The sequence below is a fragment of the Enoplosus armatus genome, chromosome 18 (genome assembly GCF_043641665.1).
Source record: "Enoplosus armatus isolate fEnoArm2 chromosome 18, fEnoArm2.hap1, whole genome shotgun sequence".
Classification (NCBI taxonomy): Eukaryota; Metazoa; Chordata; class Actinopteri; order Centrarchiformes; family Enoplosidae; genus Enoplosus; species Enoplosus armatus.
The window spans coordinates 4,355,852-4,427,940 of NC_092197.1; the positions used below are offsets into that span (position 1 = coordinate 4,355,852).

Below are 72,089 nucleotides of genomic sequence, written 5' to 3' on the forward strand. Positions count from 1 at the left end.
GAATAGGAACAGATATATTAACAAAATTAAGTTTCAATCAGAAATAATTTAGAAGTTTCAACAAATATTGCGTAACTGACTCCATTACAGGGTCTGATCCAGTGTTTTTCCTCACCTTGTGCCTGAGATCATGGGTGGGCTGATGTTCCAAATAATAATCAAATAATGACACCTTATCCAGGGGAAGAGGCTTACATAAGAAAAGTTCAAAAAAAGCAGAAAGAATTTGAGCTTGTTTGATATTCTTTTAGATCACTTTACCACATTAATGACCAGGAATTACAAATTTGTTCTGCAGTGGTAACCATCTTCACTCAAAGTTCCAACATATTAACCTGATTTAGAAGTTACGGCAAATACTTCAAATCCCTCCATCAAAAGACATAATAAACATGGTGTTAGTCTTCTGTTTTTATTGTTGTGAGTTCAGAGGTGAGTGTTTCACCATGCTTCACAGTGCTGTATGTATATAATTCATGTACTTTTCACTGAACAATACATCTCAATTCTCTTTTTTTTTGACTTTCTGTGTTTGAAAGTCTTGGGACTGATTTTCTAATGATGTGATTAGGCTTTGGAGGGAAATCAGTGTGGATTATTTACACCATTCATTAGTCTTCTTTCTGTAGGCTCTCTGTATGCATACCCGGTATCTATATCCTCTTTCCCATGTGATGTTTTATTTTAGTAATTTCACAGTGTGTTGATACTGATTTTGTTACTGGGTGTATAAATAAAGCGATCCTTAGACTCACTAATCTGTCAACATGTGTGAGGTTAGAAAGTTGCTTCGCAGATCACTCTCACACTCACACTTTATGGGAAGAAAACCATCCTTCAATAAAGAGAAAAGGAAGAAATTAAAACTTTGACGGGGGGATATGTGTTGCAAAATAATTCAAATCCATCAATCTCAATTTAAAGACTGCCTTTGAGAGGTCAAGAGGAGCTTTGGAGGCTCAGTTTTTTCAAGTAAAATTTACCACACAGTGATTCATAAGCTGTTATTCTTGGACTGTGTAAGGAATGTCCTTACAGGAAAAGAAAAAAGGGGGCCAAGGATGTTTGTCTCGAGGCCTCTTTGTGCAAAGTTATTATTGCCGTTTACTTGTTCCTTTGTTGTTGTTTTTTGAGTGTCTGATCAGGTCAGGAGGTCAAGGGTCATCATGGTCCTTCCATGTGATGACACCATGAGGTCTTGGGAAGAAAAAGCTTCAGCTGCATTGAGATCAAGATCACATGCAACTCTGGTGTTGTTTTGACAGCATGTGAGTCTCAGTGTGCTGCTCTCGCCATCTACAGGACACCTGGATCACCTGGAAAATATACCCGATTATACCTTATTACACTTTACCTCCTGTGGACATCACTTTGTGGAGTATTTTGCAGTTTATTTAGAAAAACAAGTGTGAGATTAAAGATGACACACGAGGAATGTTATCTGGAAAACCTCCACAAGATGGCAGTATTGTAACTTCATTCACTTTTTACTTTCTGATGCACTTTTGCCAACAGATGGCAGCACAGTTTAACAGGTTCTGAATTACAGCGCTGCAAGTATGGTGGGTTTTGTTCATCCCCCAAATGGCCTATAATCTCCCCAATTAAACATGACAACACTGTGCGGTGGAAACTGCAAATTAAGTCAGACTGCTGACTGTGTTAAAAGTAAGGCAGTGTTGTTGTAGCTTGTCAGCTGAGACGTCATTTCAGACATTTAATCTGTTGTTCATTATCAGTCAGTGTGATAAATCTGGGAGCAGGAAGGGTGGGAAAGTCTTCCCCTCACTTCCTGTTACTGTCATACGTCTGTGTGAACGTCTGTGTCTTCTGTGTGTGATTATGGTTACAATCCAACTGAGACCTGAAAGATTTCCATCCAAAAGAAGAGCATTAGGAAGTTAAGTATTTCATGCAAATTCAACATTGATATGAAACAGCGCTGTCCCTTTTTCCCCTCTATGCGCAAGTTGACCTCTCACTTCTTTGTTTGAATTAAAGACTTTCACTCACTACTAATAATTCAGTTACGATAACAAAACATCTGTAATCCTAAAATAAATTGTATATGTGAGTTATGAAAATACTTAATACTATAACTGCTGCTGAATGTCATTGCTGAGTACCTCATTCATATGTACAGTATATTATAGAGATACAATCAGTATAGTTGGATAGTTTAACAGTTAAAGTGAGCTACTGGTCATACCCCGAGTGTATTGAATTGATCAAGGGTGTGTTTTATTGCTTATGGATTTCATTTCTCATTTTTAAGGAGAAGAATGTGATTTCTTCATTCAAAATAGTTTAGAGTTTAGAGTCTTGGGTATTTTGTGTTCCTTATTATACTTTTTAGTTTTCTATATATATATTTGTGAAATCAATATTGCTTAAAATCAAAATTGGGCAATATTATCATTTAACACTGCCACTGAGTGCTAGCCCCAAACCTTAAAGGGTCACTCTACTGATTTTACACATGAAGTTCAGTTAGTTAGTGATGAGGAGTTCTGCTCAGCCTGTGAAAACAGATGTTTAAATGTCTTCTGTGGCTCTGGAGGAGTTTTCCAACCCTTTAACCGACTTGAGACCTAAAACTTTTAACAAAAAGCCTGTGTTATAAACTGAGGGGGTGGGGCTTTAATGAAGTGGATATTTAGAAGAGAGGGGGTGTAATAAAAGACACTATTGAGTTGCTTTGTGGGAAATGTAGGATCTAGCATTTTTGGAACTTGACCCATTCTACAGACTAAACGTCAGGATCACGGCCTCATTGTGACCTTTTAAAAAGAAATCTGTCTCTTGAGAGTTCCCCAACTTTATGTTTAACGATATTAGAGAACCTAACACATACATCAGAACAGTTTCACACTATTATTATTATTATTATCTCTGAGTCAGACATTTCCTGAGTCAGAAACACCAAAAAAATGCAGTGGTGGTGGGGGGGGGGGGGGGGGTGCTCAGATATGTTACTCAAGTAAAAGTTATCATATCACAGTGTAAAAGTGCAGAAATTAACTTAAGCTAGCAAAAAGAACACCTTTCAGAGTGTTATTATTATTATTACTATTACTATTATTATTATTATTATTATTATACTGTATTATTGGATTGTTATTGATGAACTAATGTGTAAGCAGCATTTTAATGCTGCAGGTGGAGCTAACTTCAACTTCCAGGGGGAACTGAAGGTAAAGATCAGGGAGGCCAAGGAGAAGTACAGGAGGAAGCTGGAGTGGAAACTCCAGCAGAACAACACCAGAGAGGTCTGGAGTGGAATGAGGACCATCACGGGTTACAGGCCGAGCAACAACAGAGGAGCTGAAGGCAGTGTGGACCGGGCCAACGAACTTAATCTGTTTTTCAACAGATTTGACTCTGTGGGCCCTGCTCAACCCCCCCATGACTCTTCTGCTGTCTGCCTCCAACCTTCACCTATTCCACTCCCCCCTCCCCCTCCTGCTCCTCACAGCCCCCCACCCCCCTGTGAGAGCTTTCCTCACACCTCGTCCCCCAGTCCCCAGGCTGACGGCACTCTTCAACCTGACGACTCCACCCCTCCCCCACCGGTCACCTCTACAGTGTGCTTCACTGCCGACCATGTTAGAAGACAGCTGAGGAGACTCCACTCCAGCAAGGCTGCAGGCCCCGATGGTGTCAGCCCCAGGGTGCTTAAAGCCTGTGCCCCCCAGCTATGTGGAGTACTTCACCACGTCTTCAACATGAGCCTGAGTCTTCAGAGGGTCCCCGTGCTGTGGAAGACATCCTGCCTCGTTCCTGTTCCAAAGACGCCGCGACCCAGTGGCTCCAAGGACTACAGACCCGTGGCACTGACCTCCCACATCATGAAGACCCTGGAGAGACTCGTCCTAGAGCAGCTCCGGCCCTTGGTCAAGACACACTTGGACCCCCTTCAGTTCGCCTATCAGCCCCGACTTGGAGTGGAGGATGCCATCATCTACCTGCTCAACCGCGTCTACGCCCACCTGGACAAGCCGGCGAGCACTGTGAGAGTCATGTTCTTTGACTTCTCCAGTGCGTTCAACACCATCCGTCCGGCTCTACTGGGTGAGAAGCTGACGGAGATGCAGGTGGATGCCCCCCTTGTGTCCTGGATTGTCAACTACCTGACTGGCAGACCACAGTATGTGCGCTTACAACACTGTGTGTCAGACAGAGTGGTCAGCAACACCGGGGCCCCGCAGGGAACTGTCCTCTCTCCCTTCCTCTTCACCGTCTACACCACGGACTTCAGCTACTGCACTGAGACCTGCCATCTTCAGAAGTTTTCTGACGACTCAGCAATAGTTGGATGTATCAGTAAGGGTGATGAAGAGGAGTACAGGGCTGCTGTGGACAACTTTGTCACATGGTGCGAGCAGAACCATCTACAGCTCAACGTGACAAAGACAAAGGAACTGACTGTGGATCTGAGGAGGACCAAGGCGCCGATGACCCCTGTTTCCATCCAGGGGGCCAGTGTGGACATTGTAGAGGATTACAAGTATCTGGGAGTTCACATAGACAATAAACTGGACTGGGTAAAGAACACTAATGCCCTCTACAGGAAGGGCCAGAGCCGTCTCTACTTTCTGAGGCGGCTGAGGTCCTTCAACATCTGCCGGACTATGCTGAGGATGTTTTATGAGTCTGTGGTGGCCAGTGCTATCCTCTATGCTGTTGCATGCTGGGGCAGCAGGCTGAGGGTGGCGGACTCCAACAGACTAAACAAACTGATCCGCAAGGCCAGTGACGTTGTGGGGGTGCAGCTGGACTCTCTGACGGTGGTGTCAGAGAGGAGGATGCTGTCTAAGCTGCGGGGCATCTTGAACAATGTTTCACATCCTCTCCATGACGTACTGGTCGGACACAAGAGCACCTTCAGTGGGAGACTCATTGCTCCCAAATGCACAACTGAGCGACACAGGAAATCATTCCTGCCTGTGGCCATCAGACTGTTTAACTCCTCTCTCTGAATGTCAGACACTCAGGAAGAGACTGGAATCCGTATCTGTATCTACCTCACCTGTTCATACACCACCTCACTATTTATGCAAAATGTTTAAGTGCAATACATATATAGTCACACACTTTAGTGCAACACATACATACATATACATTGTTATTGTATATATTTTTACCTCATTTCACTTAAATACTGTAAATGTGTATATTTTGTATTTTCATTTCATTTTTCATTTCACCTCATTTCACTTAAATACTGTAAATGTGTATATTTTGTATTTTCATTTCATTTTTCATTTCACCTCATTTCACTTAAATACTGTAAATGTGTATATTTTGTATTTTGTATTTCTTATTTTTATATTTTGTACAAACTTTTAGTTCTAAATTATGCTACTTTCTACTCTTGAATGGGAGCACCGGTACTGTACAATTTCCCCCCGGGGATCAATAAAGTATTTCTGATTATTTTACATACTATTTATATATATATACACATTTATATATCTATAAAATTGCTGAGGGTGTTACGTAAAAATTATAATTTCTTTGTTCATCAGATGCTTTGTGTTTAAATTACTAACTAAAGCTGTAAAATAAATGTAATGGAGTACAATATTTCCTGCTAAAACGTATTATGTAGTATAAAATGGAAATATATATATATATATATTTATATTAGTATATATAATACAAGTAAAGTACCACAAATTTGTACTTAAGTAGCCTACAATAAAGTAAATGTACTTAGTTACTTTCCAGCACTGCAAAAAATGTGTTTCTTATTGGTGTACAAGCAGAGCCAAGATACTGAGTGACATCACTCCAACTTGCCTCTGATTGGAGGAAATTGAAATTACAACTAACTCCGAAACAACACAATAAAGGTACAGCGAGGTTAGACAGTAAACATGCCATATAAAGTCACTTTAAACTCACTACATAAAGGCGGCAGTAAGCGTAAAAGGATAATATAAACATCGTATCATGGGCATGTTGCTGCCTCCCTGAGAGGCTTCAGTCCTGCAGCCCGGTGTGTGAGGGAGGGGGGGGGGGGCTGGACCAGACCGGAGGAGCAGGCTGCAGAGAGAAACAACTCCGGCGACACCTGCAAACAAACCCCTCAGAGCGACGACACGGATGAAGCTGAGACAAACAGTAACGCGGAATAATAATAATAATAATAATAATAATAATAATAGTAAGGGCGTGGAAAGTGCTGTGGCAAGCAACTTTAATTAAAACAAAGATAACAAGTCTCGTGCGGTTTGAGCTCCCAACAGATCGGATCGCGAGCTGAGAGAGACGACAGCAGGTAATGCAAGCTGAATCATCCTCATATGAAAAGACTGAAAACATCTTTTAATTCAGGCTGTAAGAATGATGTCGTGGTTTTCACTTTATACTTTTCGGGGTTTTGTGGTGCGTTCACAGGTAATCAGCGTGGCGCCTTCAATGCCGTCACTCAAAACGTTACTGCTCCAAACTCTTTCACTGTGTCACTGTTGTGTTTTTTCTTTTGTTTTTTTTATCGCTCTGATGCATTTACTGACTGTATTTGACTGTAGTATGCAGGAGTTTCACTTCCCGGTGAAAGCAGTAGAGGTCATTTATTGTTCCTGAAGGATATGTTTGAGTGCTGACAGTGTGTTTACTATTTTTTTAAATGGCCCGTTTCACTTCTTTGTGTGAGGGTTTATCGACCAGTCCATCCAGTGGCTGAGCAGCGACTTTATTTCCCATTAGATTGTATTAAAAGAGAATAGAAAAGGTGGCTGTAGTTTATTGTTTACACTCTTGAGTACGTGACAAACTTTACTTCCACTATAACCATTCAGAGCGGTGTTACTGTCACTATGAGAAAGTTTTCACACCTTTAAGTCTCAATGGCACTGCTGAATGTGATGCTTACTGTGTTTGCTTCATCATTCCTCTCGACATCTTCTTCTAAGAAGTGATGAGAGACACAATTCCCAAATGTATCTCCATGTGCCAAATTATAATGTGTCGCAAATTAAAGTGTAGCTACCGAAGCAGCGTTTCCTGCAGCCTATAACTGATTGCAGCTTGTCATGTGAGAGGAATTTGATTATTCAATCATGCATCACCTGAAAAAATGTTCAGGACACAACAGGATCAACTTGCTCACGTCTGAAAGTATTTGCATCACATATATAGATGTCAAAAGGGGTTTCCCAAATGCTCTGTGACAGCGTGCGTTCCCTTGTTATGTGTAATCTCTTTTCTCACGCTCTGTTCTGGAGTGCGTGGCCTTCAGCCAGGTCAGGTTTCTTATTCACATCGAACATGTCAGAGGCTGAAGTCAAAGCCGAGGACAATGACTTACACCAGTCCTGTGCAGACTGGAAGAAACGGGACATCTGGATTTAGGATTCATCCTCACAAAGTACTGTGTCTACCTGATTCACAATGTGGTTATTTCTGCTCACAGGTGATTCAACCGTTGCTTTTAAACTCAAGAAACTCAAATAAAGATGGATATTGATCCTTTCTGTGTGACTTCAGATTATATCTTTAAACCTTTCGTAAACACAAGCATACCAGAATATACACATTTGTTGACGTAATGGGGCGCAACCTGCCAACGTGGGACAATGTTTATTCTGCAATATGACACGAAAACCTTCTCTGGTTCCACTTTACAATAGTGTCGCCCCACTGATACGAGCAGGATTAAAAACGCCCAGGCCTGTGGCGCTGCACTCTGCTATTGATAAGATGGCCTTCGGACACAATATTACAGCACGCAAATGTGATAGTGATATTATTGTTACATAAACCCAAAGGACAACAGTGTGTTTCTGTACAGTATAATGTGACTGGACCTGCTGGTCTTGATCTTGGTCTGCTGTGTCACTTTTCATAACGTAACATAAAGTAATCCTTCAGACAATTTAGAATTCATTGACTCTATATACATATAATGTATGTAAATATGTGAAAAATCATTGGGGACTATTTTGATAATTGATTCATCTTTTAAGTAATTTGTCAAGCAGATTCTCTGATTCCAGCTTCCTCCATGTGAGGGTTTTCTGCTTCTCTCTGTTTGATATGATTGTAAATGTAATATATTTTGGGTTTTGGACTGTTGGTCAGTCAAAACAACACATGTCAAGACCCTGGGCTATGAGAATGTGCGATGGACACCAAATGATTAATCAATTAATAGAGAAAACTATAGTCAGATTAATCAACAATGGATATAATTATTATTTGCTCTCCTAATTGGGACCTGAAGGAGGAAAGAAAATGATTTGGCAGTATGAGTCTTCCTCTGAGCCACAGAGTTAAAACTCCACCTCACCACCTCATGCAAATGAGCGTCTAGACCAAGTGCAGCAGAGCTAACGCCACTGTGCAGCCTTTAAGTCATGCACTATTCACAGCTGAGAGTGAAGTCACAGCGGATCAGGTGTGTCCTGATGATACAGTTACCTTGTCCTCCTCTGCAGCATCCTGTCGGACACTGTGCTGCAGTTATTGTGGCTTCATCCGTACAGGTTTATCTCAGGGCTGTAAGCCGAGCAGCATGTACAGAGTGTATCTTACATATTTCACCAGAAAATGGCTTCAGGTGTTTTTACTTTTTATGTTTCTGTTTTTCCTCTGATTTCTTGCTGTGGGAGACAACAAATGTTCACCATTTCAGACCAAACAAGAGACAACTTTGGACAAAAAATAAATAAAAGTTGAAAAGTTTCGGTTATTCTGTTATCGTGTTATTCTGACATTATAGTAACATGACTGTTTCCTCCTCAGGCATCTGGTGGATGGAGAGAAAATGGAGGTGAACAGAAGAGAGGCGCCTCTATATGTAAGTGCCTTCATGTTTTGCTCCAGTCTGTTTGTGTCTGATGTGTTGGTGGTCTAGTAGAGGGGTCTGTTTGGATATCTTTTTTGGGTATGGTTGTGCAAATACATGAACTTTTGAGGAGCAGTCTCCAGTATTGAGACCCATTTTTTCTCACCAGAATTAGAGCGCTCCAGCCTTTCCCTCCAGCCATCCCTTTGCCCTCTCTCTTTCTCTCAGTCCTGACTCTTCCTCTGTGCAGTGGTTGACTGGCGAGCCTTGTGTCGCAGGTGAAACCCAAGCCAGGAGGGTTTCAGTCCCTGGGGAAGCCGGGCCTTGCACAGCCTGCTCACCAAATGACAAGACCCTCTGAAAGCTCAGTAAACATGGGAGCCAGAATGAGAGAATATACCCATTTGTTTCTTGGCTTTTTACTGTAAGGAGTGCACCAGCGTATGCATTGAATAAATACACATTTTTCTTTTGGGATCGTGTTAGAGTACAGGCTGTGCAGGTGTGTTTGAATTACTGTTTTTTTTGCCATACTCTGTTTCTCTTTGCTATGTTCATTTCTTCCATCTGTCTTCCTTTTCACCTTCAATCCTCCATATCCACCATCTCTCTCTCTCTCTCTCTCTCTCTCTTTCTGTCTCTCTCGCCCTTATTCTCCTGTGAGTGTGGAAGCCTGGGTGGGCCAGTCACTGAAGCGTTGCCAGATTTCTGGTAAGCAGAGTGTCTGCTTGTTTTGCTGTGTCACCAGTTTCAGAGAGGGGGGGGCGGGGGGGTTCGCTCCAAAAATCTTGGCCTCCACTCGCTCATAGAGGCTGATTGAGGGCCGGTCTGAAGCCCAGGCATGTGAATCATTACGGGCTCCACCACTTACACATACACCTCTCCATTAAGAGGAAGTGGCGTCTCCACCCTCTAAGGTCACAGCTCAACAGGAGCAACTCTCACTGCTGAATGAGATCCAGATTTCAATGCTGGGCTTTGTTTAGACACGCCACGGCACACTGCTGTGATATAAAGACTGTTATTGTAACACCCTCACTAAAGTGTTATGGTGCACCTCCACACATGCAACATAGTGGCAGGCCCCATAGCAGATACTGTTGGGCCAGATCAATGGATAAATGGTTGTATTGAATTGCAGGCAGAAAGTGTGGGAGTTCCCGTGTTTGAGGAGGTTTTATTGAGCTCCAGTGCAGGACTTCACATCAAAGTGATTTTTGTTCGGTCCAGGTGCATATGTGTGAGTAAAATTCATCCCCCTGCAAGAAGACTGTGTGCTCATGTTGGTGAGCTGAAATATGAGAAGTCCAAATCTGCTGTGAGAGAGAAATATACAAAAAAACGAATATTTTTCTCATATTGAACAGGCATTCATGATCCCCAGAGGATGAATCCTACTGATTATCGGGATCTCCTGACTTTTCCTCTACCAAGGTCAAGGTTTTCACTCATTGACGGATAGACATGAAACGTATATACAGACATTCGTGTTCCCCAGAGGATGAATAGTAGTAACTAGCACCACCATCAGGTCAAAACTTAAGTTACCTGCAAAACTAATGACGTTCCCTCGGCTGCACTGTGCTGTAGAGCTGCTAATGTTAGTAAGCTAACACACTAAACAAAGATGGTGATCATGGTAAACATTTCACCTGCTAAACATCCACATGTTGCCACTGCTATTATGAGCATTTTAGCATGATGTTGGTGCTTCACTTAAAGCTCTGCTCTGCCTGAATACAGCGTGCTTGTAGGCAGTCTTGTTCTTTTTCTCAACACGGCGCACATTCATGATCACAAATGGACATAGATTAGCTATATCCTTGTGCCATGTTTGTTCAGCGTGGCAGCGTGGTTTGATGGTGTCGGTTATCACAGTGGTCTTTGAGCGGGTGGATATCTCAGTGTTGTGGTTTATGACCCCCCCCCCCCCCCCCCTCCCTTTTAAGTGCTGTAGTGATGTGTTTGCCATGCCTTTCACATGTCAAACCAACAGACACCCTCCCTGTCGTTTATTGACGTCCGATAAGCCAGTCAATCATAAAAGTAGAAAGAAAAAATGTATTTCACTTGAACAAATAAACATGTGTTCTTATTACAGCGGCTTTGCAGACCTGAAATATCAACATGTGTCTTAATAATGATTCATTTCACATTTTGCACAAAATCCAGGTTTTTCTTGGTATTATTATGTAACAATGAGTCTATACTTGGCTGCCCTGTAGTTGAAATGTTTGTAGCCCCTCTCCAGTTTTACTGACAGCATTTTCTGACATGTAGGCAAGTTATTAGTATCTCATTTGCACAGCAGATTAAATCAGAGGTATGTGTCTCAGCTGAGTATGAGAAAAGGCCTACAGCACAGATCTGTCACCCTCCAACTGAGTTTCTTTTAGCTCAGATGTACGTACCCTACATGTCACTATGTTACTGTTAAACATTTAAAGTATTTTCACCTTGAAACATTCTTATGAGTTGGAATGTTTATGAAAGTTTATGTCTGACCATGTGGAAGTCGGTAGAATTGTCCAAGCATATGCCTTTTCTCAGCCCTCTGGTTTCTGATCAAAGCCAGACCTTCAAGTTATAATGATTTATTGTGACTGTAACAGAGGATTTCAGCACACTTCATTGTTACATAGATCTTTTCTCAATGAGACAAGATGTAATTTGTGTTGGTTTCATGACTGAAATACTACACTTTGAAAAATTGTTAATATTTAAAACAAATAATACTGCGTCCCCGCTGACGTCAGGCTGTCTGTTATTGGAGCTGTTTTTGTTGTTGCAGTGGCTGTGATCTTGCTCCCCTGACGTCACCTTCGTGTTGCACTCCGGAGATCATGGCAAAGAGCTCTAAAGCTGATGACTGCTGGTTTCCTGGAGACCACAGGCAGCAGATCTGATGTTGTTTTTCCCCACTGAAAGGACAACAACATAGGGAAATTATAAAATCATGTCACTTGTGTATCATTTGATTTGGTGTTCTAATGAAAACAAATATAAATAACCACTTATTAAGTCATATTAAGGTAATCTACGCGGCACAGTTGCCTTTTAGATTTGTATCAAGCTCCTATTACATATGTGATAAACCTCCTCATGTTTATGTTCCATAATTAACACACTGTGCCTGACCTGAGAACTGCCCGTATGGGAGGCATGAGGTAAAACCACAAGGTGTTGAATATTTCATTGTTACTGGATCAGGTTGTGTCATGATAAAGCCCTGGGGAAAAGGCCATAGATCACATCAGTCTGACGTCTTATCACCAGCCAGCCATCCTCCTTCCTCTTCCCCAAGGCTCAGGAGATACAGTTAGGATCAAGCAAATACTGTCTGATCACATTGTACCTGTGTAAACCAATATTATCTGAGGCTGCTGCTGATGGTTGGGACAATCAAGTTGGAACTACAGCCTCCTTGGAGGAGTTAAAACTAAATCAAAAGATATTAAAAATAAGAGTTCACATATGTTTCCGTGTCTTTCGTAGACCATTCAATCTAATATATGATCTTTGTCCAATACTTAGCAGAGGAAAGTCCCTCTAGTGCAAGAGTTCAATAACATTTCATGGTTACTTTGAAAACATAAAGATATTCTGTCACATTTGAATGAAAGTACAAAATGTAAAATAACTATCGATGCCCTGTGTCTAGCTAGCCTTGTAGGACATTAGGAAGGCTGCACAAACCACAGGCCGACATCTTATCTTTTTCTTAGGTGGAAAAACAATCAGCGATAACATTAACAGGGTTAAGTGTACACTAAGTGGCACTGCAGCTAACCACTTAGCGTACACAACAAGCTGAGAAACTGCAGCCTGAGTCAGACCCATATCATAGACTGATATCAGTTTGAAGGCTCAGTCAGAATTGTATACTTTGTGCTAGTCCTATTATTGATTGGTCAGCCAAGGACAAGCTGGTCTTTCCTCGTGAAGTTGCGTACAGAAATCTTTCATCTGTGAAATGCATTTTGAAAATAAGATCATGTATTCCTTATCTGTGTCCTTTGGCAGCTTGCTGTCTCGACATACCCCTAAATGTACTTCAATGGCCAAATCTAGAAGTAGTATGGAATAAGAATCTGTTCATATTTGCACTCAGCAAATCTTAGTCTTATATTTTATTTTCTTTGACCACGCTACAGGTGGCAATATCTGGATGTACTAATTTCGGTGATCCCCTGATTTTTAATGCACCAGCAGCAGGTCAAAGTTCAGAGAAATATCTCACCATCTACCAGATGGATTCACACAAAATGTCGTACAGACATTCATGGTTCCCAGAGGATCTAACCTCATGACTTGGCGATCTCCTGACCAGTGTTTCGACTATTAGATGGATTGTCATGAAATCTGGCACATCCACCACCCACTAACATTAGCAAATGTTAACACGTTGTCATGCTAAACCGTATAGTGAACGTGGTAAACATTGTACCTGTTAAACATCTGCACGTTAGCATTCTCTTTGTCAGTATGGTAGCATGCTGACGTTAGCATTTAGCTAACGGCACTGCTGTGCCTAAGTGCAGCCTCACAGCCGCTAGCGTGGATGTAGACTATTAAATCTTTTTGAAATATAATAAAGTAGATTATATTTAATCCATGCACTATCTAAACTGTAATTATCAACTGTTTATGCTTCAGTCCCTTGTATTTAGCTGCTCTCCCTCTAAAATGACATTGAGAAGAAACAAAGCGCAGGTGGCTTTAGATGAACGTTGTTCAGTTGTAAAGTTAAGCTGATGTAGGCCCTGAAATTACACTTTAATATGATGGATGCCTTAGGATAAAGTGCTAATAATAAGGCTAAATTAAGGATGGCCTCATAAATCACAAGATAAAACCGTAAGCTGAGCGCGAGAAAACAGAAGATAAGGATATTGCACAAGCATGGAACTCCAAGTATGCGATCCCTCTTGAACTTGAAAGATAATCTGAGCTAACCCCCTCGTAAAGGTCAAAAATCATTTTCCATGTTTGGTAATCTATATTGATATTGAGGACAAAAACATGCACTACATTCACTCTTCCAGATGTTGTAGTGGTGACCGAATGCTTTGACATCCCTTCATCGCTGTACGCTGCAGGAACATTTCCGATGCAGCGAATAATGTGAGTGATGGAGAGAGCACTTGAGAATCTTGTTGGTCTTTGTCTGTGCCTGTGTCTGTTGTTTGTGAGCTTCTACTCAATAAAACCTTTCTGCTTCTCTTGCCCTCCATGTCTTCAGTAGATGTGGGTGTCGTTGGGGTGATGCAAGAGAAAGCAGAGTTTAGATGAGGTCAATGAAAAAACAAGGTCAATGATGTAACAGAAATAATGAATCCCATTATGAAGGTGGATCATGAAGTGGACGCTCGGTAGGGTGCAGCTCACTCCCATTGTGAGAAAGGGACGAGTGTCTTTCTTTCTTTTTACCCTGCTTCCCCATTTTTGCTCTTTCAATCCAGTGCTATGAGTAAAGTGAACGTTGTGAAACTGACGAAAGGTAATCAGAACGTGTCAGCAGGGTGATAAGAAAATACATTTTCCTTCTATAGCAAGCTGTTTATTCAAGGCCTCTATACTAATTTCCACTGTAAATTGGAGCTTGGAGTGATGATTATGACTGAATTATATAGTTTGGTTGTGTTATAAAGGCAGTTAACTGGATGGATTTTCTTTTTCTCACCTCAGGGACAGGTGGAGGCCCGTGTAAGGTTACAAGCCAACGCTCCTGAAGATGCAGAGTTTTATGTTGTTGTGCAAGGCTCTGGATTTACACATGTGACTGCAGCGAAAAGAGGAGATGACGGGCTGACCCTTTCCTTCACAGTTCCCGGTATGTCCTGTCCTTCAGTCGACCTCTCGCAACACTCTCGCCTGTCATTGATCCACCACCTCCCTCACGTGGTTTTCTCTGTCTCCCATAGGCCATGCCCTTGTGGAAGTTGTCTCTGTCACATCCTACTTTTATGCAGCGGACCAAGTCGAGCCATGCGAGGGTGAAGCATCTCTTGAATACCTCAGGGACGTTGCCCAGGAAGCAGCAGAGTACCTGAGTGCAAACAGGGACCAGCTCGGCCCCCAGAGCTACCTAGAAGTCCTGAAGTGGTTTTCCACGTGGGCGCAGGCAGCTGACGAGGACCTCTCTGCTGTCGGGTTAGACCGCAATGAGGAGGATGTGCGGCACAGCCAAAGTTCAGGTGATGAAGGTGGTCTCAGACAGCTGGATGAGAAGATCACAAAGGCTATGGCCAACATGGATTACCCTCAGCAGTGGAAAAACACTGACAGCCAGCCTAGAGAAGGTAACTAAATAGGTCCTTGCCTGTTTCTGTCACAGATGGGTCTGCATATGTGCTGTATGAATAATTTCAAACTTAAAAAAACAAAAACAAAGCACATTTAGGAGGTCTGTGTACATCTGTGGGAATTTATTTCATTCTCCTAGAAGGATTTAAGCCACAAATCCTAGAGGCCTCATACTAATGTCCTAGTTTGTGCTCCGCCACTTCCTGTGTCATCCACAGAGGTCAAATGTCAGGGATTCCCCTCTGCTCAGCAGATATGAGGGAAACTGATAAGTTAGTGAGTGGGAAAAAGTTCTTCAACTTCCTTTTTTGTTTGTTTTGTTTTTTCTTTTTACATTTTTTTTGCTGTAATGTACATCCTGAAGATGTTCCTAAGGGCTGGCTCACCCAAATTCAAAAACACATATTTTGTGACTTAACTCTAGTGGTAATCTAGCCACAGTTTTGGTCTTATTTTCCCATATTTTGAGATATCCATCCTGTTTTCATAGGGACTATTTCCTCAGTAGAAAGGAGATAACTTATCATACTGAGGCCTGTTGATTATCCAAAAGGGGGCACGATTGTTGGAAAGACTTTTGTAACCCTGAGATACATAGGTAATTCGGACCTACACTCTTCCACAAGTGGGTCAAAAGTGACCCTTGATAATAAAAATATAACTTCATATTTTTGTTCAAACTAATTACCTGATTTCCACATAAACATTATTATTTAAAGTTTGTATGTTTATGTTTGTATTTAAAGTATGTTTATTTGTCATTTTCATCATCAAATGATCAAACCTGGCAACACCAGTAATGCTAGCTGGCAAAGTAATATAAATAAATTATAATTGTAGATATGCTTTTTCAACAGCTGTCAGTTGGTGTTATCAATTATTCTGAGGTAAAAAAAAAAAGAAATATCATAGCCTGATACCTGGTTGGATGTTTTTGTGATTTATGCGAACTGACCCTTTAACGAACAAACAGTATTAGTTCTTCAGGTTAATATCACTGCAGTGGTGTTCTGGTGTTCAGTAGGTTTCAAACCCAACATGAGATCTGACTGTGCAGCCCAACTCTTTCATCACATGATGTGCAGGACCGGCCAGCCAGCCGGACAGAGGCCGGTGTGCTCCAAAGACAGAGCAATTACTGCCATTATTCCTCTTCAGTCAGATTAGAGTTGTCTTGCAGACCTCGGCGTCTATTAAATCAACTCCCACAGTCCTCCTCTCCACTGCACTCCCACTCCTCAGAGTTGTTTCTGGCGTCTGGCCTCAGATTTTGTTATTTATGATGTTTCATTATTTCAAAGCCGTGAAGTCTCTCCTCATTGTTAAGAAATGGGGGTGAAACACTCACAGCATGCCAAGAAATTACTATATATTGAACATAGATGCATTTTTACAGAAATGTAAGAGATCACATGCCCTAGTATGATAAAGTATGCTGAGTGGACAGAGTTGGTGCAGAGAGTTTATTGCCTCCTTACAGTTTTTTATTTAGCATGGGAAGAAAAAGGAAATGAGACCAGAGACTGGATCCCTGTTCAGCCCTCTGCTGAAGGCCACATACAGTCTTAGTGGGTGTGCTCTCATTAGACAGCAGTACAGTATGAACATGGCTTGCTTAGAAAAAGCAAATGTTCATGCAAAAGACGGGCGAGGTGCAAATGCAAAGCAGCTGTCGTGCCCTAGTCCCTCAGTGCGTCTATTTGACAATGACATTCTTGTTTGTTTGAACTTTGCTTGAAGAGCATGTTCAGCATTCACTCCTCTCAGCCTCAAACTGGGTCACAATTAACGGCGCCATTGTGGAGGTGACGGGGCGTTTCAGTTCAACTCAGGGCTCCAGCAGCAAATTGGAGGGATAGGGAAAAAATAAGGGTTGAATTCTTCTGCGCAGTGTTTCTGGGTTCGAAAGATAGTGCCATGGCAACCTTCAGCTCTCACCCACATTTAGCCCAAAGATAAAGCACCTCTGGTCCTCTCTGAAACAGTCTTTCATCCTGTGCTTACAAAACAAGGGTGTATATGGAGGATCTGAGCTGGGCAGTTGCTACCCTGTGCTGCTGCATGATATCAGCCTAGAGACTGCACAATAAAGCATCATTCAGAGTCACAGCGAATCGGGATTGTTTATATGCCCTTATACTTATTGTTTATACTCCCTTATGCTCCACTGCACACAAGGCAAAAGGCAGCAACCGTTGTACAGCAGGTGTTGGCTTGGTGAAAGATCCAGTTTTTCTAGGTGGTAATATTATTGATATACTGCAGACCTTGCGTAACCCAGAGCCCTTCATTCCTTCATCTGCACGAGCTGCTACTGTCTTACATTCTTTACATGTGCAGCAGATGATCTGTACATCTGTACAGTCGAGAGTGCATGTGTAGAATACCATAACATGATAAATTTGAAGGTTGATGGAAAGGTTTACTTTGCATAAGTCAAGTTCAGTATTGCCTGACTGATACTGGATTTTTGAGGCTGCTATAGATATTTGTTATCTGCTATATAGATATTAGTTTCCACTAATGAGAGAAAAGCAGCAAATCCTCACATTTAAGAAGCTGGAACCAGCAAATATTTGACATTTTTGCCTGAAACAAACTGAAACAATTGAAAATTGATTATCAAAATAGTTGGCAATTAATTTCAGGTAAAGCTGCAGTTTACACTACGTTTCTGCCTGCATATCATTCCCTCTTCATTCTCTGTCTCTCTCTCCAGCTGCTGAGCTGCAGCCCAAAGAAACCCTCCTTCATCTTGCAGTGCGTTTGGGTTTGGTCCATCTCTCCCGTTTCTTAATTCACCAACCGAGAGGTCAAAGGGCGTTGACCTCACCCAATCAGGAGGGAGACACACCCCTCCAGCTGGCTCAGAGGGACGGACAGCATGCCATGTTCAGGGTGCTGGCAGCGTAAGGCTATGATGTTATCTGTTTGTCCAGTCCTGAAGCAAAATAATCTCTTATTAATGAGAACGCTATGGTGATGCATAAGTACGTAAATTAATACGTTCCCCTTCAGTTTCTCAGACAAACACCTTTAATCGCTTCCAGGAGCCTTTTTAAAGGGAATTTCTTAAACTATTTCAGGATTTTAAAGGCTTTCTGAATGACTCTTTTTTAATGACAAATGTTCATTCACAAGTTCCTCATTATATTAATAAGCTGCTAGAAACAACACATGATCCAAGACCATGTTAGTCATGATGCCTCAGACGTTATTATCAGCTTAGGGAAGCCCACCACTATACACACAAACATCAAACATCTCTGTCTCATCAGCTGATTGCTATTTTCCTTTAGTAAAATAACACACCACAGAAATCCACTCATTAAGCAAAAGAAAATAGCACTGTTTATAGACTGCTCAGTAGAGTTTCTTCAGGTGTGATAAGAGGTCATATTTCAAAACATGACAGATGTCATTAGAAGGAAACAGGAACTGTATATAGAATAGTTAAATAAGAATGGAAATGTCCACAAAATGCTCATTCAAACACCTTAAATGTGTGTTTAACGTACGATACAGTAAGTCTTGCTCAACATTTCCACCTGCAGTGATAAAGTTGTCCAGATAGAGCTCGAGAACTTTTTAGTGGAGACAAAGCGCACAAATGATATAACAATGCGAGCACATGATGACTAATGGAGACTTCTGATAAGGCTGATTCGCAGGGGAGGCTCCTTTCTGTTCTCATTAAATTCACTTCATGCTCACCTCACTTCCTATAATCTTTATTCTAATTGTGGGTGCTTTTGCTTCTTTCTTATTCCTCATCAGTCCTCCAGGTCCTGTGGTCGGCCCTATTCCAGGTGTGTGGTGCGTGTGGTCAGACAGCTCCTGCATGCTGAGGTTTTGTCCCGGAACGGACTCCCTGACCCTGACTGTGCGGCAGACACCCGGCAGCTGCCCTCAGGACGGCATCGTGATCTACCGAGACAGACTGGGAGACCAAAGCGTCCTCAAACTGGTGAGAGCAAACCACTGGGAACACCTTTATTTAAACTCCTTATTGTAATCACACAGGACAGAAATGGCTAATGAATATTCCCAGGCGTCTCTGTGCATGATGTAATGTGTCGTTGCTGACGAGATAAGGCCATTCGCACTGGTTTTGTTCAGGCTTGTGTAAACAGTAAGTCCTTGACTCTCACACCCTTTAACGTGCAATCAGACATTTTGATAAGAGTTGAGCTAGTAACAGTAAACAAAACACTGCAGCTATCGCAGCTTGTAAATCAGAAGGCAATGAGGGGGCAACATGACAAGGAGAGACGGGTCAGGATGCAGTGAGAGTAGCTCACATTAGTTACTCTGCAGGTTGCTGCTTTTATTTAATTATGGCGGTATGACCATATAACTGTATAAAATCATAATCTTTTGCTTTTAGCTGTTATTTGGTGATTTATTATATAATTTATAGCGCGATTGTTTCAATATTAGATCTGTTTTTGTTACAGATCAATGAGCTCAAAGCTGATAGTGAGGTAGACAAGAGAGACAAAGATGAATTCCCTCCTAGTGATGAAGGTAAGACTTATTAAATTAAACTGAAGTAGTGAATTCCTGTTTACAGTGTCCATTTATTACCTTCAGGCTTATTTGCCGTCATCTGGTAATGAGGTTTGGTTATCAGTGACTCAGAGATGCAACACGAAATGCTTTGTACCATGATCCTTGATATCAAGACATGCGATGCTATCAAGACTCATTGAGTAGAATTACTGATTTTAGAATATCAAGTACACGTACTTGAAACAGTACTCAATTACACTGATAGTAAGAAAGCAGTCATTTGTAGTAAAGTGTTTGTTTACCCATGCGACATGGGTGAGCTCGATCCAGACATATGCATTACCTGTGTTCTCCCTCTTTTCCCGCACGTTAGCTGTCACATGGATGTACCAGCTGTGTAACATGAGCTGCGAAAAACAAAAGTCACACACACACACACACACATATACAGTGACACAAGCGTATTAAGACTCGGAAGTTGTGATGGCCATTTTTTTTACTCTTCTTACACAACGATGAATTGATTCATCAAAATGAATGATCAACAGATTACTCAATAACAATCGTATTGCCATCACAGTGGTCTCTGCTTGTACCTGAAGCTCTGTCTGTCTGCGTGGCGGTGTGCGAGTCCCGAGACTTCACCGAAGAGCGGAGCGGAAAACGAACCACCACAGATTCACTTGAGCAAACAGTCGTATGGTCCGACGTCCATCACATCCTTTACAACCTAAAGACACTGAGAAAACACTTCCAACAGACACCATAAGAGGCACACTCTCCTGTACACATGTGTTTGTTCTTCCTCAGAGAGTACGGAGAAAACTTAGGGGCCAGTTTGTTTGTTTTTTTCCTGGGGGTGACATACTCAGGCTGGCATGCAACCACACAGAGAGAGAGGTCCTTGCAGATCTTCAGTGCTGCCTCTACCTCCTTTATTCTTTATGCACACGAACACAAACACACATTTTTAACCTGTGGCCACTGTTTTTGGTAACCATAGAGATGGCAGATGGCAGTATCGACTCATAAAGGGAAGCAGGAAGTGTACCTCGGTATTGACCTTAACCCTGTCCCGACTTCAGCAGCCGTCCATTAATCCTCTCGAAATAACAACCTCACAGTAGGGAGTATGTGCTCTTCCTCTGGACCTGCTGCTTTGCACGAGCACAACATCTCTTTGGCCAGTTTTCCATTCCTGGATAGTAGAGTCATATCCAGAGGACCTGAGGAGGAGGAGAGTGTTAGCGTGTCGTGCATCAACTTCTGGTTAAATATTTTTATTTTGCACAGGCATTAGCAAGGAGCACCGAGTGGAAGGGCACGCACTGGTGGACAATGTGAGTATACATACAGATATATATATATATATATATATATATATATATATATCTTTCAGTCTGTGGTGCTGAGTGTTTTCATGTGATGTAAATGTTTATAGATTTGCCTCTTAAGTTCGTTGCTGGCTCTTGCATGCAACTGTGTGTGTATCTGTGTTGTTTTAAAGTAAACAGTACTTGAGCCATGCTTCCTCTCTGTGTGTGTTTTTTTTTCCTGGTCTGTTTGAAGGTTTTTGAAGAACAGCTTGTTCTGTCTTTGGATGACGACGACGATGATGTAGAAGAGTGCCCATCCTCATTATCTGGTATTTCTTCTCTTTTCTTCTCTCAATCTATTCATCTACCTCAAGGAACATTTTTGGCTCTGCAAATACAATAGTAACTCATCTAGACCAAAATACTGTTTCCATTTTAATATTATGGCAATCTGGCTTCCATTGCTGGATAGTAGAGTCATATACAGAGGACCTGATGTCGTGCCATCAACACAACTCTTCCTGGGAGGAGGAGGATTTTTGTATGTCATGCATCAACTTCTGGTTAATATTTTGCACAGGCATTAACAAGGAGCTCCATGTGGTTTAAATGATGAATGGGTAATTCATAAAAAAAAAAGAAACACAACAACATATTTGTGGCTGTACTGAACAGCAGGGTGTGGGAACAACGCATAATAAGCTGGTTGAGAAGCCCTGACTGGAATCCTGGCACAATATGCAGAGCTCTGTTTTGAATCACATCATAGGAAATCAATACACTTACTGCTTCACAGACACAGACAGGGATTCACTTCTGTCTGAGGTTGACGAGCAGTATTCTTTGATTAAATGGACGTATTATCCTGCTGCAGTCTGTCCTCAGGCAGGTTGAGGGTTTACCCGTTGGCTTCCACAATGACTCAGTCTGAAAGTCCAGGAATCTGCCCTGTCACCGGGACAAAGACTGGAATGGGGTCAGGCGTGTCCCACTCAAACTCTGTCTGAGCTGGGAGATGCCTCCCCTCTGGCCTGTCGCCCTGCTGTCCCCTCCCCCGGCTCTCCCCTGGATCGGACAGTGGAGCTCTGTACTTGAACTGAGGGGGGGGGGGGCGGTGTTAACAAGCTCAAATGTCGTAGGTTTACAAAAGCTGACATTTTAGGTGAGCCACATGCATTAACCTTGAATTCTCTTTGACCACACACGTGCACACAAGATCATATAAGCTTAGCCAGTGCAAACACTCACTGGCTAGTAAAAACTTTGAGAGAGGGATGCTCAAATGTTTCAGGTGTTGCCACGGTTACTGTGAATGCTAATTTCCCGTGTGTTGTTGTGGAAGAATGAAGAGTTTGTGGTAAAGTCTAGAGAGACTCTGGTGCTGCTGAATGGAGCCCATAAACGTTGTGACCATAAACTGAAGTGTGTGTGTGTGAGTGTGTGTGTGTGTGATAATGTGTCTTCGTGAAGTCGTGATGAGTGACAACACAGGGGCATTGATGCCAGTGTTTCCCCCTTGACTGCAGATTCTTCTGTATTGCTCAAGTCATCAAACTCTCTGTTGAGCTGAATGCTTTTGTTGTGATGACAGCGTCTCCAGGCCGCTGTGGTACAAAGTTGTCATCCAGAGTTATTGTTTTTTTCCAGATCTGTCGAAATGATCAGCTTTCTCCGGTTTCACTGACATAACTCAGCAGTGTCAGTTATTGTTGGAGCTAGCTGGTGTGACAATTAGTCTACCAGCTGAGACTGGTTCAACCCGTCACCATCCTTAAATAGAGTGGAGATTTTTGTATTTGTGTGTAAAGCTGCATACACACTGATAGTTTGATTTGTGCAAATTGAGAAAATAAGATAAATACAATGAGTGGATATGAGAAGTCTGCCTTGTATGCATGCGCCATGCTAATGTCTTCGCTGTGTGAGAGCAGCAGAGAGGAAATGCCTGTGTGATGCCCAGGATTTCCCTTACATTAGTGCAGGCATGGCTGGTCCAGACATCAAAGTCTGGGTGGAAAGTGCACAGAGAGCTATGAAAATGGCTTCTCATCAAGGGAGGTAATTTTCCACATTGTTAGAAATACCATCCACCACTCTTGTAGATAGGCAATCATGTCAGCAGTGGTTCAGATAACTGTACTTAAGCACTGTACTTAGGTACATTTTTGAGGTGCTTTAACTTTAATTTATGCTACTTTGTACCTCTACTTCACAACATTTCAGAAGGAAATATTGTACTTTTTAACTGCACTATATACATTTGACAGCTATAGTTACTAGTTACTTTATGGATTAAGATTTTATATACAAAACATGTAATCATCCATGATGCATTCTTGTGGATTAAAATATCCAACAGTATTTAAAGGAGCTAGAATTAGATCCCCTTCAACCAGCTACAACATATACAATAATATACTGTTATTAATTAATTAATGCATACGTAACAATAATTCAGTTATAATATACACAATTAATGAATACTTCTTCTGTTATTCCATATCAATACACATTTTGTCAGCTGTCTCATGTTAAAAAAAGTAGCAAGGCATGCTAGCAACTCTCTGAGGCTGTACTTTTAAATGCTAAGCCTGCTAACATGCTCCCAGTGACAATGCTAACGTACTGATGTTTACCATGTTGTCCGTCTTAGTTTAGCATGTTAACATTAGTTAGTGCTAAACACAAAGTACAGAAGAGGTTGGAAGTATTGGACAAATTAAAACTTTGACCTTATCATCCCTAGAGTCTCGCTGCTAGTTAGGCTAAAAATAAAGACGTTTCCAGTGATAATGATAAACACTGGCTTTAAAGAGTTAAAGCCTAACCCAGGTGTTAAAATCATGGTCTTTTTATCCTTCTCATGGACATCACAAAGAGAAGGTGAACGTGAATATTGTTAAGCAGACGTGGTAAATAAAAGAGTTCATGACTCAACAACAAGTCAATAATCCACTTTGTTCTAGAAAATAGGCAGCCTGCTGGTCATGTTGATATGTGCAGGTTTCTATGAAAACAAACCTTTAAAGGTCAAACAGTAGGTATGCGGTGTCTCATCACATTTCCCTTTCTTTACTCTAAGCTTTGACATTTAAACGATGAAAGATCAATGAAGTATGGCACAATGAAATTACTAGAAGGAAGTAAATCTGAAAACAGTCCGATATCATGACATGTTTGGCGTGTCCTCTGGAGGTTTTCTTGTTTAAATGGTTGTTGAGGTGTTGGTTGATGAGGTCTGGTGTCAGACAGAAATCTGTTGGCTGGTTAAGATATCTGGTCGTCTCACGCTACTCTGAGAGCTGCTCTCTGTATTCAACCAGACATTCAAGTACAGTATCTGGCTGATGTTGGGGTGAATAATGGTAATGAAAAGTGGCCTTCCACCATGTTCTGTGACAGTAAATCATTCAGCGGAATAAAAACAAATTCCTAGTAGACATCTTGCACAGTACTGTAGTGTAGTTGATCTTTACCGGGAAAAAGGAGGGCAGACAAAGAGAAGCAGTGTGTTTGAATTATTATAAACTGTACTGAAGCTGTCCTGAGAGTGTACTGTATGTTTATCACAGTAAATGGCCATCCCATGCAGTCCGGTGTAGTCCAGAGCCAGTTCACCCAGCGTGCTACAGACCCTCTGCTCTCCATGATCAACAGCAGCGGTCAGACACAGGTCATACACCACCCTCACTCTTTACACCCAGAAATATCATTTAATCAATCTTTTCTCTTTTGCTACTTTTTAAAAACTGTATTGCTTCCTTCTTTTGCACCTTTTTTTCTCCTGCCTTGTGTTTTTACCTTAGGAGGAAGACGCCGACATCAAGTATGTTACAAGTATAGTCAGTGGAGTGACCAGGGACAGCACAGGGACGGACGGCGGGTTATGGGACACGGTGGACTCAGGAGATCTGCTGCTAGCCACTGACACTCCTCCACCCTTTTCAGAAGATTTCTGTGAACCCTCCTCTCTCCCACGTTCACCTGCTGACCAGGCCCTGGCCAGGCTGAACCGCCCTGCCCCCTCTGAGCCGACCAATCAGAGAGAAAGTCCGCCCATGGACACCTGCGACCTCAGGTATTAAATATCATGGAATGTTTTCTCCAATCAGAAGGTTTTCCAGATGCTGGTGTATCTCTGTCTTTAACTGGTCCTTTTATTGTTTCCAGTCCCAGTCTGGTGGCTCTGGAAGTGGACAGCGAGGAGGACAGCACTGAGCCAAAGTCTCCGCTTTCCCCGCTCTCGTCAGATGTCGAGAAAAGTGAAGACAAAGGGGAAAACTTTCGCCCCTCCTCTGACCTCACTTGCACTCGCAGCCAATCGGCCTCCTCAGCATGTGAACCCACCATAAAAGTAAAATACCACCTCAGGCTCTCATATCAGTATTTCTTTCAAGTCTTATGTCTTTGTTTTTAATATTTCTTTCACTTGTCTAGGAATTGGGTGACCAGGGGATTCGTCTGCGTTCGTATTCCTACTCTTCCCCCAAAATCAGTTTGCGTCCTTCTCGTTTTGCCCGGGACAACCACACTTCAGACATCAGCCCTGGTCAGTAGCACTGGGACTGTTTCCTCACATAACACATAACTAACAACATTAAACTAACTTCACTTGTTTGGTGTGTCACTAATGGGTCAGGCTCACAAGATTGGTTGGTGCAAGAGCTGACTTTTTACATTCTGTTAATATTAAACCAGCTTTCAACTGTAGGTAGCCTCACTACTAATATAAGTGCAGTCAACTCCCAATACACGTATGTGCTTAAAGCGATAGTTCGTCATTTTGGGAAATATGCCTATTAGCTTTCTTGCCAAGAGTTAGTTACTCTCTTGTCTGTCCGCTAAATATGAAGCTACAGTGAAGTGATGGTTAGCTTAGCTTAGCATAATGACTAGGAACAGGTGGAAACAGCTAGCCTGGCTCCGTCCAGAGGTAACAGAAACCATCTACCAGCCCTTCTAGATCTCACTAACACGTTATATTTTTTGTGGCTACAAATCTGTACATAAAGCAAAGTGTAAAAACGACAAGTTGTGGTTTGACGGGTTATGTGCTGCGCTAGTTCTTGGCTGGGAGCAGTGACTTCCTGGAGTTTTGTTGTCACTGTGAGGTTAGACGTGGTATCGGTCTTCGTCTCAAACTCTAAGAAAGCAAATAAGCATGTTTCCCAAAATGTTGAAATACTCCTTTAACAGTTGATGATTCTAGTTTTGCTTTTTTCAAATATTCACAATGAATCTGCACCACTGCATGAAATAGTGATTTAATAGCTCTCGGTGCGGAGTTGACTGTACGTGGTGGTTTGCACCCTCTGTAGCTGATGTGTCCACTGTGCCCTGTAGATGCCGTTCTCCACAGTGTCAGCCACAGCCGATCTCTCCTTCAGGCCCTCTCTCTGTCTAAATCTCTGTCTCTGCTCCACCCTGGTAGTAAGTACTGGACACCTGCAGCCGTCACACTGCGCTAAGGCCAGCACGCCGCTGTCAGTGTCAGTGCGTGTGTGTGTGTGTGTGTGTGTGTGTGTGTCGGGACTCAAGGTTATTATTATAAACCTGCTGAAGATTTCAGTTTTAAGACATCTAACTTGATTCAAAGCCAAAAAAATCATTTTAAAGCAGCTATGATCAATATTTTTATATTACAGACAGAGCTTAAATGAGAGTGAATATTGGACTTGCATCCATAAAGTGGCCAGAAATACGACTCAAATGAAAGCTAATGTTGATCCGTAACTGCTCAATGTGTAAATAAGCAACTGTCTGCTAGCAGGCTCACCATGTAAACTTAAAATCATGAGAGACAATATGTCAGTGGTGTGTTTACAGCCCGTTTAAAGCCCGCCTTTAAAAATAGAACAGTATGTGTGAACTAAAACTGTTGCCTCGTTCAAATATAACTACCATAACAGAAACATGATTCTGAAGTTTTGTTTTTATCCTGTGACTGCCAGTTGCTTTCCAAATGTGGGGGCATTTATCCAACATTCTTTGAAAACACAAATGATGTTCCTCGCTGAACATGAAATTAAAATTCAACACCAACTGCTATTTTTCCCCTAATCACCTTAAATGTAAAATCTGTGAATATTTAAGCTCATGCTGATGTACAAAAACTAAAAAAAACTGTGGAAAACTAAACTACAAGTAGACATGAGTTGGAATCAAAAAGGCGAATTGAAACTAAATTAGAATCATGAAACTGTAATAACCTTGGCACGTGTTTGCATGGCTTTCCTAATCACGACGCAGCCTTATTGTAATCAGAGTGGCAGTGGGAGTGCAAGAAGAAATCACATTTGCAGCCTGGTGAGAGATATGAGGTGTTTCTGATGGGTCAGCACTGTGCTACAGCTTTCATATGTATTGTTCTGTCTTTGGTTACGTACCTGCGGATCATCTCTGTTGTTTTGCATGTCAATTGTTGTTGTATTCAGATGCTTTTTTATATATTCCCTTTGAAACAGTCTTAGAAGTTAAGAATGAAGCTTCCGGATTTTGTTCCCCAGTCTTATTGAATGTTATTTGCCCTGCTGCCTGACTTTATCTCTTTTGCAACATGTGCTTTTCCTGTCCATTTCAAACGTGTTGTCAGGCTCTTGAACAATTAGTTTAACAACTTCTCCTCATTCTTTATGTTCACAGAGCAAAGAGCCTCCAGTATATCAGAGCAGTCTCATGAAAAAAGGTATTTATGCTTTACCTTTATTTATTTTTCTTCCTGTGTACGTCTCATGAGCTTCAGTGTTTCTGTGTTCGAATACTGAATGACTCAACCTTTCACATTGGCCTCACTCATTGGGGCTTTCGCTCTTAATTAAAACGACAGTACGTTTCATCAAATATGCAATCCCCGGTGCCAGGAGCAACATATGTGGGTAACCATGGCGACCAGGTTGCATGGTGACAGCGGGCGCTCTCTGAAGTTTGCTGCCGTCTTTTTTATGAAGCTCCTCGTGAAGCAGGGCTGGTTTTGACGTGCGTTACTGGTGTTTTGATCCTCTTTGCTTTTTTTGCTCTAGTGACAACAGACGCAGTGACGTACAGATATCAGTGTGACCCTGAGCTTCTTCCAGCCCTGTCTTTGTAATGCACAATGCCTTTGCTCTGTTTTTCATCTGTGACTTACGGTGTCATCTTAACCCTGCGTAGCTTATTTTCAGATATGACCAGCTGCGTCATGGATACATGACACAATGCATAATGAATATACAATATGTGACAATGCACAAACAAATTATGGTTTTTGACTTGAAAGAGTGCCGAATCTAGTAAAGAATAACGACAAAAAGTGAGAGTGTTTCTTTACATAGCCTCTGTCTGCTCTAATAGGGGTGGAACTGATTTAAAAAAAGATCATCCTTTCCTCTTCCTGGTCCACTCAGTCCTTTAGGAATGATGCCATCTGATATTTCCTCTGCCACTTCATGTATAAATACCCTAATTGAACTGCCACACTTCCATAGCTCCCCCTAGTGGAAAATACCAGACAGAATCACGGATAGAAGATAAATAAATAACACATAAAAGAGAGCAAAAAGCATCATCCTGTTGATTGAACTTTAATATTTCAGTACAGCATGTCTTCCTGGGCCTTTGTGGCTTCTCATCAGAATTAAAACGTCAGTGTGTGTTCGTGTGTGTGTGTGCTGTTCTTTATAGGGAGATTAGGTTCCGTAAGCGAGCCCAGTCTGCTGATGATGAGGGCAGCATGGAGCTGGCAGAGTCCCTCCAACATCTCACCCTGTCTGAGTTCCTCAAAGAGTATGTGGGAGAGGGAGTCGACCCCTCTTTGACTGTTCTAGCATCCTTAACCGTCCACTTCAAACAAACTAATCCTAACCGAAACTTACAGCACGTTTACCACCTGACGACAAACCTCAACCTCCTCTCCTCGTATCCTTGTCTCTTCTCCTCTCCCCTACTCTCTCTCATCTCTTCTCCTTTCCTTGTTTCGTATACTCTCCTTGTCTCCTTTACTCATTTCCTCTTCTCTGCTGGTTTCCTCTCCCCTCCTTTTCTCGTCTCCTCTCATCTCCTTACCTTGTCTCTTCTCCTCTCTTTGTTCCCCCTCTTCTCCTTTCCTTGTTTCGGATACTCTCCTCGTCTCCTCTCCTCTTGTCTCCTTACCTTGCCTCTTCTCTCCTCTCCTCTTGTTCCTCCCTCCTCTCCTTTCCTTGTCTCCTCTCCTCATTTCCTCTTCTCCTCTCTGTACCTTGTCTCTCCTCTCCTCTAACAGCGGAACAATAATTACGTTGTTATTGTCTTTTAACAATATGCACCAAAAGTCTGTCATTGTCGTTTTGCATGCATGTAGCCTCTAACAGTTCTACTCCATTTTAATTTACTTTCACAGCCCAGAGTTGCAGAGAATGAACAGACTTTTAGTGACTAACAAAGGATTTTTGTGAATTAATGTCCTTCCAGTTGCTTTCTCTGACATTTATTTTACCAGAAACTGCACGCTGTGCAATATCAGATGAATTTACATTTTTGGATGAACTGTCTTTCTGTATCATATATGCTTGTGTACTATAAGCATATAAGAATATACAGCTGTACATTTCACACTCATATGGACCTTCTGCCTGCATCTAAACAAGCCCATCATCTCTTGTTGTCCTGTAGACTCAGCAAGAAGAACATCAGGATGGCGTGACTTTACCAAATAACAAGTGTTTTTGCAAACCATGAATTTTTGTGTTGTAAGTTATAGAACACAAATGCAAGGTAACATATTGCACTGGCATTATTTCAATTTTCCTCCAGAATTGAAGAGGAGGAGTTGGACAAGTACAACATCCCAACAAAGGTGGAGTCAGAGAAATACAAAGTCATTCGCACCTTCAGTTTTCTCAAGAGCAGGATGTCCAGTACCCGCAATAAGACTAAGGTAAACCCAAACCACAAACAGTCCACGCCTCTGCTGTCACACCCACCAAACACAACATCTTAAAGGAATAACTGAGCAAAACTTAAACTTGCTCTTGCTCTACATTAAAGCCACATTTACATGCACAAGTGTTTGCTCAATAGGTGCAGGTGCATTTATGTACTGGCTGATTAAATTTGATCACGTGTGCTTATGGATGTATTTATGGTATTGAATATTATAACATTCTTGTAAAGGCCAGTGTCCCGGGTCTAGACTCTAAAGAATACGTGTCTTACTGCTCTCGGAGACACAACTATGAAACTGGGAATAACTCAAGGTCAGGGTGACAGACCAAACATGGTGTCCAGCCCCTTTCCTTTTAATGATTAATCCCCTGTTGTTGAGTCAGTGCAGAGACTGGAAGCCCTCCCCGACCTGCATCTGCTGTTTATGCTGGGCTCCATTTCCTTATCCGTGGACTTTCTTACGGTTTGGAAAAATGCGAGGATTCCTTTCAGGCTCATATGTCTACTCACACGTAGGAGAGTTTACTCTGCAAATAGGCTCTTGAAAAAGATCTTCACCCTGGTTTATAGAAACACGAATTAAGGCTGCTTTGCTCAAAGTTCTTAGCTGTAGTTGTCAGTCATGTTTTGTCTCTGTCTGTATGGCCTCTTTGTTTACGCCAATGTCTCTGGCATGGTTTTCCAAGGGGAAGGGGAAGGACAGAGAGGCCAAGGATAGGCAGCTGAATGGACATCGGTTTAACACAGGCTCCTGTTTAGGCCCCACTGTGTGTGTGGTGTGTGAGAAACCAGCATCTGGAAAGGACCTGCTGCATTGCTCCAGTAAGTAATAGTGTCATTTCAAGAAACCTACATTAACATACCCAAAAAATCCTCATACACAAATATCATTATTTCCCAGGTTGCACTGCAATAGTCCACAAGGGCTGTAAGGAATCTGTCCCCCCATGTTTGAAGGTGAGTCTTGAAATATCGGAATACAAAATGGTTTGAACTACTCATCTCTATTGGTGCCTGTCCTTGTGTCAATTGTTTATATGCGGTAACCAGCCTCTCTCATTTGTATTACTTAGAAACTTCACGATAAGTATGCGGTTACCATGGTGAAGAACAGGACAGCATCCCTCCCACAGAGTGAGTTTACAACACAAGGGTCGACGGTCCCCAGCAATTTTGCCGTCAAGCTCTCTTAACCATGCTGTGTGTGAAATTTCCTGTTTGTAATGTTTGGTTGTGGTTAACTCTTTTTGCTTCTCCCACAGATTTCACAGTGAGAGACAGTCCTCCTCAGTGTGTGATCCCCACCTCTACCTCTCTACCTGTCATGACCCCCGACAGTGACAGGTCATAAAGCTCCCAGACTTTATAAACGACATGATATGATGTGGGGATATTGGTAAACATGTGGGTAGTAATGGTTGTCCATGTTCTTCTCTGTGTAATAGTCGGCTCAGTGAGAGTTCAGAGACTGAGTCTGATGCCTGGAAGGTGACCAGTCGATCAGAAGAGCTCCTGCCGACTCCAGTGTCCTCCACCTCCACTGACCCATCCTTTGGAGAGGGTATGAGATGAATAAGGCTCACTGTATTACGTTTTTTCGGATTTCCACAGACAAATACCTAAAAAGCAGCAGATCGGAATTTTTGTCCTCATGCACCCAAACGTTGTTGTTGTGTTCGAGAAGAATGATGATAATTGTAGTTTAAAAGGTCATTTTGCAACCAGCACAGCTCAGAAAGTCGACTGAATAGATAATAAATATAAACAAAAGGAAAAAAATGCAAATAAGCTGCTGACTGTGCACCATAGTCTCTCTAAGTGCTGTAAGTGACAAAACAGGAAATGGTTGAAAAACGGCTTAAATCACTAATTTTTAACATTCTGAACTTATTTAAAAGCAAAATAAAAAACAAATATAATTGTCTGGAGAGAAATGTGCCTCAGTATTGAGATAATACAATATTGAGACTAATTTCTCTCCAGATAATTAGCCGCAAGGATAAAGAAGTAAATTGTAAACCTGTCTGTCTCTTTTCAGTACATGTTATGAACACTGATTAATGGAACTGGATCCTTGCAGTTTGGATTAAAAAGTGATTTTGGGCCTCTTTCGCTCCGTAGACTGCGTGGACGCATGTATCCACAGCGACGTGTCGGTTGATGCTGTGGATTACGAGGCCGAGTCGTGGAGTCTGACTGTAGAGCCCAAGTTCTGCAAGAAGCAGGACAAACGAGCTGTCAAGAGGCAGGATGTTATCTATGGTAAGCAGATGTCAGAGTTGTGAAAGAAGACCACTGGAATGTGTCATTTTCTGCCAGTGTCAGTATTTCATATATAAAATGACTGTAACCACATATAATTCTTTCATAATTGTAAGATTGCTATGATTGAGTAACAGACTAAGCTTGCTGGCGTGATATAATCCATGTTGTTATGTGACCCACACACACACACGTTGAATGTCTACACCTGTGATGCAGAGCTGATGCAGACTGAGCTTCACCACCTGCAGACGCTACACATCATGGCCGAGGTTTTCCGGCGAGGTATGAAGGAGGAAGTGCAGCTAGATACAGAAGCGGTGGAGCGGGTCTTCCCCTGTCTGGACCAGCTGCTTCTCTTCCACCACGCCTTCTTCGCTGCCATGAAGGAGCGGCGACAGAGCTCAGCCCAGACCCAGGGACACAAGAACTACCTCATCCAACGAATAGGAGACATCTTGCTCCAACAGGTTCGCCGGTGTTCTGGGACCACCTTTCTCTAAAGTGTAATAGATGGAAACTAGTGAGGGTGTGAATCACTGGGTGTGTGTATTTTTCTGCAGTTTTCAGATGACAATAGAGAGAAAATGAAGCAGGTATATGGAGATTTCTGCAGTCGGCACAACGAAGCAGTTAGCTTTTTCAAAGAGCTCCAGCAGCATAACAAGAGATTTCAGAACTTCATTAAGGTACTTCCCAGAGCATCTTGTTTCTTGCTTTCAACCAATTCTAAAATAAAAGCATCACTACCTGTCTGCTCAGGGAGATGTTGCATAACTCTTGCATAACCTTTTCAAGCAACAAGGTAATAACTCTTTGGTGAGGCGGAGGGAGATCCCAGAGTGCATCTTGCTGGTAACCCAAAGGATTACAAAGTACCCAGTGCTGCTGGAGAGGATCCTACAATATACTCAAGGTCAGTCATCCACTGCCCTCTGCTGGCTGCATGGTCATATGGGCACCAAAGATAAGCGCATGTCAATAACAAGCACAATATACGATATTTCAGTTGAAAATATTCAAGTAAAACAAGATCTCTCTTTCAGTCCTCACGTATTTCTCCTTCCTGATCCCTCAGAGGAAACGGAGGAGCATGCCGACATCTCGCAAGCACTGGTTCAGATTCGAGAGGTGATAGCAGCCGTGGACCTGAGTGTCAGTGAATATGAGCGGCATCAGAGGCTACAAGAAGTGTGGAACCGCATGGAGAACCGCAGCGCAGCCAAGCTGAAGAACGGCCACACCTTCCGCAAGCAGGACATGATGGGGCCGGGACAGACGCTCAAACACCAGGGCCTGCTGCTGTGGAAGACTGCCACTGGTCGACTTAAAGGTGACACCGACATATACTTAGTTGTTCCATTAATACGTTATTTTTGCATCCTTTTAACATTGCTTATCCTTACGTCCATAGATGTCCTGGCGCTCCTTCTCACAGACACGCTCATCTTTCTGCAAGAAAAAGACCAGAAGTATACGTTTGCCACTGTGGTACGCACACATTAACACCCAGCTGTAACCGCAATCAGCTGTGTCTCTGTTCTGACGCTACACCCTATTGCCTGTTCTATTTTATCTTTCCTGTGATATATTATTCCTCCGTACTTTTAATGTGCTTCAGGATCAGAAGCCTCCAGTCATCGCACTGCAGAAGTTAATAGTGCGAGAAGTAGCGAACGAAGAGAGAGGGATGTTTTTGATCAGCGCGTCAGCCGCCGGGCCAGAGATGTACGAGGTCCACACGTCATCCAAAGAGGAACGAAACACCTGGATGAGGCTCATTAGAGAGGCTGTAGAGAGGTGTGTGTAACTCTGTGTTTTATATATATATATATATATATATATATATATATATATATATATATATGTATACATATATATATATAGATGTCACCATTTATGAACAGTCTAACCTTCAGTTTTCTCTGCTCAGCTGTCCGGAGGAAGAAGAGGAATACACGAGTGAATCTGAAGAGGAGAAGCGAGCTGCTGAGGCTCGTATTCAGAAGATCCATAAGTTACAAGGTATTTGGGACCTGTGACATCATGTATTTGTTATTTTTTCTTCACACAATACTTTCCACCCCTGAGTTTTTACTGTGAACCCTACTGAGTCTGTGAACCCTATCAACTTGTGTGTCAGAGAGTCTTTTGAGCCAGGACCAGCGGATCTGCTCCAGCCTGGAGGAGAAGCTGCAGGTCTACGCAGAGCTCTCTGCTCTGAGTGGGAGGACGGACGCTTCGCAGGTCGAACCGCGACTGCTCGTCCAGCCGCACTCAGAGGAGCTGCCGCAGGCTGCCGTGTTGCTGGCTGCAGCTCTGCAAGAGGGTGAGAGGTTTTACACCGCAGGAACAGTACATACAGTACAGTTTCATTTGTATTTTGTTTTTTTTGTAACACAGAACAAGAACATTTATATTAAAAATTGAGGTTTGCAATATTTTTTGCATTCAAACTGAATAAGTAATGGTAACGCTTTACTTTGACCCCCATTTAGCATTTATAAGTCCTATATAAACATTGACTAGATGGTTTATAAGTCACTATAAGGACATTTTATATGTACAAAGACATATTATATTTTTTATATTCTTCACTATATTATAGTGTGTTACAATATGCTAAATGTGGGGGTTAAATAACAGCACACTTGTGTTGTTTCCGTTTCCCAGCTGAGAACCTGAAAGCCACGTTGTCATCCAAGTCCTGTTCTCCATGGAGTCACAGCCCGGACTCCGACACAGACTCTGTCTTTCCTGTCAGCCCTGCTTCACTTGTGCAGCCCCCCTCAGACACCGAGGCCTCACCTGACAACCCTGAGGCCAGCGAGGGGAGTTGGACTGAGGCCCTTTTGCTCCAGTCCCCGACTCTCTTGCTACAAACAGACACGAGTGACGTCGACTCGAAGGTACGGCACAGATGTATTTAGCTTATAGCGCTATATCTCGTAATATAAATAAAGACTGTGATTAAATAGGTGTTTTTGAGTTAAATATTGATGCAGCAATATGATATAATGTTCTTCCCATTGCTGTAGTTGTGATGGTGGAGGTACAGTGGTATTGTAGAGGTATTATAGGTCGTAATAGCCTCTTACAGTCTGCATCTGAACGTGACATCTTTCCATTTCCTCACAGATGTGTGGCTCAAGATTGCCAACAGTTGTTTTAATAATTCAGTACAGTCTATTAGAATTACATTTCAATCTTAATGTGATGAATCATTGATAAGCTCATAATAAAGGAAGTCCATTTAGTTCCCAAAGGTATTGCACCATTAAAAATGGATATGGAGACTTATTCCAATTACCATGCCACAGTTGTGCCACCGTTTGCAGCTTTTTGTGACCTGTGAGGTAAATGACTCCGATAAGAGAGAATAATTTTCGACTGCAATGTGATAATTTAACCCTAAACAGCGTGGTAAGACACCATGCGGCCTCAAGGGGGCGCAAATGTCACATGACTGCAACAACCAATTTTGACTCTCCTTTAGCCATGACAGGAAACTATTTTGACTTCCCTGTGAGTAGATTGTAACTCATTATTTAGCACAAAATCCTCAAAATCATGCATGAAAAACACAGCAGGCTTGTTAATCTACATGTTTTGTGTGATTTTGCCCGTTAACAGGTTGCCCAAAGTGTCCAAAGCCTGACGCAGTTACTCTACAGCCTGCAGGTGAGTGAATTACTCAAGATCCAGTTAACCACCAGCTACTTTTTATCACAGCAATCAGCTATAATATTGTGTTATTATATTATTACCAGCAAGTCAGCAAATAAACAAACCTCTTCTGTTCTAAGTTCATATACATGCTATGTCAGTGGCATACTGAATATGTCTGCACAGCTTCGGTAAACAGTGAACCAACACTGCGCTCAGCTGTTTGAAACCAAAGGAGTGAGAATCCTACTGATCTTCTTCTGCTAAGAGACATAGGAGGGTCTTTTGTTTCACTATTCAACACACACTGCTCTTTGGTATAAAATGTAAATTTGTGCAGAGAGAACGTGTGTGTGTGTATTTGCATAGGGGTATGTGTGTGCGCACTCTTGCCTATCTGTGTGAGTTTTTGATCACAATGATATTTTCATATTCAAAGTTCTGTATACCTTCTTGTATCCCCTGGTTATGAACCTGAAAACCGCAGTTCTACCAGTGCCGGTGGGATCATTTCACCATGTAAAGAGATGCTGTTGCCTTAACTCATAAATAGTCAGGGCACCCAGTAGAGCCTGATCATTATTTTGCCTTTCAAATCACCTTCTCTTACTGGCTGTTGTAAGGATGCTCGTGTGGTTAATGACGCGGTAGTTGAGCCTTTGCATTTTCATGAAGCCCATCTCTGTGCCCTTCCTGTTCTGTGCCAGGCCACAGTGACCATCCAGGACAGCTGCTATGAGGTCCAGAGGCTTCTCCTCCAAGAGACTGGGCGCCCTTCCCCCCGCGCCCAGCGACCGCACCTTCCAAGCATCCGCGCCAACACACTGCAAGAACAGGAGAAGCAGCGCAACCTGGAGAAGCGGAAGGAGGAGGTGGCGGCGGCTCAGCGGCTCCAGGACCGACTGCGCCAAGAGAGGGATCGCTGGGAGAGGCAGTGCCAGGCCAGGGAGAGCCAGCAGGGGGAGCAGGAAAGCAGACTGGAGGAGAGGGAGAGGCAGTGCCACCTGGAGGCGGAGAGGCTGAGGCGCGAGAGGGAAGAGCTGGATGAGCAGCTGGAGGAGTACCAGCAGAGCTTGGAGCGGCTCAGGGAGGGCCAGAGGAATGTGGAGAGGGAGCGCGAGCGGCTGGAGAACCAGGAGAAGCTGCTTCAGACCTGGAGGCACAGCAGGCAAAGGAGTCTACCCACTGTGATTCCCCACATGGTCATCCCTCTAGATGGGCAGCAGGTGGGGGGGCACTCAACTGACAACTGTTTCTTCTGTGTATGGATTTTAAATTATTTGTGATATTTAATCTGAGGCGTCAGTCGAGGGCTCGGTAATGCTCCTGTCTAAAGCTCTTGACCCTGACATGAGTAGATATGCAGTGTTTATGGAGTATTTCTTGGCTGAAGCCATTAATGAGAAGCTTTTCTCAGACAGCTATCATCCTGAGTTACGTTGGTTCACTCATTTACACAGAGCAGCTCAATCCCCTCTTGATATACGACCTGCGATAATGAGAGCAATTTCAGCATCATTTGTCTTAGTGCTCCAGCAGCTCCGCTCACCAATAAACATCTTAATGATTGATGATAATTAAACCGTTGCAAATAAAATCTCCGACAAAATAATTAAAACCAGAGGCACGCAGCCCAAGAAACCGATCAATCGTGTCCGAAAGGACGTAAATTATTGACACTTTGTTTGAAAAGCACCACAGTGAAATGTCCCCCGCAGCTGGAAGGCATGGAGGATAAAGGGTGCACTGTTCTCCTTGCCCTTTAAGTCTCAATGTACCTCACATTGCAGAAACAGCAGTGGTGAAACTAATATAGCACATACATCTATGTGAGCCTCTGCTGGGTACGGCTTTGTCCTGCTCAGTTCAGCAGGTGTGACTGTTCAAAAGACGCACACAGAGAGCACTGGAGTGGACAGACAAATGAGCAGACTCGGGTTACAATATTCCCTCTCTCCCTCATTAATTTACACACCACCTTGGGCCCTCGCAGTCCAGACGTGATGAGGCTCTCCTGGCTTTTTGCGGACTTATTTATTTCCATTCATCTATTTTAGTCAGCGTGGAGGCTGCATTAACAGCAGTGCTCTGACAAAGGCGTGGGAGGTCCTAATGTTCCCCTGCTAATGTTTTAGCCAGAGGCAGCAGTTCACAGGGTCAGAGACAGAATGAATGACACACACACACACACACACACACACACCGGCTCTCAGGTCATTTCCAATTAGATGCGCTGCCTCCACTCGTCAGTTGATGTGAAGATGGGACAGGAGAGAGTGGGTATTAGGAGAGGACAGGCAGAGGGGGTGCAGCCTTAAGCAAGCTGCATCAGTGAAGCCTTTCACCGTACATTAAAGGGTCAGTTCACCCAAATGACTAAATGTTTTTTCTACTTACCTCTAATTGTATCTGGCCATGCATTTTAAATGTTATTCATCCAGGGTTTGAGATATCCATCTCTGAGAGTTTTACCTCTACACCAGTACAAAGGAGATTCACTTGTGGTGCTCAAAGCATTGAAAAATTACATTTATATTGAACAGCAAAGTGTTTTTTCAGAAATAGCCTCTCCATGACTCAGGACAACCTCAGGAACCGTTTTTCCACCGAAGAAATAGTCCCTATAAAAACAGTGAAGTCTGTATATTTTCCAGAATAAGCTATTCTCACAAGTGAAATTCCAATTACTTCCATTGTACTGGGGTGGAGACTGAAATCTCAGAGACAGATATCTTAAAACCTGCACAAAAAAGATATTTATATATCTACTATCTATTATACTATATACCACAAGAGGTAAGTGGGAAAACTGTAATTCTCTTTAATTAGTTTTAGAGAAACTGATCCAAAGGTCTATTAACGGAGCCTTTTATAGGTTTTGCCTGTTGATTTATAAAATGTATTTCCTGGTCCCTCATGCAAATGCTTCAGTGCATTCAAAGGTGCATTGTTGAATGGTTTCACAGGTGTAGAATCAGGTCTATCTAATCATAAACGTTCTTGCTTTAGAGCTCTCATCCATGAAAAATATGAGCTTGACCGGGACATTTGCTCTCTCTCCCGCTCTCAGGACTCAGATCCAAGCCAGTCCAGGGGCCACGCTGGTAACGGCTCCGTTTTTGTGAATGAGGCTGCGTTCGCCAGCACCAGCATCAACAACCGCCACGTCCACCACAAAAGGAACGACGCCAGCACACACAACTGTCTCAACACCCTGCTGGCAAGATCCAACAGCAGACAGCCCCCCATGGCTAAGACTCCCCACAATCCCCACTCAGACTCCCAGGGAGGGGTGATGGGGACCGGATATCTCTACAACCCTGCAGGAAGGCTGGGACTGCAGCACACGCCCAGTGGTAAGACTTACCGCCAAGTAAATGTTTTATCATCTGTTTTGGGGAAGTTTAAAGCAAAACACAACTCTGTGGGATCTATGTCTACATCTGGTGTGTAGACTAGGGCTGTAACTATTGATTATTTTCATCAGTTAATCTGCTGATTAATCGTTTGATCTATAAAATGGCAGAAAATAGTAAAAGAAAATGCCTGTTGCCCAAGATGACGCCTTCAAATATCTTGTTTTGTCCAGAGATATTCAGTTTCCTGTCAGCTGTCCAATAAAGGCAAAAAAAGGCCTAAAAAAAAATCTTAAAAAACTACATAAATTTTCATATTAATGAGGAAAAACAGATTTTTCTAAGCTATTGTTTTGCTTTCAGATACCATCTGTGAACGGAAGTAAGTTGGCATAGAAAAATCTACTAATGAATGCATCAAGTAGCTTAATAAGTAATTGGTCATTACTGGCTATGTTTAATATCCTGTATCTTAGTGCTAATGGCTTGATATTACTCAAGTGCCTCTCGTATTGGACAGTAGAGCGCTGTTATCATACTGTCTCTGCTGCTCAACGTAAATGAGAAATCTGGTACCTGTGAGAATGTAAACAAACCCTGCGCCTGCACTGGTTTCACCCATGCTAGTGAGAGTGTACTGTACATACCACACACACACACACTGTGTCTGATCCCAAAGCTGTGTCCCTGCTGAGGCCTTGTCTGTCCTTCCTCTCAGTTAATCAGTGTCTCCTGACAAAGAAACCCCCCCCCCATCCCTCCTACCCCTCTTCCCCACCACCTCCACCTGCACCAGCAGCCAGCCGGGGTCCTCGCCTGCCAAAGGAAAAGAAAATCAATGGTTCCTCTATCTATCGACTGGCAGGGCAGACAACAGCATGTGAATCACAGTTCACAGGCGATGGCTGACTGATTGGGACATCGATCTGAAAAAATCTTTATAAAACTCATTACCGCATGACTTGTCATCGCATCAGGCGAATAGGGGGGAGGTGGGAGGAGGGGAATGAGAGATGCAGTATTAATCAGTGTTTCACCCGCGCGGTGTCAGCTACATTCTCACGTTTGCCCGTCCATTCATGCACGAGCTCATTCTCACAATCGCGGCAGGCGGGGGAAATTACAGGTTGCATGTGTTGACTGCAGCTGATGCAGAGTTTCAGGTATTGTTTAGCAGGCAGAGCAATCTCTTCCTCATTGATCATCTTATTAACCTTTCCTCGTTATTGAGCACACACACAAGCCCCAGTGGAACCTGAGTCACTTGTTAACAAGCCTGGGGTGTATACTTGGCTTCAATCTACAACGCAGGGTGCGTTCCAGCTGACATCTACCCACAACGCATTCCTCAGTGGATCCCATGAGGGCCTGCGACAACGCTGAATAATATTCCCCAATCTTCACATTATTCCATTAGATTTAAACCTCTATAAGGAGTCATTTTAGTATTTTATGTGCAATCTCAGATTTTATGACCTACTTTACGACCTTGCACTGGGTCACGTGCTGCCTGGTATGTGGAGGAACCTGGTATCTCTTTTTCTGTGAGAACAGAAAACGGAATCTCTTTCAAATGCAAATGTTCCATTGTGCCGTCAGTCACATGGATCAAAACAGGATCTCACTTCTCATCCTCACCTGAGCATTGTGAAGATTTCTTCTCATGCACTGACACACACACACACATACAAATACACACCCCTTTTTCATTCAGTGGATTTCCATAATTTGTTCCTGCACAATGTAATCTTGGGGAACCAGTTGGATGGAATTTTCTGAAAATGACGTCTCATCTGATGAGTCGTGTCAGGTTTTTGTTGCTCACCTTTTCATTCAAAAAGGATGAGAGCATCGTGAGCAGGTTGAGGAAGAAAAGAGAGGTGAAACTGGAGCCCTTGACAGTATGTAGATTCATTCTCACCTTGTATAATGTGCTGCATGATGCACAAACCTGACCTGTGACTTTCTAACAAAGCACCAGGCCACACAGTAATGGCTAAATGATACTAATGCTTGTTTGGTTCAATATTGAGATCACGACTAGCATCGAGAATAAAATAGAATAAAATTAGAATAATACTTAATGATACTTAATAATTTGTCTCACCAATGAAGACAATAAACACAGTAAAAATAATCAGCAATACAGCAATATATTTGCAATGTGGAGTGGAGGTGTCATAGACAAAGCTTTCCTGTGTCCAGCAGTATGTTTGCCACAGTTGGGTTACCATACCAGACACATATTAAACACATATTGAAAGGATGCACTCTATCAGGATCAAAATAAGAAATAGTCTCCAACTGGCTTGCTTACATATGACATCCACATTTGTCCGCACTAGCATAGCACACTTGAATCTCCGACCAAACTGTTGGCGATCGAGATGTATTGTGGGTAATGTAGGCATCTGGTTTTGACAAAGAAGAAGAATGCCGGAATAATAAAGACGATATCTCTTGTTTTGCATAGATTTTGATTATTTTCAGTCCAACAATGTTATAAGCTTCCATTATGTGTCTATGCTACTTTCCAGATTGTCGAATAGCTTTCAACTTCAATTTCTCTCTCTAGCTTTTTTGTTTTTCATTTGATACTCAACAATTTTTGGCCCTTTCCGCGCGTAAGTAGTGCCACACTATGGATGTCTTACAGGAGAGACGGCCTGAAAATATGTGCTCTGGCTGTTCGGTACAACAAAGACACACTTTACGAACTAGTTCATAACCCGACCCATAGGAGCGCAATACTAAATCAGTGGAGTACTCTTTTTAAAACTTAAGTTATTAATGCTAAAATCGTACTACTTCATGGATAAATCTCTACTAGACAGAGATGGAGTGTTTTTATCATCTGGTTGCACACTGATGTCTCATCTATCAGAGGCCGGGCCTATATAGTGGCTACCAGAGCTACTCTAACAGACTCTTACATAATTAATCAAACACAGACACTTTCCTACAGGGACACAATGAGGCAATTTATAGTTCACGCCATCTGTTACCATGACAGCACACCTGCCCTAATGCTAGACAGCACCCCCCACGTGCACACAGATCTAAGAATGCAAGCAAAACGCACACATTCTCAACTAAGATAACACCCATAAAAACACTTTCTCTTTCAGACCACCTTTAATTGAATAATTATATTATTGGTCCGTGAGGGGAACAGCTGACACTGGGGATATATGCTGCTCAAAAACACTTCAGCAGGCCGTGTGTTTGCCAACTCAAGGATTTGAATCCTTGTTATTCGGTTGAGAGCGGCTCTCACTAAGATCTTTGTTCATCCCTCCTTGTTTCCGGTCCCTCGTTTACCTCATCTCTTCTTCAACCATCAAGTGTGAGGAAGTGGGCGTCACAGAATCCCAACCATGACGATTGATTACGCTGACAAAGATAATGGTAAAAGTGACACCTCTAAGTAGAGGGGGAATGATGGATAGCTTGAAAATCTTTTTGTTTTCATTCTCAGTCTCATACTCCGGCGCAGGAGAGAGCAGCGGGCTGAGCTGCAGCAGCTGTGCTTGATTTATATGCAGTTAGTGATTAGATGAGTGGGATAAACAATTAGAGCTCATTAAACAAGTGGCTACATGTCCCATCCTGGTGATTATTTATCAGTGGTTAGTAAATGATGGAGTCTCTTTAGTTTGAATTTGGTCATCAGTACTAGTAGCAGCATTTCTTCGACAGAGTGTAATAATTGTGTTTTTTGTGTGCCCACTCAGATCGTAACAGTCACAGCTACATCGGGGAGACCTGGTCACTGACAGCAAGCGGAGCTGACCCGTATTCGGTGCTCCCGCATCCCGGTGACCCTCAGCTGGACCTCAGCGCACTGGTTTCCTTGGAGACTGACAGCGGTGGGGAGGAGGGCAGTGAGGAAACCATTGTGTACCTCTGAATGTTGATACATTTCAGACTCTTAAAAAGCCAACCCAGCACTTGGACATTCATGAAGCATCGGGATTGGATCCAGGGTGGCTTCAGAAAGCATTTCTCTCTTTTACAGGCTTTTGTCATGTCTTGTGTTTTATATATATATATATATATATATATATATATATTTGAAAGATTGATTTTGTGATGTTTTTTGTAAAGTTACTGGAAACACGGAGAGAGAAGATAAAGAAACTGAGGTTGCTTCAGACTCAATCTCACATGTGTCATGCACCTTAGCTCGAGGCATCACTGGGTGTTCGATGCCTCTTTATTTTCAGTTTTTTTTATGTGTGTGTGTTTGTGGTCTTTATTGACTGGGTCCCTGCAACCACACCTTTCCCCTCTCCCCCCCGCTCTGCTTCTGACTGTCCTTCCCTCACTGCCTCCCTTTTTTCACATATCTCATCCCTCGAGGGCTCTATTTATTAAATTTACCACAGAAGAGAAAAAGCGTATACCCAATATCAACAGCATCTCTCTAGCCGGTGATTGTCTTGCCATGGAGTAAACCGCCCCACTTTCATTTATCAGACAGGCTCTGTTTATGTACATGCCGAGCATAACGCGAAGCACAAAACATTAGGATTGAAAGATGAGGTGCGACAGCGTCAGTCCCACGTTTTTGTTTCGCGATCATTTATTTCTTTTTATCTGAAGCACGTTCTTCTTGTTAAGAGAAATAACCTGTTGTGGTTTTAAGAGAGATGTTGCAGCCGTGCTTATATGTCAGTTTTATCGGAGCGTAGAAATTCAACAGCAAAAGCCTGAGAACGCATGAGCACAACTGTTCCTGTAAAAAGTGAAAGGAAGTTGAAATGCAGGGAGGACAGAAGGAAAACACGTTATGTCAAACCATTTTAAGCATTAATGTAATTCATTTACAAAATTTCTCATCACACATTTTTTACTAAATTTTCATTTTCTTTTATTTGTCATTTTTAGCCACTCTGGTCTCGACTGAAATATCCCCAAAAACTGTTCAATAATTTGGTTTATGACCAAATACCTGAAACACTAATGACATTCCCATCAGCCTCAGCTGTGCTTTACATTTAGTGCTAATTAGCAAATGTTAGCATGTCAACACCCTAAACTAAGATGGTGAACATGATAAATATTATAAATGCTAAACATAAGCATCTTTGTGTGCATATTAGCATGCTGATGTTAGCATTTAGCTCAAAGCACCACTGTGCCTTAGTATAGCCTCACAGAGCCGCTAGCGTGACTTTTTAAAATTTCTGTCAGTACTTTATATAAATCCCATCTTTACTTTGGACAAGCTGTAAAGAGAAGAAGATTTTGGCCTAAAATTATCTTTGCAAGCACCCAGAACAATATGAAGTTGCCTTATTGATACTGTCATGCTTAACGTTAAACTATTACACTTGAATATAATGTAGTATATTTACATATTATCTCTCATGGGCATTTTTGTGTGTAAAGAGATCCCTGTGCCAATTGGTTTAACTACTGTTGTAGTTTTGTAATGGGACAATAACGTCGTGGCAGTATTTTGATGTATATATGTTTGTGCATGTTTTATTTATTTATTGCAGTACAAAGAGTTCCGATGTTTTACAGTGCTTTGTGAAGGGTTGTGTTGTACATAGAAGTCTACCTGTCTGAACAGACGAACAGGTGTGTTTTCGTTCGTTCCGTGTTGTGTGCTTAAACATGGCTGTATTGATAAAATTACTTTTATTGAACTTGAAATGGTGCTTCGTTTTTCTTGGGGGCTCAGTGAAGGTGTCACAGTCCAATAAAGTGGTTAAACACAATGTTCAAATTGGGTGCGAGTATCACTTCAGCTTTATGGCCCTGGTTTGAATGTGAAGCGTCTCCAACAGCGTAAACAGATGTGTGAGTGAGCGGCCTGTTCAGTTGCCAGCAGTGACAGGTGGTAGACCAGGTGCGTGAATGTCAATGACTTCCTGTCTGACTGCACCTCTGAATTGCAGTCACACAAAAAACACATTAGTACTGGATGAATGCTGCGATATGTTGGGTAGAAACTAACAGCCTTCTCACCAAATTTGTGGGTCATTACATTCTTTAAATATCTAAACACACTTCCCACTAATCAAAGCCTGTCTCTCAAATAAAGGCTAAAAATAAAAACAGAGACACCTCAATTGGAGCCCCCAGGCGTTCCCTGACACCAATAATGTATTTCACATTTGTCCCACCTGTGTCTCTGCTGCTCTTTCCATTTTAGACAAGAGCAGATGCCTGAGATCAACAAGGTCCCTGCTCTACACCCGAATATGCACCTTATTATTTCACCGAGGTGCTGCACACAAACGCCCACTCCATTCCCCGTCAGTCATAGTCTCCAGTCTTTTTTCTAGCTTATTAAGTGTTGCTGTATTAAATGTAATTAGCAGGAAAATCCAGTGTAATTCATGCTCTAATTACTATGTATACCAAAACCTGATTGTACTTATTTAATCAGCTCCTCCCAACTTCAGTCTAATGAATGATGTTAGAGTGAATGAGAGCAGAGGTGGATAAGCTGTTATATTAATAGTGCAAGCAGATGTCATTTGGATATGCATCTTTTATTTAAATCACCCTCTAAACCATCGACAGGCCACCAAAATGTTGTACATAGTTTCCTGATGACTTTGAATAACTGCTGTCTATTATTCGCATTGATTTTGACTGTCTGTATATTTATTAGCAAAATTTGTGTTGATAACTCCAAAGGCAGTAGCTCAAATGAACCTACTTTGAACTGATTCAACATGAATTAATTAAATTCATCCTTAGAGGAGTTCCTCAAGGGTCAGTTTTGGAGCCTCTTCTGTTCACGATCTGCCTGCTTCCAATGCCAAATATAAAAAACATCTGTTTCACTGAGCTGTTGATAGTCTCCCTAAACAAGATGTGTCAAAATGTCCTCCACTATCACCTTAAACAGTAAGTCTGATGATCTGTACTTTTGTTATTGTCAACAAATCCCATAAAAAGACCTTCTGCTAAAAACTACAATGCTACTACTAAACTGTTCGACATTGTTGTGACATGTTTTTAAACATTTTAAAGATCTTTGATAGGAATAATGGATTTGGGGCTGATGGCCACAGACATGGGAAAAGTCAGAAAGCGTTGATGGACCAAAGCCACCTTGGTTTTAGGAATTGTGTACAGTTACAAAAATAGAGAATTTCACCAGGCTTACTCCTTACCCTGATCTGCTTCGATGTTACGAACCCTCCAGCAGCCGTTTAGTTTCTCTGCACCACAAGTCTGGAACTAACTTCTGAATCAATGTTTGTCTGTTTCCCACTGCTTTATTAAGTTTGGAGCTATTTTTGCACTGTGACCACAGTATAACTTTAATTTCTTTGGCTAATATTCTATTTTTATTTTATATTATCTCATATAATTAAGTCTTTATTCATTTTGATTTCCAATCCTTATATAAACACTTTGTGTTGCCTTTTTCTATCTGATCTTTCACACTGAAGAGCTGTCAGACCTTTGTTTGATCCTCTTTTTACTTCTGGTAGCCCTTCAAGCATCCATTATGGTTATCATCTTTGCTGCTAAAGATTACACGTCTCTTCCATCAGCTCTTTTTGAGCCCGAAGTGGAATACCTCACCTAATCAGCTTTAAGCCACTGTTTACGCTTCAGTGAGCAGCAGCTTTTGCCATGATTTTTATGGACCATATAGTCGCGTATAATCAAAATGTTCCTGTGTTTTATGTGCCTCTGTATCTTTTTGAGTTCTGGTTGAAGGAAAACCTGTCAAAGGCATAGAACAGCTGTTTCAGGAGGGAATGTTTTTTGTTTGTGCGTGACAAAGAGAGATGGTAGAAAGGTGTAGAAATAGATGGGAAGAGCGCATTTTTACTCTAACACATGCTTTTTGTATGCATGTCATGGAGATGTGTCTATGTACCTGTCTGCTTTGTGTTTGACAGGTGTTTTTGCACATACAGGCACATGCGCTTGTACTATTATGTATATGCCAATCAGCCATCTGGGTATTTCCAGTTCAGCTGGCAGTCTCTGATATCATCCCCTGATAACAGTACAGAGGCTTTTCATTTCCTGATAAGTTTACAAAGTTATTAAGATCTCTTTCCAGTCTGTTAACAGTGGGACCAAAAGTGTAAATATCCCTTAAGTGAATTTTTCTTTCAGTAAACCATACACGCCCCACATGAAACTGAAATAGTGTTAAATACTTAATAGCTCTTTAGTGTTTCAGTCCCTCAGCTTCAGATTCAATAATCAGAAGCAGTCCCTTCCGCATTACACTGTAAAGAAAGCCCAGTATGTGGCCCCTGTCTGTCTCCCCTAGTTGTTTTTTAATGACCCCTGTGGAAGGTAACCAATAACGCCAAAGGAAAAAAACGATAAAGGGGAAACATATTATCGCTGAGTCATCTGCCAGGGTGAAACATGCGTTCCTAAAGCCTTTCCCAAGGGGGGCGTGTAATGATTTCTGTAGGCGCACAGAATAAACCTGCCCAGCCCAAATATAAATAACAGCCATTAAAGCTTATCCCAGTGAGGAATGCTTTTATGAGAAACCTGAACAATATACAGCATATATACAGGTTATTAGATTTCTCTAGGGGTGAAATATAGTGACGGGCTAGACTCAATATATATACAGACTGCTCACAACCGCTGCTAGAGGAGAAAATCTACGACGACTAACAACTTACTGTATATTTGTTTGGCTTTTAATACTTTGCCAGATTTTTCTTTGTTTTGGAACTAAATATTTCAGTGAAAATTTAACAATCTTTACAACATGTCTTTGCAGCCTTTGCACAAAAAATGAAGTGTTACTTCTGAAGTGACACATCCTCTGATCTTTACTTTTAACCCTGGATTTAATTGGTCTCACTCATCACGTCCCCTTAAAGTCACGGCCATCTCCTGCAGCTGTGTCAGAGCCAAGTGCAATGCTGTTTACCCCAAAACAAATGCTAATTATAGCACTCACACATTAGACAGCTTAAATGTGACAGCCACAAGTCAGAGCCTCAAAGCAATGGCATGCAGGTCAGATACAGCAGTGTTTTATGACCTCACTGTAGGCTGCAGCAGCAAAGGCTACAGTTAGATCCTTCATTATGCCTGGGAAAAGTAAATCTACAACTCATTTACATTTTTGCATTACCAATTTTATTATGAGCTGCAATAAAATGCCCTTTTGTCTAAATATCAAGAGGCAGATAGATGCAAATTAGTCCACAAACAGAGATTGACTGTGAGCTACGAAAAAAGGCGTTTAAATAAGGATTCATTTATTTTGTAATGGTTAACTCTGTGTTTGTTTGTGTTTCAGACATTTCCATATTATGTAAAGCCAAGTTGGATATATCAGAGCTTTGGGAAGTTACGACTTGGATGTTGGTTTTATAAGCTGGAAAATGGCAAATATGCTCCTTCCGTGTGACGTGAACACAGCATTAATGGGCTTGCCAACGTTATTGTTGTTATTATGAGACTGCTTCACAAAGTAGCCTATATAAAAGTCTCCTAGGACATAAAAGTTTATCAGCAATGTTATCAATTAGTTTTATTTTTCACATTTATCCAGGCCCAACACTGAACTCCAAGTAACTTTATACATATATATTCAGCATCTGATTTAATCGGTAATGGTAATAATTATATGAACATTTAACAGAAATACTGACACGGCATTTATCTGCCACATCTGAGGTACGTCTGAATCTACGTTCCCAGATTGAGGTTGGAGGCGTCAAACTTGTTAGCCAACAGAAGAATGTTAAGTCCAATATTCACTCTCCTCCAACTCCTGTGTGAAATATTTAGCAGCTTAATGCTCCACTATGTTCACCAGCTAGATGCTAATTGTGTCTGTCTGTAGCTTTTTTGCTTTTTCTGCTGCTGCCGCACATGACACTATGAGAGCGGTGAGAGTGAATCAAAACAGTAAAGTTGTGGGCCGTAAACCCAAAACAATACGGTGAAAGATGCTACAAGGCTCCATAAAGCTGACGGAGACTGAAGAGTTTGGCACAAAGCTAGGATGTGGCAGGAGGTTAACATCAGTGGGGATGTCAGCTATGGTACCCCCATTATGATGTTCTATAGCCCTGTTTCATTAAAACCAACCCTGGACTCCAAGTAAACAACTTCACACTTATATATTCATCATCTAACCTAAACAGTATTGGTAATAATTATCTCAGAAATGAACAGAAATACTGACGAGGCACATTATCTGCCACATCTGAGGTACATCTGAATCTAGTTTCCCGGACTGAGGCTGGAGGCGTCGCTACAGATGAAGTCAGAAGAAGATGGAAAGAGACAAAACACAAACACATATATTCTCCCTCATTTTAAAAGCAAAACATCTCTCCCATTTGGTATATTACATTAATGTTATTGGTCAAAATATGTAAAAAAGGGGTTGGAATTGATAATCCATGGACTTCTAATAGACTCCAAACACCTCACACGGCCAGAGGGTGGGCACAAATCAATACAAAATGATCCATATCCAACCATGTCAACACTGCATTGCTGCTTCTTCTATTCTTTTCTCCCTCCTCTCGTCCACTCTTGTTGACTTAATTATTCAGAAGATGTTCTATTAAATTGAGGGAATGAGAAGAAATAAGTTTGGAGATCCTCTGTGAATGCATGCAGCATCTGTCTCACCACCTGGTGGAGGCTTTGCTGCCATGAACGGGTATCGTTTGTCGTGACGTGCTGTTTCTGTAGAAATGTGTTCGCCGCCTGCCGTCTTGTCAGCACTGCTCCATTCTTTCTGTCATCAGTGTCATCAGTTGTTCCTGCGATGTTGTTGGCACAACAGCATTACAGGAGCATGTGCATGTGTGTGTGTTAGCTTTTATGAGAAGGAGAAAAATGCATCGGCTGTCTGCAGCTCACAAAAGGAGAGAGAGAGAGAGAGAATGTTTTTCTCAAAGTGACTTGACAGAGTTTTTAAATGCCTCCTTTACTTTCTGCCTTAGTGGTTTTGCACTAGGTGGAGGTGAGTGGACTTCCAGGCCTGTACTTGTCAGCACTTGAGTATGTGTGTGACATGCATGTGATGCCGTTCGTGAGAGCGCTGGGATGAGCTGTTCACTGTGATCCTGCACCGTGACAGTGTGGTAATCCTCAACAATAGCCTCCCTCATTAGTTCAACCCACCCACCAGCTTCTCAATAGGACCCTCATTTTCCTTCTTTGTCCTCCTAAATTATAGAGGACTGTCAGGCGTCCATGTGTCGTGCATGTGAGTAAGGGGCAGTATTAGGTAATGGGTAATGGATGGGTAGGCTGTTGAGTGTGGGTTCAAAGCTATAGGATAAATTAATGTAACTTAACCTGTTGTTGTCACTGAATACTATAGCAAGCATAATCACAGTACTCGTCCTACATGCAGTAAGGCCCACCAGATTTGAATACTCATCAACTCTGCTCAGTCAACTTATTTTGTGTTGGAAATAAAAACTGGGGTTGAGTTATGATCACATTTTTGATTATTGGATTAGACAGAGCTGTGCGTTTTTGCACACACAAAAACATTGATCACATGTACTGTGGATGTCCACTCAGTGTTGATGGTAGATGTAGTCAACTGAAGGAATAGATTCCTCAGTGCATGCTATATTGACAGAGAAAGCTGAGTTCTTGGTCCAGCGTCGCTCGAGCCTGTGGGAGTTGCACCCTAGCCTTTTGTCACATATTACTTATTATACTCACAATATGGTATTGCTGAGAACTGGGAACATAGTGACGTCACTTAGTCCGAAAGTGCAAGGAACGATTTGTTAGATGATCAGACAGACAGACAGACAGTTTTGTCCAGATTATCTAAATTACATTTTTGCACAATTACAGTAACTACAGGAGGTTTGTCTGTAAACTGTGATGGATGTTTACAACAGACAGTTTGGGTAACAATTGTACTAATTGCCTTCATTTATCCTCCGAATAAATTTGGCTAATGTGTGTTTAAAACTGATATGATCATCTGACTGCTCTTGTGCTGCTTTAGCTGCATTCCCAGACCTCATCAATTAACTTGGTAGGTGTGAGGTTATTACTACCAAGAGGAATGACGGCACAAACCACAAAAATAAGGCCCAGTGATGTCCTTCATGATGGCTCATCTGAATGCATATGTGTACACAGTTTCTTCTGTCTCTAAGTATCCCTCTCTGTTCATTGGACCGCGAGCTCTTTAATGTCCGTCTTTCACTCTGCTTCCCTTTGATAATGTCCTTCCCGACATCAGAGGTGGCAGCAGTTTAAAGACAGACTGGCTCTCCTAGATGAACGCTTGGTTATTAAAATAGGTGAAAACAAGGTCAGTCCACACCTCCATCCGCCCGTGTACAAAGAGGAGAAGACAATTATAGCTTTCAGGGGTCATTTGCTGTTAGCCACAGGCACAGCAGCCTTGTGATCCACCGAGAAGGCTGGAGTTAGTGATGCTCTGTACACCAGCTATTTAGGCCACAGCAGATTAAACAGGTTAGACACCCGTGGCTGAAATGGGTCATCATGCATTTCCTTTGACCCGCCAGTCTGAAGAAGAAGAAACTCATCCTCAGTTTGACACTGCTGAGAAGAGACAGAAGGAAATAATGGCTGCCAGAACTTTAGAGATTTATGTGGTAGTCATTTTTTTTTTCTTTTTATCAGTATGCATTGATCGTCCTGTTTGTATCTCTCCTATTAAAGTTAGAGGTGAAATCCGATGCTGTAATCACATGCAACACTCTGTTTGAGATGTTACACTACCTGAGAGCAGATCATCATGTGTCAGACTAATAGCAGTGGAGCAATGCAAACAGACTCTTACATCTTCCCACAGATGAATGTTAAATCAAAAGCTGTATCCGTCATTTCAGGATGGGAAAGAGCAAGCAGAGAAATCACCACCTTTCATTTTGATTTTCAACAACATCATAATGTCCCTTAAGGTTAGGCAGCCAATGCCAAACAGATAGCTTGCATATTGTTTGTATTGCAAAGTAAGTGGGATGATGTAATGCTCAGTGTTTAAGCAAATGGATTTTTTTTCCTAACCTCTCTTTCTTTCTCGCTCTCTCTCATGGCAACCCTGTTTCCTAGAAATGATGTTTGTATATTACTAAATTGTTTACATAAATACGTTGCGATGACAACGTAATAGCCGCCCAGATTATGTTCAGAGACAACATTTCTTTGAGTGAATGAAACACTACATTTATATACTGTGCTGGAGTCACAAGGAGGTGGTTGGGATGGATGGTGCTTATGCAAAGTGCAGGACTTTGACACCAGAATCCAGGGTTTGTATCCAGACTCATGTCTGTGGTTAGGTTTAGGCAACTAAAGCGCTTTGGTTAAGGTTAGGGAAAGATTGTGATTTTGGTTAAATGTTAATAAAATTGTGCCTCAAATCACTGGACTTTTTCTGTATTAAAACAGACCATGATCTTTCTCTAACCTTCTCCTGAACATAACCATAAAAAAATTGTTCAGTTCAGTTTATTGAAGTTCACATACTTGTACATAAACGTATTGACCTTAACTGCGCCTTATCAGTATTACTACCATTCTTAAATGTTACGTTAGTGACAGAAATCACTGTCATCAGAACATCAACTTTGTAGTTCTTCGGAATGATAAGCAACTCTGCTCTGCAGGATTTCCTTGTTATATAGTAGAACTTGATTGTTAACCGAGCATACACCAATGACACCAGTGTATGTGTGTGTGTGTGAGTGTGCATGTTAAGGCTAACTGATGCCTATTAAATAATTTTGGACACTTCCCCTGAGGATAAATTAGTTTAGTTGTTGGCACTCAATTTGCCGTTGCGGTGACATTAAATTGCCTGTTATTAATGAAGATTACTGGCCTGGAAACTCAGGATATAAAATGTGAATTTAAAAGTAATTTAGATTTTATATCCTGGTCATTGTGTGGTCATAGTTTCCAGTCCAGGGCTATTACTTAGTAAAAGCTCAAAGCCTATCAGGTGCAATTTATTGGACACAAAGACTTTTTCATTTATAGTTCAGCTGCAGTTCAGCTTTAATAATCTTTCAGGCAATGTATTTGGGTTATGCTAGCCTTGGTTCACAGACTCTGATTGGTCTTGTGAGATGATACTCATTCGGCCTGATCCTCACGCTCCATGTTTTCGGTCTTTTGATGTCTTTGATGTGATTTCTCCTCCAGAGGAAACTGCTGCTCTTCCCTTTCCACCCCGACAGAAGGAGAAAACTGCTCTGAGCTCCCCCGTCACACGCTGACAAACACATACACGGTTATATCCATAACTCCGGCAGTTAGGGCATGAGTTAAAAGGATTTGGTCTCATTAAAAGATTTTTGGGGGGATATAGAGGAAGAGGGATCAGACTTTATTTGATAGCCCGGGGCTTGGGAGCGGAGTTCTTCAATCACAGAACAATTGCTTTTAAATCACTGCCTTTCTCTGTGTTAGCTTTCCCCTCCCCTCAGCTGAACTAGTGAGGCTCTGTGTTTGTTTGTTGTTCACACTGCTGTTTATGATTGATGTGGCAGTGTTGCGCTGTGAGGCAATAATCAAATGTTATTTCTCTTAAATTAAAAACACATTCCAAAGCTTTGTATTTTGAATGCATTTATACATCAGCAGGCAGCAGTTGTTCTGATGCACTCAACAACAATAACTGACATCGTCAATCATTTAGTTTTATTATCCAGGATTAGAATACTTTATCCTGCAGATACACAGCGATTTCAGCTTATTGATATGTTCAGATTCTTAGCACAGGGTTGTTGTAAATAAATGAATAGGTTGTTTAAACAACATATTTGTTTCCTTCTGATGTTAAGCCTTATGGTCATTGGAACCTGCACTCTATTACAAGAGGACCAAAAACTGATCCATATCAGTATCAATGTTTTTTTTCAAATGATCAAACTTTCAAATATTAGGGTTTATCTTAATATAAAATATCTCAATAGCTTAGCTAGCATAACTAGCTAGATACACTAGATAATTAGCTATAGTAGCATCCACAACTACAGCTGAGCTAACAAGCTCATATTAGCTCGCTACAGTAGAAAGTAGGCTAATTTAATAATATAATTGCAAACTTATGTAAAACAGCTATCAATATAGTGATGTCAGTATCTGAGAGGATGAATATAGGTAACACTTACAGATACTGTATCTGTGTCTTGCTGTGTAAAACCATGTAGCTAAGTATGTTGACATGTGGATCACAGTAAATACTGTATACCTGGCAGAAATAACTGAGAAGGACAAACAATTCTTACACATTTCCATAGCAAATGCATATGACTCATTTTCACCCCTTTACAGACAGTTGGGGACATGATTGAAAAGGTAATTTCTTTTAAAAAGTAAAAGGGGGAAATAAAGTGAATGGGGGAAAATCAAAAACAAGACATTTGGAACATTCGGACACTTTACTTTATTCTGGTCACTGCACTGTTGTTATTTATCTTATCTTATTTTTTTTATTTTTTTTTATTTTTATTTTTATTCTTATTCTTATTTTAGCTTTTATATTCTACTTATTTGTTATCAAAACAATAGCACCTTCAGACCACAGCAAATTCCTTGTAATGTATGTTACTTGGCAATAAACAGTTTCTTCTGATTCTTCTTCTTCTTCTTCTTCTGAACACCTGGAATATGAACCTGAAATACTTAAACAAAAGTATTGAAAAAACTATCCCATGCATTGGTTTAACCAATGTGCCTATTGTGATAAATTGCATTGTTTGTCAAGTAATTAAAATACCCAAAGACTGTTTTGATGAATGCTGTAAAGGAGAAAGGAAACTTGTGCAGTATACCTCACAGTGAAGATTTTAGTTCAGTGGATTAATGATCTTGGGTGGGTACCAGTGTTAAAAACACACAAGCACACAATGTTCTGTTTCTTTTTGAATGTGTGAGGCCAATTCTGTTCATTGCCTGAAGCAATTTGACTGAATTTGTCTTTAATCAAAGCAAAATGTTGTGTTACAGGGCTGTGAATCAGACGCTGGCAATTACTTCCCTGCAACAGCAGAAAAAGGAAAGCAAATGAAGGAGAATTTACAATGCCTGGCTTCATTTCCCAAGCCGTGGGTTGACGCCAAAATAAACAGTCAACCAGAGAGTTTGGCTTCAGAAGTAGATGAACAGCTAACAGGATATGAGTGATACTGACCTGAGAACTGTGAGAATCCTTCTCAGGGTCCCTGCAGACAAACTGTGGGTGTCTCTGTGGGAAATTAGCCAGTGGTTGTTAGCAGCTTCACTAAAACCTAAAAAGAAAAACAGAGAGAGAGAGAGCAAGCGAACAAAGAATCTAACTTCAATAGGTACATTTTTCACAATTTCACCAGTCGGTCAAAATAGGTGAATCGTCACTGCTTTCAAAAATGACCCACAAGAGCAATTTGCCTACCTGAGCCCCCATTCTTAGGACGAAACAACCGAAAGTACATAATTAAAAGGATCATCTTCATAGATGTTGGTAGAAACAGGGTTTTTTTTTCGTTTACACCCACTGCTGTCATTTCAGTCAGTCACAGTCACTATTTGCACAACTGCAAGTGGTCCCCTTTCAGGTGCCATTCGTCATTCTAACCCATTTGAACAAAAGACCAGTGCAGCTGTTTATCTGGAAATGGTGCGACTGTTGGTCATGAGGGTTATCCATTAATGACAGGGTTGGGGATTTCCTGGTTTCTCATGTCCTTGAGCAAGACACTGAACCCATAATTGCTCCTGACAGCCAGGCAGGTGTCTTACGTGGCAGTGCAGTTCATTTACAATTAACCAGTCCAAAGGACAATCTCCACATGGAGGTATCGCCCACAAAGTCCTAAAAAATTATAACATTTTTTATCTTATGCGCACAAGTTACTGATTTGTCTGAACAAAACTTTCACTTGTCGGCAGAAGATACTAACTTTTGCATACAAGATATCAGATCCATCTGGTACGTATAGGATAATAACTCGTGTGAACAAGATAATAACTTGTAATCCTCTGTCAGGACTTTCGGGTCTCTGTAAGAACTTTCTTTGCTTCTATGATAAAAGTTTTAATTGAACATTGTGAAACCACCTGCAGTAATGATGAGTCTATTGCTTTAAGAAATGGTATTATACCTTACTGACAGAGAGATTCCAAATAATCATGTAAATGGGCATGTCGGGCAGCAGGCAGTGTAAAAGGCTCACTTGGATATAATACATACATTTTCTTATCTTATAATACTTTCTAAGAGTGAAAAGACTGAAAGAGGACGTGAACAAAAATGTATGTTGATATTTACATGGTTTTCTTCATTATCAAGGGTCACTGTTGGATAGGATCAGGAAACAAGTGTGAAGAGGGACAGTGAGAGAAAACAACAAGCCCCCCCAATACACCCACATATGCAAACACACTCACATAGACCCATGACACACCACTAACCCCTGAGGCCCCTATGAATTTTAATCACAGGAGGGTAAAGCGGTGAAGTGCAGATTCAGACACAATGCCACAATTACCAGCCTAGTGGCAGTTTCAGGGGCCCAATTAGTAGCAGAAAGAGCAGCAGAGGAGTCTCCTGTTAGGTCTTCTTTTTGCCAGCAAGAGGCGTGTGACAAAGGTCAACGAGCCTGCTATACACTCTCTTTGGTTAATTTAATCTGACTGTAGTGTCCATAAAATGTAAAATGTGTGATACAGTAAAATAAATTTCCACCGGTATCTGTTTACATTTATCTCATAAAAGTGCAAGTCAGGAACTTTAATGAATTTTAATGCAGATGAGCTAAGACTCTAAATACATGTGTTTACCACGAGAAGGCCCACATGACTCCCACAGCATGACTCATGCATACGCTTAACTTAGTGACATTTAATGAGGGAAAAGCATTTAACACTCACTGGATCCCCTTAAAATACCATAAAAGAAACTTTGATGTGCAAGGTTATAGGCTATTAAAGTTTTCTTACATAAGGATTCTCATTTAAAAACGAATGGACATCCACTTGGTCATGGGTGACTTACTTCTGGTGGTTTGGGATACTTTTTAAAACACCAGTTCACTCAAATTACCGCCCCCCCCCCCAGAAAAGAGAAAAAAAAGAAATTTAAGGTAATAGTAGATAAATAAAAATGTCTCTCTCGGAGTCAAGAAATATATTATCATGAGTCTCTCAACTCCTTCAACTGAGACAACTCAGCTAAGCACCAGCATCCCTACGCAGCTCATGGTAATCCAGTGATTGCATGGAAGCAGAGACAAGCTGTGTTGTCTGGAGCACAAAAGGGCATCTGCATTTCATTATACCAAGAGAAGGTATGGAAATTTAACAGCAGTTGTGCCTCTCCGGTTGTGTATGTGTGTGTGTGTGTGTGTGCATGCAAACACACCTGGCACACATTACATATTTCTGCTGTTTGCCCTTGTTAAGAAAAACAGCAAACAGACAGTTGTTTGCCAGCGTGGATGAGCATGTTCTGTGTGTGTGTGTGTCCTGCATTAATGGCTAGTTTTTTTGTGTCTTTACCCAGGACAGTAGGACGCAGCACAGTGGTGCAGTGAAAACCAAATTTATTCATGAAGAACATAATAATGAGACAGTAGAAAAGAGAGGAGGTGGGATATGGGAACTATCCCTGAATGGTGATGGGCTGCTGCGTGTCCTTGGAGCCTTTGTGGCTCGGAGGTGGAGATACAGACGGATATGCTCACTCTGAACAGGGTGACTGACAGCTCCTGTCTCTGTCTGCGTTTAATATTACACGCCGGGCTGTCTCGCACTGATAACCTCGGTGATATAGCTGCCGTGGTGGCGACGAAGGAGAGGGGAGAAGTGTTTAATTGTGATTCATCTGGTGGTCACTCATCAGTTGAGGCTCCACGCCGGCTCCAGCTATAAGAGAACAGGCCGGCTGGGTGCTTATGATAGATCATGGGTAATGAGAGTGCGAGAAGTTCATGTGTCATACAAGTCATCAGTCCCTATTCCACCTCCCTTGAGTTGGTGAATCACCTCCTCTTGAGAAGGAAAAGCAGCAGAAGACAGACACTCCTGTTTAATTTGTGAGTGCGAGCGTTGCCTGCGATCTATCAGCTGGTGGAAACGTCTTCCTGAGAGGGGAGTCAGAATGTCAGATGGAGCTCAGGAACAACACAAGAGTGACTCACTGCAACGGGGGCGTCATGTCTTGGAATGTCCTCTGTTGCAGCCTTTCGCTCTCCAAAGATGTTTACCCCAAACTTTTAAGAATTAGGTTTTCCTCAGACATTTTGTTCACATGTGCAGTTCCCCACACCTGACTCTACCTCTGTTATCCACCCGTACGCAGATGATGGAAGAGTGGAGATTGGAGATGGGGGGGGGTAAATGATAAATCATGTCAGGGGCACACGAGGATGAGAGAGTGGTGCCATCGATCACCTCTGCTGTGTCATAGCAGCGCATTTAATGAGAAAATCTGGGCAGACAAGGGGCGGAGACAGCAGTCTGTCACCGTGGGCGGCTGTCAATCAATTTTTTAATTCAAGCATTTAGCAGACGCTCTCATCCAGAGCAATTTAGTGTTATACAAAAAGAAGTGAAATAGTCTGTTCGTTAAATCAAAGCAGACATACGGTGTCATAATCAAACGAGACCTTTATCCCACACGAGATAAGTTGTTACAGAGTTAGATGTCATTTGAACTGTGTGCTGTGACCGAGGTGAGCATGCAACACTGTGCTGGTGGATTACTGACAATAACTGGTTGCTACTGAATTTGGCTGCTTAAAAGAGGCAACGTTTTATCATATTTTATTCCATAATATAATTTCAGCAACATTGCTACAATGAAATACGACAGGGGAAGAAAGACGAGCACTCATCCAGGTTTTAAAAAAGCAAGCAGATTACCCTGATTATCTAAACTGCGTCATCTCTTTATTTTCCAATTAAGTTTGGCAGAGCAGAGGATTTGTTTCAAACCTTTTGTAAAACCGCCAGGCACTGTAGTTTTAGTAAATTTTACTCAAACGGGAGTAAATAGTGTATTTGTTGGGGACTATTTTCAGCTGCAGAAACTGTATGAGGGAGAAACTCAAAATAAACTACAGTGCCTCATTGAAATGAAGGAAAATACAGCTCGATGCAACGTGTGGCTCATTCATGTGTTTTTCATAGTTGTTGGACAACAATGGAGCTCTATGACACAGAGGAATAAACTATATCAGGCATGGGAAACACAGACAATACTTGTTTGTGGGATCAATTCGTTGTTTCACTTTTGGACTCTTTGTGGAATTTGTTCACAATAAGAAAAATGCAGACTTACCCTCTATTAAAGTCAGACGCTATTCAGCTTTTATGCGATGATGAGCTGTACACAGGCTATAAAGTTTTACTGTAATAGCTCACATTATATCGCTTTGCATTAAAGACAGAAGAGTCCTTTCGGACCTGTGATGGCCTATTTGTGTCTATAGAATGTGTTTCTGTCACTCCAAATTAGGCTAAATTATTTTAATGAGGATCTCAGGGGAGTTTGGTTTGGCTTTGTTAGATTCCTTTTAAGCCGAGCAAAAGACTATTACTATTACTTACTATTACTGCTGAGGGAAATATAAAAAGCCTTGAGACCAATGGACAAGAGGGCGTGATGTAATTCAAGCTCTGTGGCCTCAGGGGAGTCAGTATGCTGGAGAGGTTTTATTAAAACGGAGGGAGAATAAAGAGTAATAGCATATAATGTAGAGCGGTTTTGACAATCTTATGTGGTTCGGGTAATAGGATCCCGCACACCTGTGTCTGTTGTGCAAGTGGAAAATTAGTTTTGAGGGAGTCATTATAACAAGAGCCGCTCTGTGTTTTCTGCCTTCATACATGACAGAGATGACATACGAAAAGGGAGCGGTAATTGCATTTTTTCTTCCCCCATCTCCCCCCCAGTTCATATTACTGGAGAAATATGAGAGGGTTGCTTGTGTGAAGGGTCGTCTGTGGCAGTTTTGACAGCCAATTTAGCCCAGCAGAAACAGACCTCTCCCTCCAGCACTGGGGGGTTATAGCTGTCGCACATGCAGAAAAAAACCTCTCTCTTCTTTTTTAACCCCATCACCCGTCCTTCTACATCTGCTGTAGACTTGTCTTGATTAGAGGCAAATCAGATCCGTCAATAGAAACCTGCTGTATACTAAAGTGTGACTGTTTTTTGAGGGGTTTTTTCCCTCTGTTTTGGCCACAGCTGTATAGAAACTACACTTATGTCTCTGTTTCTATTATGGATAGATAAAGATAAAAAAAAAATCTCAGTGGACAGAGACGAATGGTTTCATATTTTACTTACTGTTTTTTAGGGGTTTTTGTATACTGCTGAAACTGAAGGTCTTAAACTTTTCACAGTTGCAGCACAGTTTGGCTAACTGCCTTGTTTTGTTGAAAAAGACCAATATAAAACTTCAATTCTGACTGTCTGGTGGTTTCACTTTTTAATTCCTTACACAGTTATACAGTTACGCTGTGCTATTTGTGTATAGATTTTCAATTAGACCTAGAAGAATGTGAAAGGAAGAGGATTACATTTAGGTAAATATGCATATTTGATTTTTTTTGCCTGAGAGTTACATGAGAAAATGCTATGGGCCTATGGGAGATAGAGCCAAGAGTATCTTAGCTTAGCATAAAGATTGGAATCAGGGGGAAACTGTGCTAGCCTGGCTCACTCCAATGTCAAAAATACGCCTACCAGCACAATTGTATCTTATTTATTTAATAAACGTTAAACAAAGATTCAGCATATTAATTATTGAGCTTTAGAGGGGCTGTTAGGCATATTTTCTAGCTTTGAAGTGAGCCAGGCTAGCTGTTTCCCCCTGCTTCTAGTCTCTATGCTATGCTATGCTAAGCTAATTGACTCCAGCTCCGTTGCACTGACATGAGAGCGGCATCAATCTTCTCATGAAACAAGAGAGCAAATAAGTGCATTCCCCAAAATGTCGAACTATTCCTTTAAAAGTAGAAACCAAAGCGATCTGATCAGTCAGTGTCAGTGTTGTTATCCAGCGTAGCTTTTCTCTCACAGCATCGCCCTTCTGGAGAGGTTGCATAAATGTATGAGGGATGAGATGGAAATACTTTGCCTCAGCTGGATACAATGATGCATTAGAAGTACAAGTCACTGATTTGGAGATAAATCCATTTCACTTGCTGAGCCCTGGCAACGCGATGAGATATGGTCATAAGTTTATCGCGCTGCTTTGTGGCGGAGTGTTTGTGCCCACTTCAGCTGCTGTAAATCAACAAGGAGGTTAGAAAAATCACAGCACAGCATCAGATAGCTTCCAGTCCTTGGCTAACCTTCACTCTGAGTGTGTGTATGTGGGTGCTTGGTGGAGAAGGCCTTGCATGCGTATACATTAATGTACACTGTGAAATTAATATGAAGCTACATATTTCACTGTCATGCTCAGTCTGACTCCAAACAAGCGAGGCATCATCACTGACAGTCTCCTCTCCAGGTGTTTACGCTATGTAATACATTAATTAACTGCAACACACACTCACTGCTACAGGTCAAAGGTCAATGAAATCCCATGCTGCCTTGCTCTCAAAGGCACCACTTGCTCATTTAACCTTTTCAAATGTTACATGACTGCAGCTGCATACTTATGTGCAAATCAGCACACATTACTGACACACATACATACACTGATACCGATACTGGCACAGATACACACACACACACAAACAAACTCATACAGTACACCTGGGTTAGGCTTATCTTTTAAAGGATGCCTTTGTTTTTTTGTTGAAAGGAAACACAAATCCATGCTGCACATGAACAATAGCGGCATCAAAAACGTGTTTGGTCTTAACAAAAACTGAGTACAATACACAAGCTGCATTTAAATCCACTCTAATACAAGTCTGAGGTCAGGAGTCAATACACAGGAAGCCAGATTTGGTCTGTGTGACACCATTGCACTGAGATCTGCTGTTCTGCAACTGATTGCTGATCACAAATGTTAGGACGTTATGTCCGATAGCTCTCAGTAACAATACACCTGACTATTGAATAATAAATAAAAGGCTTGCAGGCAGATGGCTCTCAGAAGAAGTTGCACTAGAAACTGGACTATGGGCTGGGTTTTTCTACTAACCCCTGCAGTGCTCTCCGTGTTAGGAAAGGTTGAAAGGAAAGTCAAACCTGTTGGGCTGGCGCACAGATGGTGACTGCAGCCCAGGGCTCTCTGCCCAAAGCAGGAATGTAACTGAGCTGTAATGTAACTGAAAAGCTCGAACATAATGGCCAGCTACTGGTATCTATTGACATCCAACAGATGTGCCAGTAGAAGCGTCTTTGGTCAAATTTCAGAAAATGTTTACTTGCTTCTCTTTTCATGTTTGCTTGTTGCGTCAGGATGTTGTCAGGAAAGAGAAACCTGACCACTATTTTACAGATGCTTCAGGTGCTTCCAGAGAATGAAGAATATTGTAAAAGTCTGTTGCACCAGCTGATCGCAAGTTTGATTGTAAGTTCAAGTTTAAAGTCATCACTAACTACTAACATAGTTAACTGTTTACACCTGGTAATTACATGTGTCCTGGGTGTCCAAAGTGGACAGCTCTAGGTACAGGTGTTAATGCACCCAAGACGCATTGAGATCCGATTGCTCAGATCACATTCAGAGGCGGTCCTTCTTTGTGTCCTGTTGCCTGGAACATGCCAAGAAATAGACGTAGTCTGTATTGTTTGGATTTTGAACCCACACCAAGGTCTTTGCAAACTTCTCCTTCTTTTAATTTCTGGCAGACTAGACACAGGAAGTGCATTTGTGCCTTAAAAACAATAGCGTATTTGATCTTGCTAGCCGGCTCTGTTCTGGACTGCCCGCTGGACTCCATTGAGGAGGTGGGGGAGAGGAGGATGTTAGCCAAGCTGACATCCATCATGGACAACACCTCCCACCCCTTGCACAAGACTGTGGGGGCCCTGAGCAGCTCCTTTAGCAGCAGACTGTTACACCTACGAGTGTAAGAAGGAGCGCTACTGCAGGTCGTTCATTCCTACGGCTATAAGACTGTTCAACTGCACATAAATCTGCACAATTTGTACATACTTTATATTTTCCGTATATATATTTATTTTTGTCCCCCATATTTTTTATATCTGTATTTATTATTTGTATATTGTTTTTCTTTTTAAAAAAATACTTCTAATTCTTATTGACACAGTGCTTGTCTGCTGTGTGTTTTTGCACCTTTCTGTCTTTGCTACTGTGACTTGTAAATTTCCCCGCTGTGGGATTATTAAAGTCTAAGTCTAAGTCTAAGTCTATCTTTGCAAAGGGAGATGATGTACGTGTTTTTTTTGCATATCGAGCGGGGAAGTCAGATCCGATCACAAGTGGTCACTCGAGACGCATGTGGAGACGCATGCTAATGCCAGGCGTGAACTGACGTACTCGGAGCTTAAACAGGGCCAGAGTAGTTTCTCAGCAGGATGTATCACACAAAATAAAAACTGCTTTACAATGTAACAACCAGAACAACCAGGTCATTGCATTGTTCAACTGAGTTTGAATAAACAAGCAGTGAGTTTTCAAATCCCTCACATGTAGTAAATCAGGACAGCACAATACAACGTAATGTTACACCCTAGAATGTACAGTAGCTCTGCAACCTCTCAACATGCCACACAAAAGAGAGATGTGGAATTACAAAAGGGAAGGTAGAGCAGATAATTAGCAAGCATTCAGCAGAAACAGGTTTTCTTATTGACAGAGCTTGAATGTTCATGATCTGCTGTGAAATATAATAAAACAGTCGCCTGTCAGTATGATTGAAGTCGTTCTGGCTCAGACACAAACAAATGCCCCTGTTGTTGTTTGGAGATCTCCGGCACAAACAGCAGCCGCATATTCAAATTAGCTCCATCAAACAACAATAACCACCCACACATGTCTGCGCTGTAGCTACAGGGACGGACAGAGAGGGAGAATATGTATGTGTTTGCTTTGGGTATTTGCAAAATCTCATATTATGGGGTTTTAATTGTTCCTGACCCTGTGCATTATGCTACATGCGTAGGGATTTGTTGACCAGGGGGAGGTTAAGTGGACAAAATGATGCATTCACAAACATCAGAAAACCTACAGCTGTGGCTCTCTGAGAGATCACTACAGAGCAGAGGTATCACGACGGTAGTTCACGCTGTTATCGACCCCCACAACACTGCTCGCAGCGTCTGCGACTATCAGTAATGGCACAGACAAGAGATTTATCTATTTAATTCTACTTTTGTATTAGCTCCTGACAACTCTATTCTGCCATGTGGCCAGAGGTCTCAGAAAGCAAAAGAAATTATCCCTTCATTTTCTTCTGAAGGTTGTTATAACATGCAACGGGGCTGCAGTGTGGTTTCTTTTATTTATCACGGTTGTCACGGTGGTTCGCTAATAAAACAGCTCGTGTGCGGTTCACACAAGGAATGGATTTTAAAATGAGTGCTATGAAACTGCCTGAATTAAGCTCCACTGGAATAACATATATAAATTCTACCAACCGCCACATTTACAGTTTTAAGAAATGTTCTAAAAAAATTACGTTTTCATGCTTTGACTCTTATTCGAAATTCAGTTTGCAATTACATAAAGCAAGTTAACTTTGATGTAAGGTGTTACGCCTGTCATGTTTACTCTATGTGCCAGAAGCAAGTCAAACACATTTATATGGAAAATGTGCACAATATGAACCACACATGAGCCTTTTAATTGATGATGTAATGTTTTCTTTACAGTCACGCTCTCTAAAACTGATCTAACCCATGACTTCATTATCAGAATTCAGCACTGAGGTAATTTGCCGCAATATGGCTTTTATTTGCTGCTGAATTACTAACAGTACACTGTCAACCATTCCCAATGAGACTGTCACACTTGTACAAGAGAGTGAAGAAAAATACTGTGGAGGTTCGACATGACGGGTCAGCTCATGATATCACCAGATGTGACAGCTCTCAGGGAGTGACTCACTCAAGCCTGCCAGTAGTCGAAGCGTCACCAGTAAATGAATCATACTCTGAGCTTATTTCACACTTTCAAATCTCTGAAACTCTCTGAAATATGACTGGATGACAGTATTTTCCACATCAGTGGCCACTGCCTTCAGTGTCGAGGGAACTTGTAAAATCCAGAGGTCAGAGGTTGCGCTGGTTATGATAAGACCGCAGAGAAGAGTGTAATGGATTGTCATTCAAAAGGCGAGAGGAGGGAGAGAAGTGAGACCTCCCAGACATGGAAGCTCAGACAGTGCGATATGCACGGAGTAAGAGGCTGACCTTTTTCAGAGCCGACGTCCAGAGGGGAGCGAAGGAGTCAGCTGGTTCTGGGTGACCTTCAAGCTGTGCTACGCTGTGCTTTGCTCATCTCTCTTTATCTCTTTCATTGTCTGTGGTTTCATTGTCGAGGCTGGTTCAGTCAGAGGAGCGGGCCAGGTCACCTTCTTTGTTTGACAGGTACAGTAAGAGGAAAAAATATGTGCACTGGAGAAACCTTTCCCTTCAAACTCTGAAGGTTCGTGGAGACAAGACTTCAGGGACCTGCAACTATTTATACTCTGAAATGACAACATCTCACTGCACAAAGATTTTGAGCGGTTGTGTATTCTCTCAAATTTCAGGGAGTAACAAAAAAATTCTCGTAAGATTTCCCCAGTAACTAATGCATGGAAGGTAGGGAAAGATTCCCATGTTTATGACTTGCGAGCGCTCAAGATGGCAGCTGCTGATTGTGCTTCTACTTTTCATTCATTATTGAAGAGTGATTCTAACAAGTCCCACAAATGACAAAATCAATTGCTTGTAGTTGCCCTCCTGAATGACACATACCTGCATTTTCTGATCTGACGGCACAATAGGCAGGGCCAGAATGTGTCAGTGCCTTCCAAAACCGTTTCAAAAATAAAAATAGGTTTAGGCACAAAAAGTACATGTTTGGGGTTGAAATCACCTTTTATAAAGGGTTTATAGGCATTATAGATAGTGTATAATCCATTAATGAGAATAATGTTTGGGTTGCCAGGTTGTGAAAAACCATCCTTCATCAATCTAGCTTTGTCTTTTTAGCTAGATCTTCAATTCATCAGGAAGAATCCATTAGACTGTTTGGAAGAGGATGGACAAGTTAAGTTAGCAACTAGCTAATATAGTGGATATGATTATATTGTGGAGCATATATCATTGGACATATGAATTTCCAGGTCATAATTACATCTTGGATGTTAACGTGAACGAAGTTAGAAACTGTGGTAATTCCCACACGACATGAACACAGCATTAATACAATGTGCCGTTCTGATTTTGCCAGTTTCCAGGGGTCTCTGTTTTAAGTATCTAATTTATATTCCCATTTCAATCAGACCCCAGCCTCCAATTCCTTCCATCTAAAAAGTGGAAGGCAAACCACGGTGTTCCAGTGCTGAATACAGTCAGTGTTAACTAGGGTCTCACCCTCCTGACCTCCAGGGGCACCGAGAAGTGGTTGTACGTGCAACAGCTATTTATCAGTCTCCCCTCTCACCCCTGTTGCTATGCACTCACAGGCTGTTTCCATCCTCCTGCTGGGACTCTTTGTTTATCAGGAAATGTAATTCATTTCAGGAGGCAGGCGGTACGCTGTGTGGGGGCGAGGCAGCTTATTGGGCCTGATGGATGGACGGTCATAGGGATGCTGACAGGGCGGCAGCCTTGGTATAGACATGAAAAAACAGATGAACCTCAAACGTCTCACATTGAATTAATAGTAATTTCTCTCTTGATTATCATCTGTTTTAACAATTTTGAAGTTTGGGTGCGTGAGATTTTACATTTTAACCTTTAAAAAAGGCTTTTAATATTGTTTGTGCTGAATTTATGAAACAGCCCAAGAGGAACATCAAATCGATATGAGTCTCCAAAAATACAATACAAGTGTTGTAGCTGTTCAGCTCTGCTGCTCAACGCTCACACCATGTTTACTGAACACCCACTTAACTCGCTTTTTGTTCACTTTTGTAGAAATGTTTTTGTGTGATGAACTGAAATAACTAGATTCCATGATGGATGCACATTGAACATTGAACACACATTACACTCGGTAGCGCTAATGTAAATTAAATCCTGTCTGAAGCATCTTCTCTATGATGCTAAATGCTACTGATTGCAAACTTTTAAGCCCCAAAAAATGTATTTTTCCTCGATCAGCTTCTTGCTCTGTGATAAGATCCTACATGAAAACACTATTCTGTCTAATTTCCCCCCGGGGATCAATAAAGTATTTCTGATACTGATATTTTCTGCCAAAATTAAAACTGTTTTGTTTATTTCCTATTTCACTGCTTTTTTTCTCCCCTCTGTGCTCGTCTCACAGGTTTGAAGTGGATGGGGCTCAGTTGGAAAAAGGTGATGTCACATACATCCATCCACCAATCAATCACCATCATTTGAAGTAGAATCTGCTGTTGCTATCAGTCAAATTTAATCAAACCACACCAACAGAGTCCAGCTGATCAGATATTAAACTCTTAATAGATAATACCTAAATATGTTTTTCAACCATTATTGCTTATGAATATTTAATGTTACTGAGAAATACTTGAGATTTGAAGTTTTCAGAGGCTTTAAATTATGTTTGTGTGACTTCTGTGGTCTGATATTTCACTGTGAAATGTCTCTCATTTCTCTTCCATTTTTACAGCAGCATGAAGTTACATCCTGGGACCATTTTCGACCAAATAGTCTGAGGATATAAGGAGCGATGAGCCATGAACTTATGAACTTTTTACTGTCTACATTTCCATCAGTTCCTGGAAAAGTTCCTGCGATGGAAAAAGGCAAATAGGCTGTCGGCTACATTGTCAAAGGTCAGAACATGGGAAAAACAACAAATTGGGACTTTTGTCACAGTTTGTTGTGCACTACACCCACATAAACACATAAACAGAGACAGCTTCATTAATAAACAGGAAGCTGTCTATATATCTCTGTGTTGTTGTGATGCAGCATACTGTTTCACAGTAGTTATGGTGACTTGACTTGTTCTACCATACATGGCTTAAGTATTCAGGACACTTCATTGTCATTTGTGCAGAATGATCTTGTTTTTTATGTCGTTTTTTATTGACCTTTAACACGCACACATGGAGCTTCAGTCTGCTATGGTCGCCTACTGTTGCGGATACAAATCTGTTCATCTACAGTATGAAGTGTATGACCCCACCTTAATCTTACCAACCAAGTTAAGTAACCTTTAATCTGGCCATCAACCTAAGATTATTTGTTTGTCACTGAATTGTGATAAAATATTATCTGTTATTTGTGTGGAATAAAAAAAAATTAAAGATATTTTGGTCATTTGTCGAGGCAATTACATTTTTTCCGCAAACACACCATCTTCTTGTTAAGCATAAGCGATGGAGGAAGTCACTGATGTGTGTGTTGATTGGGTTCAAATCAAACAAGTCTTTCATGATGCTTCTAGCTGTGTTTGGGTTTCGCTGCTTGTGTCTGTGTGCATAAAATCATGCGCCTCATTGACTTGAGTGAAGCTAATAAAGTGACATTCTGTATGAGTGCTTACTTTGAAGACTCCACTATCTACTTATTATGAGAGCTGTTTCTCTCTCTCTGTCACGCTCTGTCTGTATATGTGCAAATGAAAGTGTATGACTATGTGTGCCATCTGTGAGTTGTAGAACATTGTAAGGAACATGGCTTTGTGCATGCTCCTCTGTAATCCTTGTGTCAAAAATAAGCACAATACATGAAATCAACTGCAGTCTATGCGTCTTGTCAGCGACATACACTTTCACATGTCAAGAACTAAAAATACTGGTTTCATTCCAGCCCAGAATGAATTCAATTAATTCAATTCGGCACCTCACGCTTTACATGCAGGAGATAGTTAGCTTAGCTTAGCACAAAGACTTAAAAAGAACTAGCCTGGCTTTGTACTACCAGCATTTTTGAAGCTCACTAATTAGCATGTAATATATATTTTTTCGTTAATCCGCACAAAAACAGAAGAGTAAAAATAACAATTGGCCATTTTGCAGTGAGTTGTGCGCCACACTGTTTCTTGGCCAGGCACATGTAGCTTCCTGGAGTCTGGTTGGCCAACAATTGTTCAGAAAGAAGATGACCCACCATAACAATGATAAATTTGTGTTTTTACACTTTCATTTTTGTACGAATTAAACAAACAAAATATATCGTGTTAATTTCCAGTCTTTATGCTAAGCTATGCTAAATATGATTTCCCAAAATATCAAACTTTTGCTCTGATGATACGTAGTTGCCAAGGTCAGATATTGTAGAAAATGAGAATTTGAAAATCATCGACTTTGGACATCATCCTGGGTTTTGCAGAATCGTCCAATATGAATGTTCTCATCTGACGATTGTGTTATTGATGCTATTGGTTGTTGTGTGATTGTGCCATATCACAGTGTTGTCATATGTCTTTGCACATGGCCATGTGTTTATTTGTGTTTGCCCTTGAGTGTGCTGGTAAACTATTTCACCCTGACTATAACAGCTTATCGTGACCTTGCAGTATCTTGGCAGCAGGTTGAGTAAGTGCTTCATTATGAAAACCAGCGGCTGGACCCTCAGAGTTACGCACACTGTCCACCCAGGAGTCTAAATCACCTGGGCATATAGGGAAAGCATTTAAGACGTCTTTAATAATGATTAATACACCTTCACCACAACACAAAATAGGCCTCCAAACACCATCATCCATCACCAATATGAAACCCCATCCTCTATAATGCTTAAATTACATTCATTAGTGAAGCCTGCAGCACAGTGGCTGCTTGGGAGGTTGCCTGGGCAGTGGTAATTGTTCTTATATCAATGATGTGATTGGAAAATAAAACAAAAATAAATTAGGAAAAATGAGAGTGGAAGTTGGTTTCACTACAAATCCAGTAAAGACTTTCACTGAGCAGGAGAGCAGACATAATACCCTTTATACACTAAAGACCCATGTTTCCCAACACAAAGCCCCATCAGGGACTCTTGTACACCACATCTGAAGACCTGTAAACTACTGTGGTCAGCCAGTTAATCTGTCATTGACCTTTTTTTTTAGCAAGAGATCGGTATTACATTTACCTGTTCAAGTCTGACCTCGTTTTAATTCTGCATGCACTTGAATTATGCTCTCAACCTATTTACAGCTTGGTGTAAACGTTTTTCTTTTATTCACTCACTCACTCACTAACCCAACCACACAAACACACACACACACACACACACACAGTAATCCATCATTGATCGCACACAAACATACCTTTGGCTATATTTTCCCTAGAAGTGGTAAACTTGGTGAATAGTAAACTTCAAGCAGTGTTTAATGTCAATATGGGCTTAGGGGAGGAATGCCACCTGATTATTCGTAATCAATCACTCACTACTATGCCCAAACACATACACACTTATGGAAAGACATACACATGAACTCTATCTTTCATGCATTTACACATGTGTTTTATCGTGGGATGTGCCGTCTCAGTTGAGTCAAGGATTTGTAGCACCTGGTGTAAGATGTGGCTTTGTCTCTCAAATCAGAAGCTGGTGTGATGAAAAAGTGAGAGCAAAGAGCAGTCTAATAAAGTTAGGGTTAAAAGAATAGTTTGACATTTAGGACATTTATTTGCTTTCATGCCAAGAGTTGAGATGAGATGATTGATGCCGCTTTCATGTTTGTGCATTAAGTATGAAGCTAGACCCAGGAAGCGATTAGCTTAGCTTAGCACAACACAGTTAGCCCAGCTCAAAAATACACCTACTGTACCAACACCTCTATAGCTCACATGTCGTATCTTGTTTGTTTAATTTGTGGACGAACAGAAATGTAGAAATCACACTTTGAGGAGGTTTTAGGGGGAGTTACATGCTGGAACTATTTCTTGACTCACAATAGCCGGGTGCAGTGACTTCCTGGATTTTTGTTGTTTGCCAAGTAATAGTTACAGCATATAACTCACCCTGAAACATTTTTCATCTATGTATGTGTACAGATTAAACAAACGAGATACAATGTGTGTTGGTAGGCATATTTTTGAACTCTGGAAAGAGCCTGGTTAGCTGCCCTCCACCCGCTTCCGCTCTTTATGCTAGGCTAAGCTAATCGCTTCCTTGCTCTAACTCTCACAGACGTGAGAGTGCTATCAATCTCATGTGACTCTCAGGAAGAAATTTTATTTCCCAAAATGTTCAACTATTCCTTTAAGGTTGGTTTAATAAAAGTTTTGGCTTTAATCAAGACAAGTCAAAGTCAAAACTGTAATGTCTTTTGTGATATGGTCATGCACTGATCTCAGTTTTCGAGCCCTAAAGACATTTTTAAATCTTCAAATATCTTGTTTTTGAACATTTCATGAAATGTCCAGACATACCACCAGCCCTGTTCAATCAAAGACACCCTCTCATAGCTGTTACGGGAACCACTTTGAGCTGGTTTCACACAGCCTGGCTAAATGTCACGCCCACATTCTGAATTCCTTAACTTCATTCTGAAACGAGTCAGAGGCACATGATAATGATTCAGAGCATCGCACAGACAGAGGTACAAACACCATAGACTAGCAGAGCGTCTCAAAATGAAGCAAACACAAAGCCAGCACTTTTTTTTACAAAAATGCTGAGGAAGCCAGGATAATCTCCCGAGCAGCTTTTGATGGTGTTGTTCTCCTCTTCTTTCATCCTTCCTCGTAAACCACCCTGAGAATTCCTGAGAGGTGTTTTTGGGTAGACTGCCACAGCTGTGTCGCCATTAGCCCCCGGTGGCTCGACGCCTCCATCAAACCTACAAACACTGGCCAAAAACACACACAAACACAACTCTCTACATTCACTCTCTTCCTCCGTCTCTTCCTGTGACACACACAAACAAACACAACCCGAGATGCCACAACGCAGCAGGGGTAAACTCAATAGAAGAGATTCACTCACACAAACAGTCAAAGACACTTGTAAGAACATGTGTATAAACATGCCAACACACACAGACACAC

At 41.6% G+C, this 72,089-nt stretch overlaps 1 protein-coding gene across 1 annotated transcript; it reads left to right on the forward strand.

Annotated features, from left to right (window-relative positions):
• Window positions 1–6,212: 6,212 nt before the first annotated feature.
• arhgef28a (Rho guanine nucleotide exchange factor (GEF) 28a) lies at window positions 6,213–44,823 on the forward strand. The gene is made up of 36 exons (XM_070924201.1): window positions 6,213–6,283; window positions 8,752–8,806; window positions 14,483–14,627; window positions 14,719–15,096; window positions 17,820–18,009; window positions 18,878–19,067; window positions 19,558–19,627; window positions 20,906–20,952; window positions 21,182–21,257; window positions 24,501–24,601; window positions 24,735–25,006; window positions 25,099–25,282; window positions 25,366–25,477; window positions 26,272–26,358; window positions 27,571–27,613; window positions 28,588–28,689; window positions 29,695–29,818; window positions 30,513–30,648; window positions 30,728–30,783; window positions 30,900–30,960; window positions 31,089–31,170; window positions 31,239–31,387; window positions 31,948–32,088; window positions 32,308–32,558; window positions 32,652–32,777; window positions 32,887–33,004; window positions 33,167–33,421; window positions 33,503–33,579; window positions 33,710–33,888; window positions 34,022–34,113; window positions 34,232–34,417; window positions 34,762–34,997; window positions 35,722–35,769; window positions 36,462–36,980; window positions 38,825–39,110; window positions 42,845–44,823. The coding sequence occupies exons 2-36, from the start codon at window positions 8,774–8,776 to the stop codon at window positions 43,018–43,020; spliced, it is 5,328 nt and encodes a 1,775-aa protein (XP_070780302.1). The 5' UTR covers window positions 6,213–6,283; window positions 8,752–8,773; the 3' UTR covers window positions 43,021–44,823.
• Window positions 44,824–72,089: the final 27,266 nt, after the last annotated feature.

What these genes read in the sequence shown, in the direction of transcription:
- arhgef28a (XM_070924201.1), top strand. Translation starts at nt 8,774, where the DNA reads ATGGAGGTGAACAGAAGAGAGGCGCCTCTATAT. An exon ending in GTACCCGCAATAAGACTAAG is followed by an intron (nt 29,819 to 30,512) that starts GTAAACCCAAAC and finishes TGGTTTTCCAAG; the next exon opens with GGGAAGGGGAAGGACAGAGA. An exon ending in GAGGCAGGATGTTATCTATG is followed by an intron (nt 32,089 to 32,307) that starts GTAAGCAGATGT and finishes CCTGTGATGCAG; the next exon opens with AGCTGATGCAGACTGAGCTT.